At 41.4% G+C, this 72089-nt stretch overlaps 1 long non-coding RNA gene and 3 other non-coding genes across 4 annotated transcripts; 1 reads left to right on the top strand and 3 right to left on the bottom strand.

Moving 5' to 3' along the window:
* The first annotated feature begins 28833 nt into the window (after positions 1-28833).
* On the top strand, positions 28834-34770 carry LOC144580128 (uncharacterized). Its single transcript, XR_013529057.1, has 3 exons — positions 28834-29446; positions 32576-32865; positions 32946-34770. It is a non-coding gene; the product is annotated as an uncharacterized LOC144580128 (long non-coding RNA).
* Positions 34771-56854: 22084 nt separating this feature from the next.
* On the bottom strand, positions 56855-56961 carry LOC144580278 (U6 spliceosomal RNA). Its single transcript, XR_013529575.1, has one exon. It is a non-coding gene; the product is annotated as a U6 spliceosomal RNA (small nuclear RNA).
* A 713-nt stretch (positions 56962-57674) lies between these two features.
* On the bottom strand, positions 57675-57782 carry LOC144580283 (U6 spliceosomal RNA). Its single transcript, XR_013529580.1, has one exon. It is a non-coding gene; the product is annotated as a U6 spliceosomal RNA (small nuclear RNA).
* A 1211-nt stretch (positions 57783-58993) lies between these two features.
* Positions 58994-59100, bottom strand: LOC144580280 (U6 spliceosomal RNA). The gene has a single exon (XR_013529577.1). It is a non-coding gene; the product is annotated as a U6 spliceosomal RNA (small nuclear RNA).
* Between the last annotated feature and the right edge of the window lie 12989 nt (positions 59101-72089).

The raw sequence follows: 72089 nt of genomic DNA, 5'->3' as shown, positions 1-72089 counted from the left end.
TTACTTTTTTTTTTTTCTTAGCAGGATACCAGTCAGAACTGGGAGGCCTCTGAACAAGCCGTATACTGTGTAGCCTCCGCTTCTGCTTTCTCAAGGCAGAATGCTGGCCCTCAGTGCCTCTTTCTGCTTCCCCTTGTTCAGACCACTGCGGATTGCCCCTGTCCTGTCTGACTCCCCCTGTTTTGATGAGCGATATAGGGAGGCTGAGGGATTGATATTATTTGGCTCCATATTTTAAAAAGATAATTGGTAATTACATAAAGTTACATCTAGTTTGAGCAGTACCACTTACAACTTTAAGTTGCTGTACAGAAATTGATCTTTTATTATTTAGAAAACAGACTTTAAAGTTAATAATACTGAGAAAATTCATCGTTCTTTCCTTTTGCCTTTTCTGTCCTTGAGTTATTTATTTTTAGAGCTTTTGTACTTGCTCATCTTCCCTCCCTTTCCTGGGGAGTTGATTTTAAAAAGTAGATTTTCAGGAGCTTATCCTTTTAGAGGATGATAAAAACCACTTGTACTTCACTTTAAAGAAAACATTTTTTAAGTTCCCTGTGTGCCCTTTTCAGATCACATCCAAGAGAGGAGAGAATTCTGCAATATTGTGTTAACCGTTTCCTTTCTTCAAGTGTTATCCACGAGTGTATATATGTATGTGGTAATAAGCATGAAATTTGCCATCTTAACCATCTTTAAGTGGGTAGTTCAGTAGTGATGAGTGTATTCACAACACTGAGCACTAGATCTCCAGTTTTTCATTTTACAGAACTGAAACTGTATATTAATTAATCGACTCTATTTCCTCCAGGGCCAGCCGCTGGCCTTTTGTTTCTATGAATTTCACTATTCTAGATACTTCATATAAGTGGAAACTTACAGCGTTTGTCTTTTTGTGAGTGGCATATCTGAATTAACACATCTTCAGGGTTCATCCGTGTTGTCACATATATGTTATATGACTCATAGAAGCCAAAATTTCTTTTCTTTGAAAAAGCTGAATAATGTTTCATTTCTAAATTTCTTAATTTTATGTGACTGAATTTATACCATTCATATTTGCAGTGTTTTTATACCTAGTTTAGGAAATTCTTCTGTATCCTGAGATCATAAAGATAGCCTCTTATATTTTTAAGAAACATTTTTTCTTTGTTTTAAAACAAGATTACATTTACAGGAGGGTTATCAGTACAATTCAGGAAAATTTGCTTTTCCCTGAACCATTTGCTAATAAGTTGCTGACTTCTTGGCCCATTGCTTCCAAATATTTTAGTGGCATTTCCTAAGAAAAGGACATTCTTCTGTGTAATATCAAAATGACCATCAAAATTAGAAAATTAATACATTTCTATTATCACATCTTCAACTTCATTCAAGTTTTACTGGTTATCTCATCATATTCTGTTTAACAACAGGATCTAGTTTGGAATTACAGATTGCATTTGGTTCTAATTTCTCTTTAGTCTCCTTACATCTAGACCACTCCCTTCATTGAATTGAGATGTATTCGTTCCTCTTCTATTTTCTGGGAGGAATTATATAAAACCAATGTTAATTCTTTTTAAAGAATTTGATAGAATTCTTTAGTAAAGCCATCTGGGCTGAGTTTTTGTTGTTGTTGTTTGTTTGTTTGTTTGTTTTTGCTTTTGGGGATGGCGTTTTTCTCTTGTTGCCCAGGCTGGTGTGCAATGGCATGACCTTGGCTCATTGCAGCCTCCACCTCCTGGGTTCAGGGATTCTCCTACCTCAGCCTCCTTATTAGCTGGGATTACAGGTACCCATCACCAGGCCCAGCTAATATTTTGTATTTTGAGTAGAGATGGGTTTCACCCTGTTTGCCAGGGTGGTCTTGAACTCCTGACCTCAGGTGATCCACTTGCCTCAGCCTCCCAAAGTGCTGGAATTACAGGTGTGAGCCACCGCACCTCACTGGCCTAGAGATGTGTATGAGATTTGAAATTACAAAGTCAGTTTTCTTAGCAGTTACAGGTCTATTTAAATTCATATTAAATGAGTTGTTGTAGTTTGTGTTTTTTCTGTAATTGGTGCATTTCATCTAAGACATTCCATTTGGCTAATCTATGTGTTTTATTCTTCCTTGCTTTATATAGAAATATTTTCAATGAAAAGACAATCTATTACAAATATTTATTAAAAACATATTTTACATCAGTTTCATGTAATTTTATATCTGTTTCATATGCTTTGGATCGAGCTCTAGATGTAGCCAAGATCTCAGGGGCAGGCTATATTCAGCACTGATGGGAGACTCAGTGACCTGTAAAGTTTGTGTGTCTACACACTTGAGTTTGCTCCGCATGAGTCTCTGACCATGCAAATAGCTATGCCGTGGCTATATTGTGCTGACACCTCATTCTGTTTCAATTTTTTTCCATGACTTATTCAAAATAATGTGATACGGTGCAAATCAGCTTTGCTATGGTCCCTGACCTCAGGTTGCTTAGAGTCTCTGTAGGGGTTTCAGAGTAGTAATTAGGAAATCAGTAATCAGTGTGGTCAGTGTTGTGATGAGGAGTCAACAGCTCCTCATGAGAACACAAAGAAGAGGTATCTCTTTTATTCTCTGCCTCTCTGGTATCCAGTACAGTACCTTGCACATAGTAGGTTCTCACTAAGTCTTTGTTGAATGAATGAATAAACTCAGAACTGGGTGATCACAGGGTCACTTTTGGAGAGGACTTGTGTCTGAGCCAAGTTGGTGATATCTATGGGTAGTAGATAAATGGAGGAAATTCTCTCATGTGGATGCAGTAAATATGCAGTGTTGTAGAAAAACAGAAAGCTTAGCAATCTAAATAGTTATATTACCAAATAATAATTATTACTTTTTATAGTCATTATTTCTACTCACTGTGGCATTTAATGTTTCATCTGTATCTCTCTATCACAATGCCCTCTATAGAAGCAGCAATAGTGAAAACATAATTACACTTTGGGAAAATAAAAAACATAATTTTTAGGTGGATCTTTATCCAAATACAATAAAGAAGCAAAACAGAAAAAAAAAAATCGTTGTCCAAAGCTGTCTATTTGCAAGTGGGGAGTGGTTTCCAAAAGTGATTGCAGACTGAAGGCTAAGAAGAAAAATCTCTGACCAAAGTATGTATTAGACAAGGTTAGCTAAGAACCAAAATTCATTTCTGGCTGCTGTCTTTACCATTACTTGGTTTAGTTTCTAACATCTTAAAAATAATGCTCTCCAAATGAATAAGAAGTATTTTTTGTGAAGCACAGTATAGTTTACTCTGGCTCTTACCTACTAGTCTTATTAATACTATCTTTGCTTTAAAACAATACTTTTCTAAGCTCTAAATATACATGTGATAAATCATGAGTTTACCAATAATAATGGTGGATCATACTGTTGTGTTTTCATATGCCAGGTACTGTATTGAGACCCTGCCATGAGTTATTTTATTTAATGTGGACAGTGGCCTCTCTGTAAAAAAACCAAACCTAGGGCTCCCATTTTACAGAAGTGGCAACTAAGGTTTGGGGGTAAGTTAAATTGTGTGTACCCAAGGTCACTTATGTAAGCCTCAGACTCGCATTTGAATCTAAGTCTGTCTGTCATCATTTAAACACTGAGCTATGTGTGCTCTTTCCGATGTTTCATATGTCTTTTTATGACCCAGGATTTAGTTTTACTTGTGTATATATCCTTGGAAAGTTATCAGTTAAGTAGGGAAAGAGTTTGTAGTGATGTAACATATTAAGACTCTCCTAAAAGCAAATTACAGAGACCCACTTAAAACTAGCCAGCATGGCTGGATGCAGATGCTCCAACAATAATTACCGTGCTCTTCCTCTCTGTGTCTCCTCCTATCTCACCTTCTTCTTTCCCCCTCTTTCTTTATCCCACTGCCCCACTCTCTCTCTCATTCTGCTTTTCTTAGAGTGTTAGCCTAGTCTCTCTTGTCACAGGAGCAGCCCCAGTTGAACACAGCTCCACCTGTGATCCTAGGAAGAGAAAGCATCTTCTCTGGGAGCTCTGGTGGAAATGCCCTGGGGAATACTCTTGGTCATGGGGACTGGGGGCTGTGAGAGGACTTTGTGAGCCACATGGAATGTAGCTGTTAAGGTGACATGTCCATACTTCATAAGACATGTCATTTGATGGTTGAAAGCTATAATTATTTAAAGATAATGCACAATATATTTTAATAGCGTTATCAAGATATAGTTCACATGCCACAGGACTCACCCATTTAAAGTGTACAGTTCAATTGTTTTAATATAGTCACAGTTGTACAGTTATCACCACTGTCTAATCTGTAACATTTCCATCACAAAAATAAATCTTGTACCCATTCAGTCACTCCCTATTTTTCCCAAATTTCTCGGCCTTAAGCAACCACTCATCTACTTTCTGTCTCTATAGATTTGCCTATTCTAGACATTTTATGTAGGTGCAATCAGATGACTTGTGGTCTTGTGTCTGACTTCTTTCATTAGCATGTTTTCAAGGTTTATCTATCTTTGCATATCATCATGCATTTTTCTATTGCTAAATATTATTCCATTATGTGGATATATGCCACATTTTGTCTGTTGGACATTTGGGTTGTTTTCACATTTTTGCAATTAAGAAAAATGCTGCTGTGAACACTTGCTTAGAAGCTTTTGTGTCGATCTGTTTTTAGTTCTTCTGTGTGAATACCTAGGAGTGGAATTGCTGGCTTATATGATAACTATACCTGACATTTTGAGGAACTGTCCTCCAAAGTGACCGCATGATTTCACATTTTCACCAGCAATGTGTGAGGGTTTCAGTTTCTTTACATTCTTGTCAACCGTTACTATTTTTTTGATTATAGGCATGTTGGTGGGTGTGAAGTTGTATAATGCATATTTTATAAAAGTCCGTTTTGTTTGTTAAATAATGGCCTGTTTACTTGTCATCTTACCTTGTATAGGAGCTTTCCCAGTTCTGAACCTGCTCCTCCTCAGTCCAGCCAGCCAGCCAGGTAGGCAGACCATGGTGATCAAAGGATTAGAAGTATATGTTTACTTTTCTTTTTTTAAATAGATTTTATTATTTACAAATCTATACAGGGATTATTCATATTTTCATATTAAGAAACAGGTTATAAATGCCAGTGGTTACTTGGTTGAAGATGGAACAGGGATTCATATTTAGGGTGTATTAGGTGGCAGAGAGCTGATTGCTTCTGATCTGCAGTGTCAGCCTACTTTGACATGACAGGTGGCATTCAGATGACACACATTCCCACTCTTGTTCACTGTGTTATATGTAGTTCCCAGCAAACTAGTTGTATCTCTGCTGCTTTTTTCTTAGAAATGTGAGGGCAAGGGTAATGTTTTAGGAATAACCTTGATTATTCATGAATGATTATTCTTGAACTTGACTATTGGAATTTTCATTAGTATAAATTACTTGCAGCACAAAAAACTGAGCTGCTTTTCTAGGATTCACAATGGTTGCTTCTGATGACTTTCTTATGGCAACGTTCATTAGCAGCCCTGTAGCGCTATTTAACATTCACCTTGGCATCCGTATAAAACTTGATACTCTGGCAGTCTATATTCAGAGATGCACAGACAGACGGTCTTCTATCGGTGGCTTTCTCCCTAGCCCTAGAGCAGTCTGTGTATCCAGACTCCATATTGAGTCTTGCCTCCCCAGCACAAGGTAAGAGAATCTATGTTGATCACACCTAATGCAAAAATCTATGTTGATCTCTTTCCACCCATTTGCCACATATCACTGTATAACTTGAAAGTCAAGAACTTGTGATTTAGAATTGCTGTTCAGATAATGCTTAATATTTTCATGGCATTGAGCAACAGCAAGAAGAGATTACCCATACTAGCAGTATGCTCTAAATGTGGAAGTGATATGGTGATCTCCATAAGGGAAAACAGGAGCTTGCAGGTATTTAACAACGTTTAGTTTTTTAAGCTAATAATGTGCCAGGAATAGGTGCTGGGGGATAAAATGAACCAACTGGATAAATATCTCTGTCCTTATAAAATGTACATTTCAGTGATTAATGATTTACTATGAGATCATTTATAATGTGTAACAATAAGGTAAAAAAATCTATTGTGATTTTTTTCAGTAGCAGTGTCTGAAAGCTTTGAAATTCTAAAAAAGAAAATAAAGGAATTAAAAATGTTTAACTTGGTGCATTTAGATAGTATATTATGTAAGTGACTATTTGCCAAGTATCCAAAAGGCAAGATATTAGATATCCCAATGTAATCATTAAAAGTAAACACTTTTTATATTGACCTGATCCTTATTGAAAAGGGCACTATTTTAGTGAGAGGCAGTCAAATCTCAAAATCAACAACATTCCTGTATGTTGATAAGTTGATATTATATCAAATAGAAATATCATGATAATGAGGCAGGTCAGCAGTCACATTTTTCAATTCTTTAGAAGCATAATTTGAAGACTTGTAAAATTAACAGGACAGTTGAAATTGAAATTTAAACATCAGTCAAGTAAAATGCTGAGATAAAAATGTTTGAGGAAGGAGATTTGGAATCTTTTAAAATGAATAGAACAGTTGAAATTGACCTTTATTTTTAAACATCAGAGTGAGTTGTTTTAAAAAGCTTCACTCAGGTTTGAGTGTGGAAGCCCAATCATCACATTTAGAAATTACTAAAGACTCAAAATAGACTTTAAAAAAAAAATGCATGTGGGTACTTTGTACCTAGTGGTACCAGGTACCTGGAAATGAATACTTTTAAGTGAAGTAAGAAAGGATCACAGTTCTTATTGGGGCTAATGCTTCTGATAGGCATAGCAGGAATAAAGGAATGAATAAATTTTATTAGCATATATAATAAGTAAAGAACTTTACAAGATAATTTTAGATAGTGATAAGTACCGTAAAGTCAGTAAAATGAGGTCTATGTTAACGTGAATTAAATATTGACTTGAATACGTAATACATTTCTAAACTTATTGTGGCCAAAGGGCTCCTGATTCCCCTCACCACCTGCTTCTCACCAAGGGTTCTTCTTTAGATAGTGTGGTGTGGGAAGCTTTTGAAGATGTTATTTGAGTTGAGATATAAATGGTAAAGTATCTGTGTGTGTTTCAGGTATGGAGGTGGGAAAGCATTGGCTTTGGGGTGGAAATGAGTTTAGTGTGCTGGAGACAGTCAGTATGAAATGTTGGAATATAGCCAGAGAAGAAATAGTGGTAGATGAGGCTAGAGAGGTGGAAAGAGCCTTGATCTTTTAAGGCAGAATAAGGAGTTAGTATTTCACTTTAATGATGGCAACAAGTCTGTAGAGTGTGCTAGGTCTGGGGATTGCTGGCCTCATGACTGTGGCTCCTGTGTAGTGACTGACTGGTAGAGTCAGGAGAGAAAATGGGGACCTTTCAGAGCTGTTGTCTGCATAAGAAGCGATAGTAGCTGGGTAGATGGAGCCTGGGCCAGCTTTGGCAATCTACTTTGAAGACAGAGCTAAGAACTTAAGTGTGGATTCTGTGTGGATTCTATTTGGAAGGCAGGAGATGACTAGTCAAGAGCTGATTTCTAGGTTTTAGTTGAGAACTGAATGTGTGATAGTTCAATTACAGAGATGAAAGAAATTGGAGGAGAAATTGGTGGTGAGGGGAATCAGAAGATACCTTTTGGCCACGATTGGTTTTAGGTACTTATTAGATAGTCAAGTGAGGTGGTTTAGTGGGCAGTGGCATAAATGTCTGTAGTTCAGTGGGGAGGTCAAGATGAAAATGACAAAGGTAGGTGTCAGCAACATAGAGCTGACTTCAAAGCCATGAGACTGGATGAACTCCCTACAAGGGGAGGGGCTCAGTTTACTTCCTCAAATTGAGAAATTTGGACAGGATGGTGTGTAAGGTCCCGTCTTTTCCAAAAAGTTAAATGTTTGTTGAATTTCAGAGTCTCTCTAAAAAACTTGAAGCCATGGAATTTTTTTGTAAAATGCTTTAGGTCCTTTTAAATCATGAAAGGATGAATGGAAAGAAATACAGACATTTAAGTATTTGAAATCTGTATTTATTCTGAAATTGCTTGTCCACAAAGCATGATATGTAACTGCGATCAGGTATCCTTCTGAAAGTGAAAATAATCTCCTTCATTTTGTAAGGTTTCAGTTAAACCCGATTGGTGGTCAATGTGAACTAATTTTAATCAAAAATTTTAAAGAGCTTTATTGAGGAGTCAAGTGACACCCAACCTGCACATATTAGAAGTGTAAAGTTAGATGTTTTCACATAGGTATTTAGCATAGAGCTGTCACCACTGTACTTGTCATCCCAACAGTTTCCTTGTACCCTTCAGTACTGTCTCCCTCCTGCCTCTGATCCACAGGGAACCACTGATACGCTTTTTGTAACTGTATATTAGTTTCCATTTTCTAACTTATATAAATAGAATCATACAGTAGGAACTCTTTTTTCTTGCGTTTTTCATTCGACGTGATTATTTTGAGATTCATCCATGGTGTTTCTGTGTCAATAGTTTATTTCATTTAATTTGCTAAGTAATATTCTATTGTATGTATACCAGATTCATTTTTCAGTCATAATGAAGTTACACTACCTTATTTTTCCCTTCAGGTCTTCTGATTTGCTGGTATTATTTGTAACCCAAAAAATTTGAGACAGGTCTCAGTTAACTTAGAAAATTTATTTTGCCAAGTTTGAGGATGCATGCTCCTGAGACTGCCTCAGCAAGTCCTGATGACATGTGCCCAGGGTGGTCAGGACACAGCTTAGTTTTATACATTGTAGGGAGATGTGAGACATTAGTCAATATATGTAAGAAATATAATGCTTGTGTTGGGAAAGGTAGGACAACTTGAAGCAAAGCAGAAAGGAGACTTGAAGCTGGAAGGAGTTTCTGGGTCACAGAGAGGTGAGAGACAGGAGTGCTTGCATTCTTTGAGTTTTTGATTAGCCTTTCCAAAGGAGGCAATCGGCTATGCATCTATCTCAGTGTAAAGCAGGTTGTCCTTAGACAGTCCCCAGATCAGCTTTTCCCTTTAGCTTAGTGATTTAGGGGCCCCAAGATTTATTTTCCTTTGATAAACCTAAGACACTAAAAATGTGAGTACATATACACACAGAGACACACTCCAAACTCTCTTCATAGAAGGGCTTCCTTGTTCTTGTATTCATCCCCTTCATCCTGTTGAGGGATGAGCTTCCTGGCTTTCATTTACCAGAGCAAGCTTGACAGTGCTGTGCATAGGAAGCAGGCCCACCCTTTCTATGTGTCTGTGTTCTGTGTGATTTTGGCGGGATGTGTGTATGTTGCTGAGCTTTATTTTTTATCTGTATTGTGTTTATGTCGGGAGGTTGCCTGAAATAAAACTGAAGCTTCATAGTTTAGCCTTTAGTTGTGTTTCATAGTTTAGCAGTTATGGATTCAGTTAATCTATTACCTCTGATTTCACAAAGGAGTCTAATAAATCTTTTCTCAGTTTATAGGAATTTTGTATAGTTGGTTAAGTCAGAGATCAAGATGAGACAAACACTCATTCACGTGGTAAGTAGATGCTTACCTTTAATCTCTGTGGTGTCTTGATTAAATCACTTGTTTTCTGCTTCTGTTTCTGTGCATTTGGAAAAGTTCACTGCTTTTTGGTTCCTGTGGGTGATCTGAGAACACACTTGGGGATTTGTGAGTTGATCACTCTCTGACCGTTTCCAACATCATGAGTTTACCATGGAGTTTAAGGACATCTGGGCTTTCTCTGCTGTTTTCTGGGGTTGCCTGTGGAGGAATAGAGGCTGTTGTGTCTGATGGCTATAGCCCTGTCCTGGCAGAACAGTGCTTCTCACTGGCTAAGCCGAGTGTATTTGGTTTATGTGGGATTAGAATTTGCCGTTGGCTGTACAATTCAGGGGACAAGTAATAGTCCTGAGAGTGTAATGTCATGTAAATCTCTCTACTTGGTGTTCTCATGATGCTTGCTCTCTGTGTAGTGTAAGACTTAGTGATCTGTCATTTGTATTCTTCATTTAATTGTCCTTTTACTGGCCTGTAAGTTTTGTGAGTGCAGGGACAACCATGTTTGTGTTCATCCGTTGTACTTACACAGGAAGTGCTTACTGAATGTTGAATAAGATGTCCTTATGCTTCTTGTATTTATTTTACATTTGTAGTTAGAGTTTCTAGTTGTAGCAATTAATAGAGGAAAGGTGGAAGGTAAATATAAACTGTTTATTAGTCTGCTCTCCTTGACTTTAAGCAAACTGTTGAGGCATGATTCTCCCCTTCCCCATTTTTTCTTCCAGTGAATGAAAAGCACATGTGGAGCCAGGTCTTCCACTCAGGGATTGGTAGAAATGCACAGATACATGAAGCTGGTCTCAAGCCTTAAGAAGCTCACAATCTAAAAGAAAAGTCAACCTTATAGGCCAGTGACAATTGAATATAAGCACTTAGAGAAATTATTTGAAAAATTTTGGGAACCCAGAAAGTATGAATGAAGGTTCTTGTTTGTAGCTTGAGGACCTGGGTGGAAGTGACAGCATTAAGTGAAACAGGAGATCTAGGAGGAAAGGCAGATTTGGTAGGATGATGAGACAGGGTAGCGTGCAAGTGCAGTGAAGAATTCAGTTTTCGATGGTTTCAGTTAGAATTTTCTGCAGGATTTTATGTTTTCTAGGCAATTTGTAGATTTTTTTACACTGTTTTATAAAAAGCTCTTTCCCCAATTGGTAGCTTTGAATTCTTCTTCAGTATTTATGGGAGGTCATATTCTTCAGTTAGAAGTTCCGCCTTACTTTACCAAAGATGACTCTACCAGTAGTGAAGCCAACAAGGAAAAAGATCTGCTCTGGGTATCTAAAAGATCACTTCATCTTGGTACTTATGGGACTGCCTCATTTTCTGTGATGGCTGTAGAGTCCCCTCCACTTTTGCTATTATATCAGTGCTGAAGTACATAATAAGTACATGTAAACACATCACCTCCCACATTTCCAAATTGTTCTCCATTAACATTTTATCGGTGTTGACTTCCACCAGCAAGGTTTTAGTGTGTCTGTTAACTTATACACTCAACAGTACAGAGTGCTACTAGAGTTTATCTGATTGGTGAAAATGTTATTTTCTTCTGATTTTTAACTTAGATTTCTCTTACAGAGTTTGGGCATCTTTTCATGTGAATGAGTCATTTATAATTCTTATTCTGAGAGTTCACTATTCCTATATGCTGCCTGTTTTTGTGCTATATGGTTACTGTTTTATTATTGATATGTAGGAGCTTTAGATATATTAAGGGAATAGCTCCTGGTGATTTGACTTACACTGTTGCTTTTAAGTTTGCTTGTCCTTTGACTTTGCTTACCGTGTTTTGCCATGAGGGAATTTTTATATTGCTGTAATGGAATTATATCTAGTTTTAAAAATTGCTTTCAAATTTTGTGTTACACTCAAAACACTTCAGATACTATGTTTATCATATTCTGAATACCCATTATGTGTTTGGATCTATCTTGGGAATTCCAGTTACATTTTATTGATCTGTTTATCTGCTCATCATTCTAGCTTTTTAAAAAAATTGGTTCTAGTCTCTGAAAGGGCAATCAATCCACCCGCATTGCAAATTTCTTGGCTGTCTCACATGTTTATAGTTCTCTATTAATTTTTAAAATAGTTTTGTTTTGAAAAAACCTATTGACATTTTTATTGCATGGATTTAATAATTAAAATAAGGATAAATAAACATCTTTATGATTCTAAGTTTTTTTATCCAAGAATGGTGAGCTTTTCCATTTATTCAAGTGAAGCTCTTTGAGAGAGAGGTATCTGCTTTGGACAGTTATGTAAACCTCTGTTTTTATTAGAGCTATTAAATATTTTTTGAGTCCATTTATTGTAGTACCTAGTGTTACTATAACTAATACATAATATTTAATGAAAACTAAAAAGCCAGTATCTGTGTGACCACCCTGGGCAAAAAAAGTAGGATATTTATTACCAGCCCACAAAAGTTCTCTGTCTGTCACTATTGTAACCCGTTCTCTCCTTTCATAGGCAATATTCTAGTGACTTCCATGGTAATTACTTTCATGTTCTTTATAATTTTATCAATGTTGTAGGTATTCCTAGACAAATGGTTTATTACTTGCTTTATGGAACTTCTGTGAAAAAGATTTATAATGTATTCTTCTGAATTGATTCAAGAGATGTATGGTTTCTTCTGCGCAACATTATGTGTTGAATTCAGTTCATATTTTTGTAAAAGTTAGAGTTCTTTCATTTTCATTTTTCTGTGTAGTTTCTTACTGTGTGGATATACAACTATATAGCCATTTTGCTGTTAATTTTTTTTTCTCATTTGGCTATGATGAACAACATTGTGTTGAATATTCTTGTACATGTATCTCATACCCCATGTTAGACATGTGGGTATTGGAGTGGTTGGTCATGGATAGGACTATTTTCAATCCTGTAAGAAAATACTGAGGTTTTCTCTAAAGTAGTGTTTGGCTGTGTGTGAGAAATCTCATTGCTCTACATCATAGTCTGTCTTGGTATTGTGAGACTTAAAAATTTTGGCAATCTGGTGGGTGTATAATAGTGTATTATTTCTGTTTAATTTGTATTTTAAAAGATTTTTAAAATGGTTCTTTCCTTTGCCTTTGGGCCCTTTCCTCTCTAGTTGACTTTGAGGTTGGTTTGTGGCCAAGAGCTTTGTTGATGAGGACACTTGTTTTCTAAACATAGCTACACAGAGTTTTGCCTGGGAAATTTACAAAGAATCCCAACTCCCATTTCAAACTTGGAGAATAAAAAGTTTTGGAGCTAGTATCCAAGAATCTATTTCTAACTAGCTGTCTGAGTGATTATTACACAGCTATACTTAGATAGATTCCAGCACAGGGCCCTTGAAACTGAAGGTTGTTCTGTGTGACTATACTATTTTTTCCAAGTCTATTTTGTATTTAGCATTTAAAACACACCTGTATTGTTTATAGTCCCATACATGTGCTCATGGCCCCAAATGGCTAGTGGCTCTTATATTGAACAGTGCAGATCTGTTTAGAAAATTGCTTAATGATCAGAGTGTATAGTATGGTATGCATTTTAAACTTTGATATGCAATTTGATCTTTGGGATTAGGTTCATGCCTCCCCACTCTCTTCCCATCAAAGCAGGGCCTCACAAAGACTGGCCATTCACAATTCATCTTGGGAGAGAGTAGTTAAAATTGTAAGTAGGTTATCCAAAATCCATTTATATTATTAAAAAGATAATATTAGAACATATTTCGTATTCCATCGGTAGAGATGTGGATATAACAATGGATTTTTTTTTTGGCTGGTTTTATTGATTTGTTGAAGACTGTAATCACTTTGAGCTATCTTGAAACTTAAAGCTTTTCTGGTTTAAATTACATTAATTTTTGGCCTCTTGTAGAATGCTTCATTCTGACGTAGAGGTAATTTACAAGCTCTTGTTGGTCATATGTGACAGTTGTTGGGCATGTGGCTAGAGGCTATCATATTGAACATTCATATGCTTTCAATATGGTCAAAAAATGGCTCAATTTTCTATAAGTGTATGGTTTGATAGGGATTTTGAATGTTCCAGAAATTCCCTTCTCATGTTCCTGTGAGAGAGATTAAGCATAAAAAGGCAGAGAAAATATACAATTTATTGTAGAGACAGCATGTGAATTTGTAACATTTTTACATTTTCTCAGCCACACTTTGAAGTGTAAGCACTCTTAATAGAAATAAGAAAATTGTTAGGTCAGGTTAAACTTTGGAGCTAAAAGGAAATCTCTGTAAGATGGAGAGCCCGGAGGCTGATCTCACATGAGCATTGAGGGTAACTTAGATTTTGTGAAATGTAATAACAGTTGTTTATTATAAATTTATACACACACACACACACACACACACACACACACACACACACACACACAAAAGCCGTACTTTTGTGTTAGTCTTTAGGGCAAAAAGCTTCCCTTTCAATTTTTAGAGGCACACTCCTGTGTTCTTTCTCACTGTTTCTCTCTCTCCTGTGTGCATTTGCCTCCCCAGGCGTTCCCCACCCATAAAACAATTATTAAGATACTTTTGTTTGGGAAGGTTTCACATTGATGACCTTTCAGAACAGTTATTTGAATGTCTGGGTGTGTATATCTTCCCATCTTTTCTGGTGATGTCACAGTTTTGACTTCCCCATTTGAATTACTTACAGAATTTTTTTCTGATATGATTGATGCTGCTCCCACTTCCTAGAGTCTCTGCCATGGTCTGACTGTCCTTATCCTTCATAGCTCAGTTATAAGGCCCACTGCCAGGTATGCTTTTGGGAGACCTCCCTCCCTGCCTCCCCACCACCAACTCGCTTCCTGTTAGGGAATTGGCTGCTTTTCCTCTGGGTTGCTCCTGGGTCTCTGCCTTAGCTAACATTTAATAAGTTGTACTCCAGTTTTGTGTCTGTGACTTCCTCCCCTTGTTATTTTATAACCACATAGTCATATCTCCTGTACAGTTACCAGGTAGTTACTGGATAAATGTATGTCTTAAGCTTCATGACTTTAGATGGGTCACTTAAGCACTGAGACTTAGTCTGTCGGTCTATAAAATGCTGCTTTATACCTCTTGACTGTCACTAAGGTCATCAATAAAGTTGCGATGCCAAATCAGATGACTGACTTTGGACTTTCGGTCCTATGACATGAGACAGCAACCTCTGCTTCTTGACCTCCCACCCCCCAGTTCTGCTCATTGTTACATTTCTTAGAAGATTGATCCTCTGTTGCTCTTGGTACTTGGCCTTGGATGTGTCCTTTGCAGGTCTTTAGGATTCCGCCCTACATCTCGTCTTTCCATAGCTCTCCTTCAGCTGTGCCCATTACTTCCAGATTCACATCTGTCTTGCTGGCTCCAGACCAGTCTTTCCAGAATGCATGTGGAGTGTGCACACGTGTCCCTGGGTGCATGCAAACTAGGCATAGCCAAGGGGGAATTCATTCCTCCCCTGGAACTCCTCTCTCCCCCTGCACTTCCCAATCTTGATTAGTGTTGCCATTATCTATGAACATTGCCATTTCTTAATCCCCCTCATCTGGTGACCAGTCCTGACAGATCCAGTTCCAAGTACTCTTTGAATTGGTCCTCTCTTCCATTTTCTAGCAGCTCCAAGCCTCCTCCTTTTTTAAAAAAGTATTTTATTGCACTTTAGGTTCTGGGGTACATGTGCAAAACATGCAGGATTGCTGCATAGGTACACACATGGTGATGTGGTTTGCTGCCTTCTTTTCTCAAGGGGACTGGAACAGCAGCCTCCTGACCTGCTGCCTTTGAACATTCAGTGTCCTGTTTTTTCCTCTGTGGAAGCAGAGGGCCAGTCACAACACTTTCTTATTTTAAAAATCTTCAATGGTTTTGTCATCCTTATGCACTCAAATGCTTTAGTGTGGCATACAAATCCCCTCACTTCTGAACCATGCACCTTCCAGCCTCATCTTCCAAGATCCCTTCCCACAGTGCTCATTTGCACTATCATGGCCAAGTGCTTCCTTCATTAGAATGCCCTTTCCGTTACTGTCCAACACAGTGGTTCTAACACATTGAGGGTTATGTGAATCTGTGTTTTACTTTTTAATATATACTTTTGGACCTATTCCTCCCAAAATTTTGATTTGGTATCTGGAGTGAGGCCTGAAGTCATTTTCTTTATCTGAAAGGTGACAATGTTGAAAAGAGGTTATTGCAAAAACTTTTATAAAATTCTACATATATGTTGTCCTAGAATGCTTCTGAGTAATTACTCTTTGTTTTGTAGTGTAAAAATCCACAGAAATCAAAAGTGGGAGGGAAAGCAGCTCCTTCAGTGGTTGTGGAGATCAGTTGGAGTGGAATCTGCTGCTCTGACCCAGTTTGCTTGCCATGTACCCTTTCAGGTTTTTCTTTGTGAGACATGGTTTCAGTCTGTCTTAAGTTCCTGGGCTCAAGCAATCCTCCCGTCTCAGCCTCCCAAGTAGGTAGGCATCGCTACACTTGGCTACATTTTTAATTTGTGTGTATGTGACAGGGGAGGGGTAGAAACAGGGTCTCCCTATGTTGCCCAGGCTGGCCTCAAACTCCTCCCACCTAAGCCTCCCAAAGTGCTGGGATTACAGGTATGGGCCACCACACACACACAGCCTCTCCATCTAATTTTATTTTGAGATGGAGTCTAGCCCTGTTGCCCAGGCTGGAGTACAGTGGTGCAATCTAGCTAACTGCAACTTCTGTCTCCTGGGTTCAAGTAATTGTCTCCCGCAGCCTCCCAAGTAGCTGGGATTACAGGTACCCACCACCACACCTGGCTAATTTTTAATATTTTTAGTAGACATGGGGATTTCACCATCTTGGCCAGGCTGTTCTTGAACTCCTGAGCTCCTGATCCACCCGCCTCTGCCTCCCAAAGTGCTGGAATTACAAGCATGAGGCCACGGTGTCTAGCCTACTGTATTTTATTAATTAATTTATTTGCTTGCTTGCTTGCTTATTTATTTATAAGACAGGGTCACTCCCCTTCCTGATCCCCTAGGCTGCAGTGCAGTGGTGCGATCTTGGGTTCACTGCAGTCTCCACCTCCCTATTTTAAGCAATTCTCCTGCCTCAGCCTCCCAAGTAGCTGGGATTACAGGCATGCACCACCATGCCCAGCTAATTTTTCTGTTTTTAGTAGAGGAGGGTTTTGCCATGTTGGCCAAGCTGATCTGAAACTCCTGACCTCAAAGGATGCACCTGTCTCAGCCTCCCAAAGTGCTGGGATCACAGGTGTGAGCCACTGTGCCCTGCTGGGAAAAGTCTTCTTAAAGATACACGTATGTAGTAAAGTGCATATCCTAACACAAACTTCGTTGCACCTGTTGATGTGTGTCTTAAGCCTGAGGTAGGAAAGTTTGGTAGGTGGAAGTTACTTGCCAACTCCTTTCTCATAGCATGGCACATGGAAGAGAAGACTTTGGCTTTACAATTTCACTGTGAGTGTCCTGCTTATTCCATGGTCATGGGCCTTTAGTCCAAATTTACTTGAAAACCTTGTGAAATTATTTATGCGGAAAGAAAGAATGAGGAATCTTGGAAATGAGCAACCAGCCAGTTTTATAAAAATTCCAACAAGGGTGCTTTATAACTAATAGGAAAAACATGTCTCATCTCAGTTGACTTAATCCTTTTTGCAGTGCTGGGGGCCTTAAGTGTTCCTAGAAAGTTTAAGGAACATAATCAGCTCCCAAGGTGGTCAACAGAGTGACAAAAAAGGACAAAGCATTCTGCTTGCATCTGAGGGTCCTTCAGTCATGGTCAGCTCTGTCTAGGGGAGCAAAGACCCTGTCTGTCCTCAGCCTTCCTGCCTATGGCAGGGGCATGTGTTGGAAGAGCAGAGCGCGGGCACTTGTTCTGGCTGGAAACTTAGCCTTGAAAAGGAGGTTCCAGAGGCAGAGTTTGAGACCCAAACAGGAGAAGGAGATGGCCAATGTGGATGCTCTCAGAGCGGAGGACCCCGAACTGTCTGATTATAAGTGCAGTGTTGGGTCCTTATGTACTAATACAAAGTTATTTTGAGAGTCACGGAAGTCAGTGGACCCACTTTCTTTTCCTCATTAGAAGAGAGTTCTCTGGAAAAGAGTGTTCCCAGGGACAGATGATCTGATGGGGCCAGGGCCCCACCAGTGTCCTTAAGAGGGAAAGCTCTTGTCAGCAGAGAGAACCTCAGCCCTGGATGACACAGGCTACACTAGGGTGGAATCTGCTGACACCAACAGCCTGCCCTAAGGCTCTTAAGTCAGAAAGGCCCAGTCGGTTCCAGTCCTGGTTTTGCTAGCCAGTCTCAATTTCTGGCTTCGTCTCTTGGGGGGGGTGATGCGATGTTGTTTGTGAGATGGAGCAAATGGCATTGCTCCTACCCCCACCAGGCTGGCGTCAAGTTGAAATTCAACACAGGAAGCACCCTCCCCCCACACCCATGAGCCAAGAGGTGATGCTATTAGAGTTATATGGGTTTGGGGTTTCCCCTTCCTCCCTGAAACCCTGCAAGAGGCTTTGCAGGAAAGGAAGGGTCTTTCAGATGCCTAAGTGCAGCTGGGAATGGCTGTTCCCAGTTAGCCAGGCTGGTTGGAGCCCAGGGTTAGTTGGCTGAATTGTGGGTTTGAACCACCAGAGCCACTGAGGCACAGCTGGCCCACTGCCAAGTGCTGCCAACCATCCTGTAAATGCCACCATTGCTTATGCCTGGGAGACATTTCAGCATTGAGCAAAAGGGTTGCTATGTCTTGTCCTGCTCAGGACAGGGCACTGAAGAGTGATCTGTTGTCATATTATAAGGACAGATCTTGGTCCTGTGCCTCCCAGGGACACCGAACACAGAACGCCCGTGACAGGACCCCAGCCCATGGGCACAGCCCCTCTTGTTAGTATTAATTATGCACTTATGTGGAATGCACCCGCTCTTGAAGAGGGGGACAGCCAGTGATTAAAACAGTTGAGGGCAGGTCACCAGGCTATTTCAGGCTCTATTAGGAAATGGCTCTGAGAGGGTTATTTTAGAGCAAGGGAAAGGTCTCCCTGTTGGTGGGGCTCTGTGCCTGGCCAATCCCTTACTTTAAATCCCGGCCTACTCCAGCCACCCAAGAATCTTTATTAAGTGGCTCTGAAGTAGGAACTGCTACTTAATTTGCATGGATTCGCACAAAACAAAAATCAATAATTTTCAGAAATTAAGATTCAAGTGGGTTGGGCACAGTGGCTCACACCTGTAATCCCAGCACTTTGGGAGCCCAAGGCAGGCAGATCATGAGGTCAGGAGTTCGAGACCAGCCTGGCCAACATGGTGAAACCCTGTCTCTACTAAAAATAAAAAACTTAGCTGGGCATGGTAGGGGCCACCTGTAATCTCAGCTACTCAGGAGACGGAGGCAGGAGAATCACTTGAACCTGGGAGGTGGAGGTTGCAGTGAGGCAAGATCATGCCATTGCACTCCAGCCTGGGTGACAGTGCAAGACTATGTCTCAAAAAAATAAAGATGCAAGCAGCAGAGCATTCAGGCAAACATTAGGGACCCTTCTTAGCAAAGGACCCTGGCTGTGTAGTTTGTACAATGCCCCAGGTCTGGAGAGAGTGGAAAGCATGGAGCTGGCCTGCACCATGTGGGTGAACTGAGTCACCCTCCCCTTTGTGGGGGTTGATGGGGATCTTTTCTAGGCTGCTGGCCTGGGCAGGGCTGATGACATGAGCGGGACTTGCCCAGGTCTGGGTTGAATGTGATACACTGGGACAAGTTGAAGGGAGGGGGATTGGAGCAGGGTGCTCCAGGGAGCATCATCTGTGTGCAACAGGAAGTCCTTGAGCTTGGACACATGACTTAATTATCTTTCACGAGGTTCAGAGCGAAACCCAGAAGACCAGGCAATGATGCATTGAAGCTGTCACTACCCAAGTTAGCATTTTCCAGTATCATTAAAAAATGTTTTATAGATAAGAGGTTTCGCTGTGTTGGCCAGGATGGTCTTGAACTCTTGGTCTCAAGTGATCCTCCTGCCTTGGCTTCCCAAGGTGTTGGGATTATACTCATGAGCCACTGCCCCTGGCCTCCAACACTGTTTTAAAATTTTTGATCTATCTGTGACTTTTTGATTATACCTATTTTGTTACTCTTATTAGAGAAAATTAACGTGGCCTGGTGAGGTGGCTCATGCCTGTAATCTCAGCACTTTGGGAGGTTGAGGTGGGTGGACCACATGGCGTGTCTCCTGTGAGAGTCTGAGACTAGTTTGGACAACATGGCGAAACCCCACCTGTACTAAAAACACACAAATTAGCCAGGCATGGTGATGGGTGTCTGTAATCCCTAATCCCAGGTACTCAGGAGGCTGAAGCAGGAGAATCTCTTGAACCCATGAGATGGAGATTGCAGTGAGCTGAGATTGTGCCACTGCACTTCTGCCTGGGCTACAGAACAAGACTCTGTCTCAAAAAAAAAAAAAAAAAAACCTTCAAAAGCAGATTTTTGTCACTGCACTAATCACTAACCATGGGCGCACAACGACAAAAGAAATGAGGGCAAAGTAATTTATGCCTTGTTTTCTTTGCCTTTGACCTTCAGCCCCATGCATTCCTGCAAATGTTTTGCCCCTGGCAAACCTTTGAAGACCTTAACTTTTCTGTTTTAAGTGAGATTTCCAAGTGAATTGATGTTGTCTGGAAAGACAATCCCTTTACTTCAGAGCAATTGGTGTTTGAAGAGAATGAGATCTTATTGGTGAATAAGAAGAATAAGTTTATTCTTTCTTCCAGATGGTAAACCTGAAGGGAAGTGTGTTACGGGGTAAAGGGAGTCATGGGTTGTGGGAGGCTCAGATGGAACAGGGCTCTGGGAAGCCTTTCTTTCTTGACATTAGACCTCTAATTTTCCTACTGGGCCTCAAATTAAAAGGCAAAGGCTTCTAATCTTCTTGGGTGGGAACAGATAAAAGTTCCTCTGGGTGGGTGGATAGGAGTGGGAAGAAGGAAGATTGCAGAAACTGAAAGAGGACTTTTTTTTTTTGGAGAGAGAGGAAGAAATCTCTTGTTTAATTACAAAACAAAATATAATTTTCAGTGCCTTCCTTTTCCTACCAGTCATTTAAGAAATTGACATGTAATTCACATACCAGAACATGCAGCAATTTAAAGTGTACCGTTCTCCAGTATTTATTTGTTTTTGAGATGACGTCTTGCTCTACCACCCAGGCTGAAGTATATGGTGTAATCTCGGTTCACTGCAACCTGTGCCTCCCAGATTCAAGGCATTCTCCCACGTCAGGCTCTCAAGTAGCTGGGGTTAAAGGCACTCTCCATCATGCCTGGCTAATTTTTGTATTTTTAGTAGAGACAAGGTTTCACCATGTTGACCAGGCTGGTCTCTAACTCCAGACCTCAGGTGATCTGCCCACCTTGGCCTCCCAAAGTGCTGGGATTGCAGGCCTGAGCCACTGCACCAACCTTATGTTCTCAGTTATTCATGGTTTCACCAAAGAAATAGGAAGCCCGCATATTATTTATCTACTTAGTTAATGAGCTTTCTTATAACTAATGTCTCTGTAGATATCTTTTTTCATCCTGTTGTTTTCATCTTAGCTGTGTTTTTGTAATTAAAGGGTGCCTCTTCTACACATTAGATAGGTGGGTCATGTTTTTATTTATGTTTCTTAAAATTCAGTCTCACTATCTGTTTCATTTGGAGTGTTTAGTTCACTTACAGTTCAATGGAATTTCTAACCTATACCATTTGTGTGTGTGTGTGTGTGTGTGTGTGTGTGTGTGTGTGTGTGTGTGTGTTTGAGACAGTATTGTTTTGTCACTCAGACTGGAGAGCACTTTGGGAGGGATTTGAGACATGTCTCAGCTCACTACAATCTCCGCCTCTCAGATCCAAGTGATTCTCCCACCTCGGCCTCCCGAGTGGCTGGGATTACGGGTGTGTGCCATTGTGCCTTGTTATTATTATTATTATTTTTTTTTGGTATTTTTAGTAGTGAACCAGCATGCCTGGCCTATTTCTCTTTTGTTTTTTGTTCCTCCTTTCCTGCCTTCTTTTGGATAAATGGAGTGATTCTTCACATATCCTTTCATCTCTAGTGGCTTCTTGGCTGTCTTGTTGCTCTGTTTTTAGCTATAGATGCTTTCTTTAGCAACGGTTCTAGGGATTACAACACAAACCCTGACTTTTCACAGGCTACCTGCAGAGCTTATGACACCACTTGGGCAATAAGGCAGTGAAAAGGAATGAAGCACAGACATGGGCCACATGTGGGTGAGCCTGACACTTTATGCCAAGTCCAAGCAGCCAGTCACCAAGGGCCACATACAGTATCATCCCATTTATATAAAATGCCCAGAGAGACAGGGAGCAGATAACTGGTTACCTAGTGCTGGGGGTGGAAGGAAGAATTGAAAGGGGGTATGATGAAAGATAACAGGGTTCCTTGTTGGGGAAATAAAAATGTTATAAAATCGATGGTGGTTATGGATGCACCATTCTGTGAGTATGCAAAGAGCCACTGATATTGACACTTTATTTATATTTATTTGTTTGGAGACAGTCTCACTGAGTTGCCCAAGGTGGAGTCCTGTGGCATGATCTTGACTCACTACAACCTACACCTCCCAAGTTCAAGTGATTCTTCTGCCTCAGCCACCTGAGTACCTGGGATTACAGGCATGTGCCACTGCACCTAACTGTTTTTTGTTTTTTTGAGACAGAGTTTGTGCTCTGTCATTGAGGCTGCAGTGCAGTGACGTAATCTCAGCTCACTGCAACCTCTGCCTTCCAGTTTCAAGCGAGTCTTCTGTCTCAGCCTCCTATGTAGCTGGGGTTAAAGGCGCCCGACACCACATTGGGCTACTTTTTCGTATTTTTTTTTTAAAAGAAGGGGTTTCACCATATTGGCCAAGTTTGGTCTCAAACTCCTGACTTCAGGTGATCTACTTGCCTTGGCCTCCTAAAATGCTGGGATTACAGGCCTGAGCCACTACATCCGACTCCGTAAGGTCAATTTATATTTACCTTTTAAGAAACTGGCAAACTGTCTTTTGGAGTGGCCATGCTGTCTTATGTTCCACCAGCATGTGTGAAGGCTCCATTTCCACACACCCCCACTTGATATTGATAGTGACATCTTTTTGTTTGTTTTTTGAGATGGAGCCTCACTCTGTCATCCAGGCTGAAGTGCAGTCACGCAGTCTCAGCTCACTGCAATCTCTGCTTGCGGGATCTAACAATTCTCCTTCCTCAGCTCTTGAGTAGCTGGAACTCCAGATGCAGGTCACCATGCCCGGCTAATTTTTTTGTATTTTTAGTAGAGACAGGGTTTCACTATGCTGTTCAGGCTGGTCTCGAACTCCTGACCTCGTGATCCACCCACCTTGGGCTTCCAAAGTGCTGGGATTACAGATGTGAGCCACCACATCTGGCCGTGACATCTTTTTAAGGTTGAACCTTTCTGGATAACATGTGCTGCGTGGCTTTCTTTGCATTCAAAGTGTTTCATTGAACGATTTCTTGATATGGATTGTGTGTGCATATTTTCGCATGTTTATTTCTGAGAGTTTTGTTTTTTTGGGGTGCGCTATTGCAAATGGGATGTTTTCTTTTTTCTAACTGCTTGTTTGTACATAGGAAGATTGTCTGAGGCCAGGCTTGGTGGCTGAGGCCTGGAATCCTAGCACTTTAGGAGACTGAGGCAGATGGATTGCTTGAGCCAAGGAGTTTGAGACCAGCCTGGGCAACCTAAGATGACCCCATCTCTATTTATTTATTTTTTTGAGACAGGGTCTTGCTCTGTCACCCAGGCTGGAGTGCCGTAGTGCAGTTCCAGCTCACTACAACCTCCACCTCCCAGGTTCAAGCAATTCTCATGCCTCAGCCTCCTGACTACCTGGTATGACAGGAGTGTTTCACCACACCTGGCTAATTTTTGTATTATTAGTAGAGTCAGGTTTTGCCATGTTGGCCAGTCTGGTATGAAACTCCTGGCCTCAAGCAGTCTGCCTGCCTTGGTCTCCCAAAGTGCTGGGATTACAGGCATGAGCTGTGCCCAGCCTCATCTCTGTAGTTTAACAACTAAGAAAAAGAAAGGCTGTTTAGTATGTTCCTTTTGTACCTAACTCTTTAGCAGAATCTGTCTGCCTCATTTTTCAGAGTAAATATGACTATTTCACCTTCTGCCTTTTTCTTTAATATCTTACTTTGCTCCTTGCCTAGTTGCATCAGCTAGGGCTTCCAAAATAATAGTGGTAACAGAGGGCATTCTTTTGTTCCAAAAGTTGATGGAAGATTCTATTGCTTCCATCCCTTACAAATGATGCTGGGCTTTGCCTTGATGGGTGTGTGTCTGGGTGTAATTTCCTTTATTGTGTGTAATCTAAGGAAGTATTCCTTTTCTTAATTTGATAAGTTTCTTTTATAAATTTTGTAGTCAAATGCCTTTTGAACTTCTATGGTGAGTATAATTTTCAACATACTAATATAAATGAAAAGAGAAGATGTTCTAATTTTGAGCCATCCTTTCACACTGTACAAGTCTCCCTTGGTTTAGGTAAGTTTTTTTTTTTAGCCCCAGTGGGGTTTATTTGCTAATATATTATTTTGGATTTTCATACGTTGATTTTTATGTAACTGTCTTATCTTGTTTGTTTTAGAGATACGGCTTTGCTCTGATGCCCAGGCTGGAGTGCAGTGATGTGATCACACTTTACTGTAATTTTAAACTCCTGGGCTAAAGTGATCCTCCTGCCTCAGCCTCCTGGGTAGCTGACATTACAGGCACGTGCCACCACACCTGGCTTAATTTTTAAATTTTTGTAGAGACAGAGCCTTGATATGTTGTCTAAGCGGCAGTTCAGTGTACACTGTAGATGTGAACATTTACTGGTCTTTCTGCTGGAATCATTCCCTCTCCCATCTGTTTGTCTTTAAATTCTGGGCATGCGCACACACTCCACCTGCACATCCTAACTGCAAAATACTGATGTTGTCCAACCTGCCTTGGAAAGGGAGAACTATTTTTCCCTCTTTGTATCTCTGCTGGTGTTCAGTCCACTGCTGTGTTTTTGGTAAATACTTGACCCATAGAGTTTGGGAGGCAGGAAGGGAAGGCTTCTGCATTTCCTTTGTGGACCTGACATCATGAATCCATTAAGCATATTGGGAAATTAGCAGGTCAGGTGGCTGCACACTCTAGTTGCCTCTGACTCTGAATTGCTGAGGGCCCCCTGCATGCCAGTGACTTGCTTTTCTTTGTGAGTTATCTCTTCACTCATATTCCTAGGATGAGTTCCCCAAACAGTGGCTAGCACAGCACCTGTAACAGTTGTGGGTGCATATCTGATCTTGCATGACCTGACTTACAGGGTGATTTGAACAGGTGCTACCTGTTATGGCTTGGGCTATGGCTAAAGTTTACTTGACTTCCTTTCATAAAGTAACTGGTAGAGTATGTGGCATAAGGCTATTATTGCAAAAGCAGAAGTGGTGGGGGGTGATTGAGCTTGGGCAGCATTGGGAGGCAGACAGACTGGCATCAGCACCGTCCTGGCCATTTGTAGGTTATATGACCTTGGGGGAATCCCCTCAACTCTCTGAGTCTTTGTTTCTTCCCTCATTAAGGAGATCATCCATTCCTCATTGGACTATTTTAAGGCTTAAGATCAAACGTCTTTCAAGGCACTCGGAGCAGTGCTGGACTCTGGGTCTTTAGGCTGTAACCATAGCAAACACTTAGATCCCCGCCACCCTCCCTTCTCTTCCCTCCAGTGTGGGGATGTGGAGAACCAACCTTCTCATTTCCATTTACCCTGGAGTTGTTTCTTTTGAACTTCATCTAGTACCTGCTGTGCACCAGGAATTCATGGGTGAGGAGGACAGGGACAGCCAAGTCTGGCATCTGGCCTTCAGCTTGCTTCAGTCCCTGTGGCTGACACCTGGCCCTTTGCTCTGGAATCTGGACCCTACAATCTACTACCAAATTCTCAGCCCAAAGAGGACGCCCCCTATCAGTGAGAAGAATGCATAACTGCCCACGTCTCCCCATCTCCTGAGCTGATGATCAGCCCCAGCAATCCAGAGACACATTCTTGGATTCTGCTAGGTTTATTCTTCAGTTGAAAACTCAAAGGAAAATGTTATGTTCCAAAAGAAAGTAAAAAAAAACTTCGAATGCTGTAGCCTGGGAGGCTCAATTCACAGGTGCCCCTACCAAAACAGGCCTTCAAAAGCCTTCTGTCCCCGTGTGTCTACCCCAGAGAGCAGCTCTCTATCGGGCTTCTGAAGAGCTATCAGTTCCCCTCAAAGAAGCTCCTGCCTCAAGAGATCCCCGGATCAGGCAGGGAAAGCCAGGACTGGGCAGCTGAGAAGCTGACTTCATGTCCTCCTGTGCACAGTCAGCGTTCTGAAGTGGTGGCTTCCCACATGGCTGTTGAATAAGTTAATAAATACCTTGGGCATGAATAGGAGCTGGTAGAGCTCTCTCTGCAGGGCCAGGACTCGCTGGCTACGCTGTCTCTTGGTTTACAGTGGAGGTGTGGAGGAAGGGGGAGAATTAACCAGACCAGTGGGAGAGTTTCGTGTCCTCACAAGTATTTTGAATGCAATGGCAAGCAGCTCATCTTCTCTGCATTTGAAGCATGTGTGGTTCTGAGTTTCCCAGCATTCCATGCTGGTTAGTCTGTCCCAGCCAAGAATCTTGCCCTTGTCAAGGAGCTGGAATTAGAGTAGAAGGTGGAGGAGTTTGAAGTCTTTGGCAGCCTAGTGCTAGCTTAGATGAAATTTCAAACTGAAAAGAAGAGAGAAGAGAGAAGTAAGGCCAGGCTATTGGCCCCAGAGGAGAGGGGGCCTGGCTGTTTTCTGAAATAAATTATGCCAGGGCCCCTAGTACAGCCCCTGGCCCTCCTTATCGAAAGGACAGCTCTCCATCCACTCCTACCCATCTCCCTCTCCCCTTTCTGTAAGAGCATCAGGGATGGGTCGATGAGTCCCGACACCTGCCAGGCCTTTGCAAGCAGTGGTGTTAGGCCCAGCCTGCTGAGTTCCTGGAAAATTGAACAAGCATCTATGGAGCCCTCACTCCATGTCGGGCTCTGCCACCAGCACCCTGAAGACAGAAGACCAAGACATACTTCCCAGCCCAGGGGAGGGCGGAACCTTAGCCCACAATGCATTGAGAGCTCAGGATGCATCCAACCCAAAGTGCAAGCTAAAGGGAACTCTCACTGTGTGGGTAGGATCTTGAGTACAGTTTGCAGTGGAGGCTGCTCAACTGTTTCCCTATCAAGTGTGGTGGTCAAGGGCACAGACTGGACACTCAGGGCTACCAGGGTAAGGAAGCGCTCTTGTAACCCTCATCTGCTAGGAGAATGGTTTAAAAGATGGGCGTTATCTAACTTCTTTGAGATGGAGTCTAGCCCTCTCACCCAGGCTGGAGTACAGTGGCTCACTGCAACCTCTGCCTCCCAGGATCAACCAATTCTGCCTCAGCCTCCTGAGCAGCTGAGATTACAGATGCCTGCCACCACACCCAGCTAATTTTTCTATTTTTATTAGAATATGGGGTATGGTCAGGCTGGTCTCAACTCTTGACCTCAGTGATCCACCTGCCTCAGCCTCCCAAAGTGCTGGGATTACAGGCATGAGCCACCACACCCTGCTATTTATTTTTTTTGAGATGGAGTCTTGCTCTGTTGCCCAGGCTGGAGTGCAGTGGCACAGTATCAGCTCACTGCAACCTCTGCCTGCTGGGTTCATGTGACTCCCCTGCCTCAGCCTCCTGAGGAGCTGGGACTAAAGGCATGAGCCACCACACCTGGCTAGGAAGTGCCCTTCTGTCCCTCATCTGCTAAGAGCAATGTCTAAAAGATGGGCTTTAGGTGGCCTTTCTGCCATCTCTCTCTACTACATTCTGGTTCTTTTTCAGTATGTAGTTTTCAGTAATTAGTAAATTAGCTGATTGCCTAAATTACTAAACTATAAATTTAGTGATTAGTAATTTAAATAATTTCTGGTTTCCTGCTGAAGTCTATGATCTCTGTCTAATAAGCCTACTATCTGAGTCTTGTGGGTTTGTCTATTATTGTCTGTCTGTGCTAGTTTTTACACTGAGAATTGTACCTCTCTAAGTGTGTTTTTTATTACTACAGTGTTGATAATCGTATCATCATGCCCAGCACGGAGGTGCTCAATAAATATACATTTCCAATATCAAAAATATTCAATGTGGTAAAACACAAAAAATTTACAACGACCATTTAAAGTACCCACTTCAGTGTAAGTACAATTATATTTTTGTGCAGCCAAACAAACTCTGGAACTCACTAAATCCTGCCAAACTTAAACTCTGTCCCCATTCAATACGTCCTTACTGGCTCTCCCTGCTCCTGGTTGCCACCACTCTACTTTCTGCCTCTGTGAATCTGATTACTCTAGGTCCTTCCCATCAGTGGAATCATACAGCATTTCTCTTTTTGTGACTGCCTTATTTCACTTTGCATAACGTCCTAAAGGTTGATCCATGTCTTAGCATATGTTGGAATTTCCTTCCTTTTTAAGGCTGGATTATGTTTGACTGTATGGAGAGACCACATTTGTTTATCTCTCGGCGGGCACTTGGATTGCAGCTATTTTTCAGCTCCTATGAACAATGCTGTGGCGAGACCAGCTCAGCCTCAGAGACCCCAACTCATGCGGCACTGAAGGAATTAAGAAACAGACACCGACATAGCAAAAGGTGGTTCAGAGTGGGGCACCAGGGGTCTCACAGCACTTCCAGCTGAGATTCCAGAGCAGACTCTAACCTATATATTTATTCTTTACGTTCCAGTGACAAGTTTTACAAGAAGATGCTCTGTGTTCTTTCATTGGTTAAAGGTAAACTTACCAGGCAGCTAGTGTGTGTTTACTACAAGTTAAAGACAAACTAGAAAGCGCTCTTTACAAGGGAACAAAGAAAGGATTACCCATCCTGTGTTCAAAGAACTGATTCATCTGGTGTGAGACATAATTATATTGAATACTATTTTATAGTGCTCTGAGCAGTTTGCTGCTTTGGGGGCAGTTTTCCGCTTTGGGAGGCGGACTAAATTTCCCTTGCCACCTCTCTCAATAGGATTTCTCAGCAAACAATATGATTTCTCACTCAACAACGGTGCTATGAACATCAGTGTATAAATGTGTAAGGCCCTTTGAATTGTAGAGAGTACACACCCAGAAGCGGAAATGCTGGATTATATGGTAATCCTTGTATAGAGACAGAGTATCGCTCTGTCACCCAGGCTGGAATGCAGTGGTGCAATCCTGGCTGACTGCAACCTCTGCCTCCTGGGTTCAAGCAATTCTTAACCCTCAGCCTCCCGAGTAGCTGGGATTATAGGCCTGCACCGCCACGCGTGGCTTGTTTTTGTGTTTTTAGTAGAGATGGATTTCACCACGTTGGCCAGACTGGTCTTGACCTCCTAGCCTCAAGTGATTCACCTGCCACGGCCTCACAAAGTGCTGGGATTACCAGTTTGTGCCACCATGCCTGGCCTGTTTTACACTTTTTGATGAAAAGTTTAAACACTGTTTTCCATAGTTAAGCTCCATTTTATATTCCCAGTAAGAGTACATACGGCTTCCAGCTGCTCAGCATTCTCGCTAAGACTTTATTTTCTGTATGGATTACAGCCATCCTAATGAGTCTGAGGTGGCCTCTCCATGTAGGTCTTCTTTTTTTGAGATGGAGTCTCACTCTGTCACCCCGGTTACTGTACAGTGGTGCAATCTTGGCTCACTGCAATCTCCCCCTCCCAGGTTCAAGCAATTCTCCTGCCTCAGCCTCCTGAGCGTCTGGGAATTCATCAGCCAAGCTGGTCTCAAACTCCTGACCTCAAGTGATCCGCCCATCTCGGCCTTTCAGAGTGCTGGGACTCCAGGCGTGAGCCAGTAAGTCCAGCTTCTCCGTGGTTTTGGTTTGTTTCCCTAATAGTGATGGTGAGCATCTTTTTATGTGCTGATTGGCCATTTGCATCTCTTATTTGGTAGACTGTCTATTCACATCCTTTGCACATTTCTGAACCGCGTTAGTGGGGTTTTTGTTGTTGCATTGTGAGAGTGCTTTATCTGTTCTAGATGGGAACCCTTTGACATGTAATTTGTACATCTGTCATTCCGTAGGTTGCCTTTTCAGTCTGTTAATAGTATCCTTCGATGCAATCCAATCTGTCTACTTTTCCTTTTGTTGTTTGGGCCTTTGGTGTCATATCTAAGAAATCATGGCCAAAGGAAGCTATCCTTCTATGTTTTAGAAGTTGTCAGCTGGGAACAGTGGCTCCTACCTATAATCCCAGCACATTGGGAGGCCGAAGTGGGTGAATCATGAGGTCAGGAGTTCAAGATCAGCCTGACCAAGATGCCCTGTCTCTACTAAACATACAAAAATTAGCTAGGCGTGGTGATGGGCTCCTGTAATCCCAGCTACTTGGGAGGCTGAGGCAGAGAGTTGCTTGAACCTGGGAGTCGGAGGTGGCAGTGAGTCGAGATCACGTCACTGCACTCCAGCCTCAGTGTCAGAGTGAGAGTCTGTCTCAAAAAAAAAAATGAGTTGTATGGCTTCAGATCTTACACTTGGTTCTTTGATTCATTATTGAGGGTTTTTTTTAAAAAAAAAAAACATGATATAAGGTAACGCTTTAACTTTATTCTTTTGCCTGTGGACATCTAGTTTTCCAACACCATTTGTTGAAAGACTGTTCCTTCCCTGATTGAAGTCTTGGCATCCTTATTGAACTCATTTGACCATATGTGTAAGAGTTTTATTCTGCACTCTGTATTCCATTCCACTGGTCTCTCTATATGTCTTTATTGCCGTACCACACTTTTGATCACTGCAGCTTTTTTTTTTTTTTTTAAAGATAGAGTCTTGCTCTGTTACCTGGCTGGAGTGCAGTGGCACAATCTCAGCTCACTGCAACCTCTGCCTCCTGGGCTCAAGGGATTCTTCTGCCTCAGCCTCCCGAGTAGCTTGGACCACAGGCGTGTGCCACCACACCTGGCTAATTTTTGTATTTTTAGTAGAGATGAGGTTTCATCATGTGGGCCAAGATGGTCTTGATCTCTTGACCTCATGATCTGCCCACCTCAGCCTCCCAAAGTGCTGGGATTACAGGCTTGAGCCACCATGCCCAGCCCTCTGTGGCTTTCAATAATACATTTTGAAACTGAGAAGTAAAACACTTCCAGCTTTGTTACTTTTTCAAGATTGCTTTGGCCATTTGGAATCTCTTGAAATTGCATATAAACTTTACACAATTTATAAGGATAGATTTTTCTGTAATTGAAGAAAAAATGTCACTGAGATTTTGAGAGCAATTAAACTAAACCTGTAGATCACTTTGAGTCGTATTGACATCTTAATGAAACTAAGCCTTTTAATACATAAATATGAGATGCCTTTACATTTGTTACACAGTCGGTCTCTGGAACTGAAAACCCTGCGAGAGTCTGCCTCCTGGTTGAGTTTATTCCTGTTTTATTCTTTTTGATGCTATTGTAAACTGACTTTTTTTTTTCCCAGATAATGTCTCACTATGTTGCCCAGGCTGGGGCACACTGGCTATTTACAGGCATAATTATTATAAAAACTGACAGCATTGACCTGCCAGGCTCAAGCGATTCTCCTACCTCAGCCTCCCAAGTAGCTGGGAATATAGGCATCCACAACCAAGCCAGAAGAAACTATTTTCTTAATTTCCTTCTGGGATTGTTGACTGTTAGTGCGTAGAAATGCAACTGACTTCTGTATATTGATTTCATAATCCTAAAACTTGGACAAATTATTAGTCCTAACAGTTTATTTTGTGCAGTCTTCAAGATTTTCTACAAAGAAGATCATGTAGTTTGTTAACAGAGAAAATTTTACTTCTTCCTTTCCAATTTCGATGCCTTTTCTTTTTCCTTTCTTTCTTAATAGCTCTGGCTAGGATTTCCAGTATTATGAAAGCATGCATCATTGTTTAACTCATCTTGGAAAACTTTATCTCATCATTGAGAACGATACTAGCTGGATGTTGTTCATATGACCTTTATTACGTTGAGGTTGTTTTGATTTCTAGTCAATTTGTTTTTAATCATGAAAGGATATTAAACTTCATGAAATGCTTTTTTTGTACTAATTGAAACAAATTATGTGTTAATTTCTCTGGTCAGGTGCTAGGGGGAAGGATGACATGAAGTCAGGAGTTCGAGACCAGCCTGGCCAACATGGTAAAACCCTGTCTCTACTAAAAATACAAAAACATGGTGGTGGACGCCTGTAATCCCAACTACTTGGGAGGCTGCACCACTGTACTCCAGCCTGAAGGACAGAGCAAGATCGTATCTCAAAAACATAATAAAAAGTGTCTTAATATTTCTTTTTTTTTATGAGAGTTCATAAGATGCCTTTATTTTGTAACTTACAATCACCTTTAAATTTGTCCTTCAAGTGTTAACTCTAACTGGTGACTGTTTTTTTTAAATACTTCACTGGCATTCAAGAGAGAAAAAGAATTTAGCCCTTGATTTAAAATAAATAAACCTGGCCAGACACGGTGGCTCACACCTGTAATCCCAGCACTGTAGGAGGCCGAAGCAGACAGATCATGAGATCCGATGTTTGAGACCATCCTGGCCAACATGGTGCACCCCCATCTCCACTAAAAACACAAAAAAACTAGCGGGGCATGGTGGCACATGCCTATAATCCCAGCTCCTCAGAAGATTGAGGCAGGAGAATTGCTGGAACCCAGGAGGAGAAGGTTGCAGTGAGCTGAGAATGCTCCACTTCACTTCAGCCTGGGTGACTGAGCAAGACTCCGTCTAAATAAAGAAATCAATCAATCAATCAATCAAACCCACCCACCCACCCTAAGAGGAAGACAGAGGACCTTAACTGCAGATAGTACTCCATTGTTACCCTGTGGCTATATATCTTCTGAGATGCCTGTCGTCTCAGATGTTCTGTTGATGGCTGTAGTCGCTGAAAGTTTTGTATTTACATGGTCAGAACATTGAGTGCTTCTGTTTGATTCCCAGATTCTCCAACCTTCCCATGGAGTCACACCACCTCCTGTCTTGGCACTTCATGAGTCCAGTGGTCTTTCCCAAGAGGATCTGGTTGGCAGACCGTGACCTTGGTTCCTGCTTCTATCCGTAGGTTTATTCTTAGCAGCCACCACCTTTTTGGTACTAGAACAGTGCGTTTTTTATAGTGCGTTCATCGGTGGATGCTGAGACCACAACCCGGTCAGTTGGATGTTCAACTAATGCTTTATGACGCAGTCCCTGCAACTCACCAACCCGTGCCAGAACTCACTGGAGCTCAGGTGTGTAGCACTACCTTGTTTCTCTATGGCTGCGAGTGCAAACATGGTTGATGTGTTTATTTCCCATTTTTACTTTGCAGGTTTTGTTTTGTGAGACAAGCTCTTACTCCATCATGCAGCCAGAAGTGTAGTCATGGTTCATTGCAGCCTTGACCACCCAGATTCAAGCCATCTTTCCTCAGCCTTCCAAAGTGCTAGGAATACAAGTGTGGCCTACATTTGAGCTTTGAGTTCATTATGTATTCTAGAAATGAGTCTCTGGAGATGAGTCCTTCATCTGATAGTTGGTTTGTAAAAGTTTTTCCCAAACTGTAGCTTATCTGTGGAAATAATAATGTTATTCTTTTTTTTATACATTAGGCAATAGCTCTAGTTACACCTCTGCCATATTAACAAAAATGTCATCCTCACACCCTTGACATTAGAATTGAAAGCATAGGGGGGTTTCACCCCTTGCAATATTTAATTCAGTATAATTGTTATCTGGTTTACATTAGTGACCATATCAGAGCATGGTGTACACCTCTTGCCATATTCCGAGTATTTCCCTATGGGCAGCAACATTTTCCTCTCCTTCTCTGGATATTAGGAACAATATTTCAGGACGGTCGACCAGTCCCAGTCACATCGTAAGTAATGTCATCTGTAATCCCCTAGTTATTAGGAACAGTATCACCGGGGCTTGTGTGATTTCTAAGATATTTGGAGTAATATCCTTTAACTTTTTGAATATTACCAACAACACTACAGTAGTGGTGTATGCTTCCTGCGATATTCAGGCTATGGTCATCCTTTGTCCCCAAGATATTGTTAACTGCACCACAGAAGTGTTTTAATTTGCCTGTGATATTGGAACAATCACAAAGTGTACACGTGCTTTCACAATGAGAGTAATGCCTACTTAGGATACGATGCATAATATCACGAAATGGACACATATGTGTGTATACCCACTTTGATTTTAGAAGTCATTTTTATCTAATATATTAAAAATCATATCCCAGAATATACTCATGTTGTGTGCACTTATTGGGATATTACAAACAATGCACAGAATATGTACCATATGTATATTGACTGTGATGGGAGTATGTGTACACAAAAGAGATGTACATTAAATGTACATAATCTGTAAAATATGTAGAATTATATATACACAATATGTACACAATAGGTATGTAAATAATGTGTACAGTATGTACATTTATTATAATACCACAATGATATCATATAATCACAAAAGCTTATAAAATCCCAATACACAGGTAATACATAATATAAATATACATATTGCACACATTATGTACATTTACATTTATTGTGATATGTACACATGTACATCATGTACCCATTATGTAGAGATGTATAATATATGCACGTGTATATTGTGCACAGTATGTACATATGGACACTATGCACACATATGTACATATAATGTAGATATGTATATTTTGTACATGAGTACATATTATGCACAGTATGTACATGTATAAACTATGTACACACATGCGTGTACACCCACTTGGGTAACTGAAGTAATTTCTAATATGCTAAAAGAAATATCAAAGAATATACTCATAATGTGTACATTTACTGGCATATCAAAATAAATGTATGAAATAGGCACTGTCTGTATATTTATTCTGCTGTACATGTGTGCACCCAATATTCAAGTTGAAAAATGTACAAAATCTGTAAAATATGTTCCTTCATATTTCTATCATGTGTACACAATGTATAGGTACATGTTTGCTATATGTACATCTACTGCAATATCACAATGATATCATATCCCAACAGCATATATAATCACAATAAATGTGTAACACATAACAATATAATTGTACATATGCAAACATTATGTACATTTACATTTATTGTTAAATGATGATGTGTATGCATGTACATAATGTACCCATTATGTAGAGATGTACAATATATGCACATGTACATATGTGTGCACGGTATGTACATATGTACAGATATGTACATACGTGTAGACATGTACATTGTGTACAAGAGTACATAATATGCACAGTATGTACACGTGTAAACCATGTAAACACCTGGGTGTACATCCACTTTGGTCACTGTAGTAATTTCTATCTAATATGCAAAAAATTATATCCCAGAATGTACTCATAATATATACATGTAATGGCATATTGCAAGAAATGCATATAATAGGTACAGTCTGTACATTTACTCTGATGTACATATGTGTACACAATACAGATGTACAATAAATGTACATAATATGTACAATATGTATATTATATGTACATAATGTGTACACAATACGTATGTACATAATGTGTACAATATGTCCATTTATTGTAATATCACAATGATATATAATCACAACAGCATATAAAATCACAATGCACATGTAATACACAATATCAATATAAATGTACAGATTGCAAACATTATGTACATTTACATTTATTGTAATATTACGATATGTACACATGAACATGTATACATTATGTTCACATGTACACCCTGTACCCAGTATGTACACATGTACATCATGTACCCATAATGCACGAATGTACAATATATGCATGTGTATATATGTGTGCACAGTTTGTATATATGTATGCTATGTACACATACATACATATAACGTACATATGTACCTTCTGTACACGAGTGCATAATATGCAAAGTATGTACATGTATAAGCAATGTACACACATGCGTGTACACCCACTTGGGTAACCAAAGTAATTTCTATCTAATATGTTAAAAGTAATATCCCAGAATGTATTCATAATGTGTACATTTATTGGCATATAACAATAAATGCATAATATAGGTATAGTCTGTATATTTGCTCTGCTGTACATATGTGCACCCAATACACAAGTAGAAAAAATCTACATAATCTGTAAAATATGTACCTATAGATTTCTATAATGTGTACAAAATGCATAGGTACATAATGTGTGCACTATGCAAATTTCTTAGAATATCTGTGATAAAATATAATCACAATAAGATATAATCACAGTAATATATACATATCTTATATCACAAAGAGTACATGTTGCACACATTTGGTATGCATTAGGTACACATGTATTGTGCACATACTATGTACATATATAATGATTGTGATAACACCATATGTACACGTGTACAAATATGTGCCCACTATTTAAACTATGTACACATGTAGAAATAGGTGCAAACTATGTACCTATGCAGAGCATGCTGTTACCACAGCCCTTCTTGTAGCAGCCCCCAGGTCCACCCTGGCTACTTAAGGACACCCTGGCTAGGGGGTTGTGCCCACAGCCCCTGCCAGAGGGCCCATAACAGCTCCCAGGCCCACCCTGGCTTCTTACAAACCCCCTGGATAGAAAGCTGTGCCCACAGCCCTGCCAGAGGTCCCATAGCAGCCCCCAGGCCCACCCTGGAGCCTTTGGGACCCCTGGCTATGGGATCCCCTGTTGCAGCTCTTGGGGAAATACTCTGAATACAGCAAGACATGTACACCATGCTCCGATATGGTCACTAATGCAAACAAAAAAACAAGTATACTGAATTAAACATTGCAAGGGGTGAAACCCCCCTATGCTTTCACTTCTAATGTCAAGGGGGTGAGGATGACATTTTTGTCAATATGACAGAGGTGTAACTAGAGCTATTGCCTAATATATGAAAAAACAGAATAACATTATCATTTCTATATGATATGGTCTCCAGTATCATATTACACCACATTTTCAAAATAGCTGGTCCCCAGCAGCTGTGGGCATAGCGGCCAAGTGAGGGGGTCCCTAGGCAACCACTGCCTGCCTGTGGCCTGCTACAGGACCTTTGGTGGGGGCTGTGGGCACAGTGCCATAGCCAGGGGGTTCCTAAGCAGCCGTGGTGGGCCTGGGGTGTACTACAAGCCCTCTGGGGGTGGCTGTGGGTACAGTCACCTAGGCAGGGTGTTCCTAAGTAGCAGGGTGAACCTAAGGGCAGCTACTTGCCCTCTGTCAGGGCCTTGGACACAGCCCCATAGCCAGGGGTCCCAAAGACACCAGGGTGGGCCTGGGGGCTGCTACGGAACCTCTGGCAAAGCTGTGGGCACAGCTTTATAACCGGGGGCTCCGTAAGAAGCCAGGGTGGGCCTGGGAGCTGTTACCGGTCCTCTGGCAGGAGCTGTGGGCACAGCCCCCTAGCCAGGGTGTCCTTTAGCAGCCAAAGTGGGCCTGCGGGCTGCTAAAAAGGGGCTGTGGTAATAGCGTGCTGTGCATAGGTACATAGTTTTCACCTATTTCTACATGTGTACATAGTTTAAATAGTGAGCACATATTTGTACACATCTACATATGGTGTTATCACGATAAATGTACATGTACATAACACGTGCACAATACATATGTACCTAATGCATACCTAATGTGTGCAATATGTACTCTTTGTGATACTACATGGTATGTATATATTACTGTGATTATACATCTTATTGTGATTAAATATATTTTATCATTGGTATTTTTAAAAATGTGCATAGTGCACATATTATGTACCTATGCATTGTGCACATATTATAGAAATAGTTACATATTTTACAGATTACATTTTTTTGTACATATGCATTGTGTACACATAGGTACAGCAGAGTAAATTTTCAGACCTTAAGTATTTAATACATTTATTGTGATATGCCAATAAATGTGCACATTATGAGTAAAATCTGGGATATTATTTTTAGCATATTACAAATTCCTTCGGTTACCAAAGAGGGTGTACACCCAGGTGTGTACATGGTTTATACATGTACATATTGTGCATATTATGTACTCGTGTACAGAATGTACATGTCTACATTATATGTACATATGTGTGCATGGTGTGTACATATGTACACGTGCATATATTGTACATCTGTACAACATGGGTACATGTGTACGTACTGGATACATGCTGTACATGTGAACATAATGTGTATGTGATGTTCATGTTTATATATGGTAATGTTACAATAAATGTAAATGTACATAATGTTTGCAATCTGTACATTTATATTGATATGTATTACATGTGCCTTGTGATTTTATATGCTGTTGTGGTTATATGATAATGTGATATTACAATAAATGAACATTGTACACATGTACATACCTATTGTTTACACATTATGTACATATAATATACATATTGTACATATTATGTACATTTATTGTACATCTGTATTGTGTACACATATGTACAGCAGAGTAAATGTACAGACTATACCTATTTTATACATTTATTTCAATATGCCAATAAATGTACACATTATGAGTACATTCTGGGATATAATTTTTTCCATATTAGCTAGTAATTACTCCGGTGACCAAAGTGGGTGTACATTTAGGTGAGTAAATGGTTTATACGTGAACATATTGTGCATATAATGTACTCGTGTACACAATGTACATGTCGACATTATATGTACATGTGTACAGATGTACATACTGTGCACACATATGTACACGTGCATATATTGTACATCTGTACATAATGGGTACATGATGTACATGTGTACACATATTACAGTAAATGTAAATGTACATAAGCTTTGCAATACATTTATATTGATATTATGTATTACATGTTTATTGTTGATTATATATGCTGTTGTGATAAGATATTGTGATATTACAATAAATGTACATATTGTACACATTATGTACCTATGCATTGTGTACATATTACGGAAATATAAAAAAACATATTTTACAGATTATGTACATGTTTTCTACTTGCGTATTGGGTGCACTTATGTACAGAAGAGTAAACGTACAAACTGTACCTATTTTATGCATTTATTGTGATATGCCAATAAATGTACACATGAATACATTCTGAAATATTTTAGCATATTAGATAGAAATTACTTTAAGTGGGGGTACATGCATGTGTGTACATAGTTTATACATGTATATACTGTGCATATTATGTACTTGTGTACATAAGATACATGTCTACATTATATATACGTATGTGTACATAGTGTACATATGTACATACTGTGCCCACATATATTCACGTTTATATATTGTACATCCGTACATAATGGGTACATGATGTACATGTGTACATATAATATCAAAATAAATGTAAATGTATAAAATGTGTGCAATATGTACATTAATATTACGTATTGCCTGTGTATTGTGATTTAATAGGCTGTTGTGATTGTATGATATTGTGATATTACAATAAGTGTACATATTGTACACATGTACATACCTACTGTGTACACATTGTTTACATATAATTGTACATATTTTTTATTGCATTTTAGGTTTTGGGGTACATGTGCAGAACGTGCAAGACAGTTGCATAGGTACACACATGGCAGTGTGTTTTGCTTCCTTTCTCCCCTTCAGCCACATTTGTCATTTTTCCCCAGGCTATTCCTCCCCACCTCCCCCCCGCTGGCCCTCCCCTTTTCCCCCTATAGACCCCAGTGTTCAGTACTCCCCTCCCTGTGTCCATGTGTTCTCATTTTTCATCACCCTCCTATGAGTGAGAATATGCGGTGTTTCATTTTCTGTTCTTGTGTCAGTTTGCTGAGGATGATGTTCTCCAGATTCATCCATGTCCCTACAAATGACACAAACTCATCATTTCTGATTGCTGCATAATATTCCATGGTGTATATGTGCCACATTTTTCCAATCCAGTCTATCATCAATGGGCATTTGGGTTGGTTCCAGGTCTTCACTATTGTAAACAGTGCTGCTATGAACATTCGTGTGCATGTGTCCTTATAATAGAACGATTTATAGTCCTTTGGATATATACCCAGTAATGGAATTGCTGGGTCAAATGGAATTTCTATTTCTAAGGCCTTGAGAAATCGCCACACTGTCTTCCACAATGGTTGAACTAATTTGCACTCCCACCAACAGTGTAAAAGTTTTCTTTTTTCTCCACATCCTCTCCAGCATCTGTTGTCTCCAGATTTTTTAATGATCGCCATTCTAACTGGCGCGAGATGGTATCTCAATGTGGTTTTGATTTGCATCTCTCTAATGACCAGTGATGATGAGCATTTTTTGATATGATTGTTGGCCTCATATATGTCTTCTTTCGTAAAGTATCTGTTCATATCCTTTGCTCATTTTTGAATGGGCTTGTTTGTTTTTTTCCTGTAAATCTGTTTGAGTTCTTTGTAAATTCTGGATATCAGCCCTTTGTCAGATGGGTAAACTGCAAAAATTTTTTCCCATTCTGTTGGTTGCCGATTCACTCTAGTGACTGTTTCTTTTGCCGTGCAGAAGCTGTGGAGTTTCATTAGGTCCCATTTGTCTATTTTGGCTTTTGTTGCCAATGCTTTTGGTGTTTTGTTCATGAAGTCCTTGCCTACTCCTATGCCCTGAATGGTTTTGCCTAAATTTTCTTCTAGGATTTTGATGGTGCCAGGTCTTATGCTTAAGTCTTTAATCCATCTGGAGTTAATTTTGGTGTAAGGTGTCAGGATGGGGTCCAGTTTCTGCTTTCTGGACATGGGTAGCCAGTTTTGCCAACACCATTTATTAAACAGGGAATCCTTTCCCCATTGCTTGTTTTTGTCAGGTTTATCAAAGATTGTATTGTTGCAGATATGTTGTGTTACCTCCAATGCCTCTGTTCTGTTCCATTGGTCTATATCTCTGTTTTGGTACCAGTACCATGCTGTTTCGATTACTGTAGCCTTGTAGTATAGTTTGAAATCCGGTAGTGTGATGCCCCCCACTGTGTTCTCTTTGCGTAGAATTGACTTGGCTATGCGGGCTCTCTTTTGGTTCCATATAAAGTTCGTGGTGGTTTTTTCCAGTTCTGTGAAGAATAATTGTACATATTGTACAGATTATGTACATTTATTGTTCATCTCTATTGTGTACACATATGTCCATCACAGTCAATGTACATATGGTACATATTCTGTGAATTGTTTGTAATATCCCAATAAGTGTACACATCATGATTATGTTCTGGGATATGATTTTTAGTATATTAGATAAAAATGACTTCCAATATCAAAGTGGGTATACACAAATGTGTGTCCATTTCATGATATTATGCATCGTATCCTAAGTAGGTATTACTGTCATTGTGAAAGCAAGAGTACACTCTGTGATTGTTCTAATATCACAGGCAAAGTAAAACGCTTCTGTGATGGCAGTTAATAATATCCTGGGGACAAAGGATGACCATAGCCTGAATATCGCAGGAAGTGTACACCACCACTGTTGTATTGTTTCTAAAATTCAAAAACTTAAAGAATATAATTCCAAAAATCTCAGAAAGTGCACAAGCCCCTGGTGATATTGTTCCTAATAACCAGGGGATTACAGATGACATTACTCACGATGTGACTGGGGCTGTATGCCGGTCCTGGGATATTGTTTCTAATATCAGGAGAAGGAGAGGAAAATGTTGCTGCCCATAGGGAAATACTCTGAATACGGCAAGAGGTGTACACCATGCTCTGATATGGTCACTAATGTAAACAAGAAAACAATTATACTGAATTAAACATTGCAAGGGGTGGAAACCCCCCTATGCTTTCAATTCTAATGTCAAGGGAATGAGGATGACATTTTTGTCAGTATGGCAGAAGTGTAACTAGAGCTATTGCCTAATATATAAAAAAAATGGAGTAACATTATCATTTCCGTATGATATGGTCGCCAGTATCATATTAAACCACATTTTAAAAATATCTGGGCCCCAGCAGCTGTAGGCATAGCAGGCAAGTGAGGGAATCCCTAAGCAACCACTGCATTCCTGGGTCCTGCTGCGGGCACTTTGGTGGGGGCTGTGGGCACAGCACCCTAGCCAGAAAATCTTTAAGCCACCATGGTGAGCCTTTGGGCTGCTACACGCAGTCTGGTGGTGGCTGTGGGTACTGCCACCTAGACAGGGTGTCCCTAAGCAGCCATGGTGGGCCTGGGGTCTACTATGGGCTTTCTGGGGGTGGCTGTGGGCACAGTCACCTAGTCAGGGTGTCCCTAAGCAGCAGGGTGGGCCTAAGGGCAGCTACTTGCCCTCTTGCAGAGCCTTGGACATAGCCCCATAGCCAGGGGTCCCAAAGAGGCCAGGGTGAGCCTGGGGGCTGCTATAAGACCTCTGGTGGGGCTGTGGGCACAGCTTTATAGCAAGCCGGTCCATAATAAGCCAGGGTGGGACTGAGAGCTGTTACAAGCCCTCTGGTAAGGGCTGTGGGAAAATCCCTTTAGCCAGAGTGTTTTTAAGCAGCCAGGGTGGACCTGGGGGCTGCTACGAGGGGGGCTGTGGTAATAGCATGCTCTGCATAGGCACATAGTTTGCACCTATTTCTACATGTGTACATAGTTTAAATAGTTGGCACATATATGTACATGTGTACATATGGTGTTATCACAATCATTATATATGTACATAATGTGTGCACAATACATGTGTACCTAATGCATACCTAATATGTGCAATATGTACTCTTTGTGATACTACATGATATGTATATATAACTGTTATATATCTTATTGTGATTATATATATTTTATCACTCATATTCTAGTAAATTTGCATAGTGCACACATGTACCTATGCATTGTGTATACATTATAGAAATATATAGGTACATATTTTACAGATTATGTACATTTTTTGTACATGTGCATTGTGTACACATGTGTACAGCAGAGTAAATGTAAAGAATTTACCTATTTTATATATTTATTGTGATATGAAAATAAATGTACACATTATGAGTACAATCTGGGATATTTTTAGCATATTAGAAATTCTTCTCATTACGAAAGTGGGTTTACACCCATGTGTGTACATATTTTGTAAGTGTACATATTGTGAATATTATATACTCATGTACAGAATGTACACATGTACATTATATGTACATATGTGTACGTAGTGTACATATGTACATACTGCACACATAGGTACATGTGCATATATTGTACATCTGTACATCATGGGCACATGATGCACATTTGTAGGTAATGGGTACATGATGTACATGTGTACGTACTGGGTACATGATGAACAGGTGTACATACTGGTTACATGATGTTCATGTGTACATATCGTAATATTACAATAAATGTAAATGTACATAATGTTTGCCATCTGTACCTTTATTTTGATATTATGTATTACATGTTCATTGTGACTTTATATGCTTTTGTGATTATATGATATTGTGATATTACAATAAATGGACCTATTGTACACATTATGTACATACCTATTGTGTACACATTATTTACTTATAATAAATGTACATATTGTACAGATTATGTACATTTATTGTACATCTGTATTGTGTACACATATGTACACCAGAGTAAACGTACAAACTGTACCTTTTATACATTTCTTGCAATATGCCAATAAAAGTACACATCATGGGTCCATTCTGAAATATAATTTTTTGCATATTAGATAGAAATTACTCCAATGACCAAAGTGGGTGTACACTTAGGTGTGTACATGGTTTATATGTTTACATGTTGTGCATATAATATACTCATGTACACAATGTACATGTCTACTATATATTTACATTATGTGTACATATGTACATACTGTGCACACATATGTACACGCCCATATATTGTACATCTGTACATAATGAGTACATGATGTACATGCATACACATCATCATTTAACTAAGTGTAAATGTACATAACGTTTGCAATATGTATGTTTATATTGATATGTGTTACACGTTTATTGTGATTATATATGCTGTTGTGATGATATTGTGATATTAGAATAAATGTACATATTGTACAGATGTACCTATGCATTGTGTACACATTATAGAAATATAAAGAAACATATTTTACAGATTATGTACATTTTTTCAACTTGCATATCGGGTGCACATATGTACAGCAGAGTAAATGTACAGACTGTACCTATTTTATACATTTATTGTGATATGCCAGTAAATGTAAACATTATGAGTACATTCTGAAATATTTGTTTTAGCATACTAGATAGAAATTACTTTGGCTAGCAACATGGGTGTACACGCATGTGTGTACATAGTTTATACATGTACATACTGTGCATATTATGTACTCGTGTACAGAAAGTACATATCTACATTATATGTAGATATTTTTACATAGTGTACATATGTACATACTGTGCAGACATATATACATGTGCATATATTGTACATGTGTACATAATGGGTACATGATGTACATGTGTACGTACTGGGTACATGGTGTTCATGTGAAAATGTGTACATGATGTTCATGTATACATATAATATTACAATAAGTCTGAATGTACATAATGTTTGCAATCTGTACATTTATATTGATATTATGTATTACATGTGCATTGTGATTTTATATGTTGTGATTATATGATATCATTGTGATATAAAATAAATGGACCTATTGTACATATTATGTACATACCTATTGTGTACACATTATGAACATATAATATACATAATGTACAGATTATGTACATTTATTGCACATTTTTATTGTGTACACATATGTACACCAGAGTAAATGTACAGACTGTACCTATTTTATACATTTCTTGTGATATGCCAATAAATGTACACATTATTAGTATATTCTGGGATAAAATGTTTTGCATATTAGATAGAAATTACTTCACTACCAAAGTGGGTGTACACCCAGGTGTGTACATGTTTTATACTTGTACAGATTATACATATTATGTATTTGCGTACAGAATGTCTACATTATATGTACATATGTGTACATAGTGTCTATATGTACATACTGTGCACACATATGTACACATGCATATATTCTACACCTGTACATAATGGGTACATGATGTACATGGATACACATCATCATTTAACAGTAAATGTTAATGTACATAATGTTTGCAATATGTACATTTATATTAATATGTATTACATGTTTATTGTGATTATATATGCTGTTGTGATATATCATTGTGATATTACAATAAATATGCATATTGTACACATTTTGTACCTATGCATTGTGTACACATTATAAAAATATAAAACATTTTACAGATTATGTACATTTTTTTAACTTTTGTGTTGTGTGCACATATATATAGCAGACTAAATGTACAGACTATATCTTATATACATTTATTGCAATATGCCAATACATGTACACATGAGTACATTCTGGGATATTTCTTTTAGCATATTAGATAGAAATTACTTTGGTTACCCAAGTGGGTGTACACGCATGTGTGTACATAGTATGTACTTATGCACAGAAGGTACATATCTACATTACATGTATGTATGTGGACATAGTGTGCATATGTACATACTTTGTACACATATATACATGTGCATATATTGTACATCCATATGTAATGGGTACATGATGTATATGTGTACATATCAGAATATCACAATAAATGTAAATGTACATAATGTGTGCAATATGTTTATTTATATTATATATTATTAGTGTATTGTGATTTTATAAGCTGTTGTGATTATATCATTGCAGTGTTACAATAAATGAATATATTGTACACATTATGTATATACCTATTGTGTATATATTGTGTACATATACTTGTACATATTGTACAGATTATGTACATTTATTATACATTTGTATTGTGTACACATATGCCCAAAAGTCAATGTACATATGGTACGTATTCTGTGCATTGTTTGTAATATTCCAATAAGTGTACATATCGAGTATATTCTGGGATATGATTTCTAATATATTAGATAAAAATGACTTTTGATATCAAAGTGGGTATACCCACATGTTTGTGCATTTTTTGATATTATGCATCATATTTTAAGTAGGTATTACTGTCATTGTGATAGCAAGTGTACACTATGAGATTGTTTCAATATCACAGTCAAAGTAAAACACTTCTGTGATGCAGTTAATATCCTGGGGACAAAGGATGACTATAGATTGAATATTGCAGAAAGTGTACACCACCACTGTAGTATTGTTTCTAATATTTAACAACTGAAAGATATTACTCCAAATATCTTAGAAAGTGCACAAACCCCCCATGATGTTGTTCCTAATAACCAGGGGATTACAGATGACATTACTCACATGACTGGGGCTGAACGCTGGTCTTGGGATATTGTTTCTAATATCCAGAGAAGGAGAGGAAAATGTTCCCACCTATAGGGAATACTCTGAATATGGCAAGAGGTGTACACCATGCTCTGATATGGTCACTAATGTAAACAAGAAAACAATTATATTGAATTAAACATTGCAAGGGGTGAAACCCCCCTATGCTCTCAATTCTAATATAAGGGGGGTGAGGATGACATTTTTGTCAATATGGCAGAGGTGTGACTAGAGCTATTGCCTAATATATAAAAAAAAATTTTTCATTTCTGTATGATATGGTCACCAGTATCATATTACACCACATTTTCAAAATAGCTGGTCCCCAGAAGCTGTGGGCATAGTGGCCAAGTGAGGGGGTCCCTAAGCAACCACTATATGCCTGGTGCCTGCTATGGGCCCTTTAATGGGGGCTGTGGGCACAGTGCCCTTGCCATGGGGTCCCTAAGCAGCCATGGTGGGCCTTTGAGCTGCTACAGGCAGTCTGGCACTGGCTGTGGGTACTGCCACATATCCAGGGTGTTTCTAAGAAGCCATGGTAAGACTGGGGTCTACTATAGGCTTTCTGGGGGTGGCTGTGGGCACAGTCACCTAGTCAGGGTGTCCCTAAGCAGCAGGGTGGGTCTGGGGGCTGCTACATGCCCTCTGGCAGGGCCTTGGACAAAGCCCCTAGCCAGGGGGTGTCTAAGACACCAGGGTGGGCCTGGCACTTGCTATGGGACCTTTGGCAAGGCTGTGGGCACAGCTTTATAGCCAGGAGGTTTTTAAAAATTCAGGGTGGGCCTGGGAGTTTTACAGGCTTTCTGGCAAGGGCTGTGGGCACAGCTCCCTAGCCAGGGTGTTTTTAAGCAGCCAGGTTGGGCCTGGGGGCCGCTGCAGGACTTCTGGTGGGGCTGTGGGCTCAGCTTTCTAACCAGCAATTCTGTAAAAAGCCAGGGTTGTCCTGGGAGCTCTTACGGGCCCTCTGGTAAAAGCTGTGAGTAAAGCCCCCTAGCCAGGTTGTCCTTAAGCAGCCAGGGTGGACTTGGGGGCTGCTAAAAGGGGGGCTCTGGTGATAGCATGCTCTGCATAGGTACATAGTTTGCACCTATATCTACATGTGTACATAGTTTAGTGGGCACATATTTGTACACGTGTACATATGGTGTTATCCCAATCATTATATATGTACATAATGTGTGCACAATACATGAGTACCTATTGCACACATTAGGTATGCATTCTTGTTGATGTGTGGATTTAGCTCTCAAAATTGACCATGTGGTTTGACTGGAAATTTTGAAAACACTTTCTTTGTAAAATTCAGGAGAAAGAATTTCAGAGCCCACTGAGTCCTACGGTTATAACAAAATATCCCAGAATCAAAACTAAAATAAGTACGGTGAAAATTCTTGTTGATGTGTAGATTCAGCTCACAGAATTAAACATGTGGTTTGACTTGAAATTTTGAAAACACTTTCTTTGTAAAATTCAGGAGAAATAATTTCGGAGACCTTTGAGTTTTATAGTTAAACCAAAATGTCCCAGGATAAAAACTAATAAAATATATGGTGAATATCCTTGTTGATGTGTGGATTCAGCTCACAAAATTGAAAATGATGTTTGCCTTGAAATTTTAAAAACACTCTGTAAAATTCAGGAGAAAAAATTTCAGAGTCCATTGAGTCCTATAGTTAAAACAATATCCCAGAATGAAAACTAAAGAACTGTACATTAGAAATTCTTGTTGATCTGTGGATTCAGCTCACCAAATGAAACATGTTAGATTTGAAATTTTAAAAACACTTTCTTTGTGAAATTCAGGAGAAAGGATTTCAGAGACCATTGAGTCATGTAGTTAAAACAATATATCCCAGAATGAAAAAAAAAAAAAGCTGTATGATGAAAATTCTTGTTAATTAGTGGATTCATCTCAGAGAATTTAACATTTTGTTTGACTTGAAATTTTGAAAACATTTTCTGTGTAAAATTCAGGAAAAAGGATTTGAGCCCATTGAGTCCTACAGTTAAAACAAAATATCCCAGAATGAAAACTAAAAAAAATCTGGTGAAAATTCTTTTTGATGTGTGGATTCAGCTTACAGAATTGAACATGTGGTTTTACTTGAAATTTTGAAAACTCTTTTTTTGCAAATTTCAGGAGAAAGAATTTCTGAGCCCATTGAGTCCTGTAGTTAAAACAATATATCACAGAATGAAAACGAAAAAGCTGTATAATGAAAATTCTTGTTAATGTGTGGATTCAGCTCAGAGAATTTACCATTTGGTTTGACTTGTAATTTTGAAAACACTTTCTTAGTAAAATTCAGGAGAAAGAATTTCAGAGCCCATTGAGTTTTATAGTTAAAACAATATATCCCCAAATGAAAACTAAAGAAAATGCAGAGAAAGTGCTTGTTGGTGTGTGGATTCAGCTCACAAAATTGAACATGTGGTTTGACTTGAAATTTTGAAAACCCTTTCTTTGTAAAATTCAGGAGAAATAATTTCAGAGCCCTTTGAGTCCTATAGTTAAACCAAAATGTCCCAGAATGAAAACTAAAAAGCTGTACGATAAAAATTTTTCTTGATGTATGGATTCATCTCATAGAATTTAACGTTAGGTTTGACTTGAAATTTTGAAAACACTTTCTTTGTAAAATTCAGAAGATAGAATTTCAGAACCCATTCAGTCCTACAGTTAAAACAAAATATTCCAGAATGAAAATTAAAAAAATATACGGTGATAATTCTTGTTGATGTGTGGATTCAGCTCCCAGAATTGAACATATGCTTTGCCTTGAAATTTTGAAAACACTTTCTTTGTAAAATTCAGGAGAAAGAATTTCAGAGCTCATTGAGTCCTATAGTTAAAACGAAAAAATCTCAGAATAAAATCTAAAAAACTGTACGGTGAAAATTCTTGTTGATCTGTGGATTCAGCTCACAGAATTGAACATGTGGTTTAACTTGAAATTTTGAAAAAACTTTGTGGAATTGAGGAGAAAAATTTCAAAACCTACTGAGTCCTAAAGTTCAAAAGAAATATCCCAGAATGAAAACTAAAAAAAATGTATGTTGAAAATTTTTGTTGATGTGTGGATTCAGCTCTCAAAATTGACTATGTTGTTTCACTTGAAATTTTGGAAACACTTTCTTTGTACAATTCAGGAGATAAAATTTCAGAGGCCATTGAGTCCTACACTTAAAATATCCCAGAATGAAAACTATAAAAAAGTATGGTGAAAATTCTTGTTGATGTGTGTATTCATCTCCCAGAATTGAACATGTAGTTTGGCTTGAAACTTTAAAAACACTTTCTTTACAAAATTCAGGAGAAAAAATTTCAGTGTGCATTGAGTCCTGTAGTTAAAACAAAATATCCCAGAAGGAAAACTAAAAAAAATAGGGTGAAAATTCTTGTTGATGTGTGGATTCAGGTCACGAAATTGAATATTTGGTTTGACTTCAAATTTTGAAAACACTTGCTTTTTAAAACTCAGGAGAAAGGATTTCAGAGCCCATTGAGTCCTATAGTTTAAACAAACTATTTCAGAATGAAATCTAAAAAACTGTACGGTGAAAATTATTCTTGATGTGGGGATTCAGCTCACAGAATTGAACATGTGGTTTAAGTTGAAATTTTGAAAAAACTTTCTTTGTAAAATTCAGGAGAAAAATTTCAAAGCCTATTGAGTCCTAAAGTTGACAAAATATCGCAGAATGAAAACTAAAATAATGTATTGTAAAAATTCTTGTTGATGTGTGGATTCAGCTTCCGAAATTAAACATGTAGTTTGGCTTGAAATTTTGAAACACGTTTTTTGTAAAATTCAGGAGAAAGAATTTCAGAGCCCATTGAGTCCTAAAGTTAAAACAAAATATCCCAGAATAAAAACTAAAAAAAATCTACAATGAAAATACTTCGTGATGTGTGGATTCATCTCAGAGAATTTAACATTTAATTTGACTTGGAATTTTGAAAACACTTTCTTTGTGAAATTCAGGAGTAAGAATTTCAGAGCCCATTTCATACTAGAGTTAAAACAATATATCCCAGAATGAAAACTAAAAAAATGTACGGTGAAAATACGTCTTGATGTGTGGACTCAACTCTTAAAATTAACCATGTCGTTTGACTTGAAATTTTGAAAACACTTTCTTTGTCAAATTCAGGAGAAAGAATTTCAGAGCTTATTGAGTCCTATAGTTAAAACAAAATATCCCAGAAGGAAAACAAAAAAACTGTATGGTAAAAATTCTTGTTGATGTGTGGATTCAGCTCACAAAATTGAACATGTGGTTTGACTTCGAATTTTGAAAAAACTTTGTAAAATTCAGGAGAAAGAATATCAGAGCCCATTGAGTCCCATATTTAAAACAAAATATCCCAGAATGAAAACTAAAAAAATATGGTGAAAATTTTTGTTGATGTGTGGATTCAGCTCACAGAATTGAACATGTGATTTGATTTGAAATTTTGAAAACACTTTCTTTGTAAAATTCAGGAGAAAGTATTTCAGAGCCCACTGAGTTTTACAGTTAAAACAATATATCCCAGAATGAAAACCAAAAAAAAAAAAAATATGGAGAAAATGCTTGCTGATGTTTGAATTGAGCTCACAGAATTGAACACGTGGTTTGACTTGAAATTTTGAAACCCTTTCTTTGTAACATTCAGGAGAAAGGATTTCAGAGCCCATTGTGTCCTATAGTTAAAACAAAATATTCCAGAATAAAAACTAAAAAAATGTACGATGAAAATCCTTGTAGATGTGTGGATTCAGCTCACAGAATTGAATTTGTGGTTTGATTTGAAATTTTGAAAACACATTCTTTGTAAAATTAAGGAGAAAGTATTTCAGAGCCCATTGATTTCTATAGTTTAAACAAAATATCCCAGAATGAAAACTAAAGAAATATACAATGAAAATTCTTGTTTATGTGTGGATTCAGCTTACAGAATTGAACATGTGGTTAGACTTGAAATTTTATATACACTTTCTTTGTAAAATTCAGGAAAAAGAATTTCAGAGCCCTTTGAGTCCTATAGTTAAACCAAAAGTCCCATAATGAAAACTAATAAAATGTATGGTGAATATCCTTGTTGATGTGTGGATTCAGCTCACAGAATTAAAAATGTTTGCCTTAAAATTTTGAAAGCACTTCCTTTGCAAAATTCAGGAGAAAAAATTTCAGAGCCCATTGAGTTATATAGTTTAAACAAAATATCCCAGAATGAAAACTAAAAAAATATATGGTGAAAATTCTTGTTTATGTGTGGATTAAGCTCCCAGAATGGAACATATGGTTTGACTTGAAATTTTGAAAACACTTCCTTTGCAAAATTCAGGAGAATAAATTTCAGAGGACATTGAGTCCTGTAGTTAAAACAAAATATCCCAGAATGAAAACTAAACAAATATAACGTGAAAATTCTTGTTGATGTGTGGATTCAGCTCACAGAATTGAACATGTGGTTTTCCTTGAAATTTTAAAAACACTTTCTTGGTAAAATTTAGAAGAATTTTAGAGCTCATGGGGTCCTATAATTAAAACAAAAGATATCAAAATGAAAACTACAAAAATGTACAAAGAAAATTCTTGTTGATGTGTGGATTCAGCTCTCAAAATTGACCATGTGGTTTCACTTGAAATTTTGAAAACACTTTCTTTGTAAAATTCAGGAGAAAGAATTTCAGAGCACATTGAGTCCTATAGTTAAAACAAAATATCTCAGAATGAAAACTAAAGAACTGTATGGTGAAAATTCTTGTTGATGTGTGGATTCATCTCACAGAATTGAACATGTGGTTTGTCTTGAAATTTTGAAAACAGTTTTGTTGTAAAATGGAGGAGAAAAAATTTAAGAGCCAATTGAGTCCTATAGTTAAAACAAAACATACTTTGATGAAAATTAAACAAATATACAATGAATGTTCATGTTGATATGTGGATTCAGCTCACAGAATTGAACATGTGGTTTCACTTGTAATTTTACAAAGAAAACACTTTCTTTGTAAAATGCAGGAGACAAAAATTCAGAGCCCATTGAGTCCTATATATAAAACAAAATATCCCAGAATGGAAACTAAAAAAAAACCGTGAATTTTTTTTAAGAATTTTTAATTTTCATTATGGTATGACAAATGTGTTTTCAAAATTGCAAGTCAAATTACATGCTAAATTTTGTGAGCTGAATCGACACACCGAAAAAGAACATTCACCATTTTTAAATTTTCATTATGGTATATTTTGTTTTAACTATAGGATTGAAGAATGGGCTCTGAAATTCTTTCTTTTGCATTTTACAAAGAAATTGTTTTCAAATTTTCAAGTCAAACCACATGTTCAATTCTGTGAGATGAATCCACACATCAACAAAAATTTTCACCTTACATTTTTTAAAGTTTTATTCTGAGATATTTTGTTTTAACTATAGGACTAACTGGGCTCTTAAATTCTTTCTTTTGAATTTTACAAAGAAAGGGTCTTCAAAATTTCAAGGCGATCCACATGTTCAGTTCTGGGAGCTGAATCCACACATCAAAAAGAATTTACACAATACTTTTTTAAAGTTTTTATTCAGGGACATTTTATTTTAACTGTAGGACTCAATGGGCTCTAAAATTCTTTCTCCTGATTTTTACAAAGAAAGTGTTTTCAAAATTTCAAGTCAAACCACACGGTCAATTTTGAAAGCTTAATCCACACATTAAGAAGTATTTTCTGGCCGGGCGCGGTGGCTCAAGCCTGTAATCCCAGCACTTTGGGAGGCCGAGGCGGGTGGATCACGAGGTCAAGAGATCGAGACCATCCTGGTCAATATGGTGAAACCCCGTCTCTACTAAAAATCCAAAAAATTAGCTGGGCATGGTGGCGTGTGCCTGTAATCCCAGCTACTCAGGAGGCTGAGGCAGGAGAATTGCCTGAACCCAGGAGGCGGAGGTTGCGGTGAGCCGAGATTGCGCCATTGCACTCCAGCCTGGGTAACAAGCGAAAACTCTGTCTCAAAAAAAAAAAAAAAGTATTTTCTGTTTTTTTTTTTTTAAAGTTTCGCTCTTGTTACCCATGCTGGAGTGCAATGGCACGATCTCAGCTCACTGCGACCTCCGCCTCCTGGGTTCAGGCAATTCTCCTGCTTCGGCATTCTGAGTAGCTGGGATTACAGGCACGCGCCACCATGCCCAGCTAATTTTTTGTATTTCTAGTAGAGACGGGGTTTTACCATGTTGACCAGGATGGTCTCGATCTCTTGACCTTGTGATCCACCTGCCTCAGCCTCCCAAAGTGCTGGGATTACAGGCTTGAGCCACCGCGCCCAACCTAAGAAGTATTTTCAACGTAATTTATTTGTTTTCATTTTGGGATATTTTGTTTCAAATTTAGGACTCAATGGGCTCTGAAATTCTTTCTCCTGAGTTTTACAAAGAAAGTGTTTTCAAAATTTTAGGTCAAACTACATGTGCAATTTTGGGAGCTGAATCCAAACATCAACAAGAGAAGAGTTTTTATCATACAGCTTTTTAGTTTTCATTCTGAGGTATTTTGTTTAAACTATATGACTCAATGGGCTCTGAAATTTGTTCTCCTGAATTTTACAAAGAAAGTGTTTTCAGAATTTGAAGTCAAACCACATATTCAATTTCGTGAGCTGAATCCACACATCAACAAGAATTTTCACCATCTATTATTTTAGTTATTATTTTGAGATATTTTGTTTTAACTATAGGACCCAATGGGCTCTTAAATTCTTTCTCCTGAATTTTACAAAGAAAGGGTTTTCAAAATTTCAAGTCAAACCACATGTTCAATTTTGTGAGGTAAACCCACATATCAACAAGAATTTTCACCTTATATTTTTTTAGTTTTCATTCTGGGATACTTTATATTAACTGTAGAATTCAATGTGCTCTGAAATTGTTCCTCCTGAATTTTACAAAGCAGTGTTTTCAAAATTTCAAGTCAAACAACATGGTCAATTTTGAGAGTTGAATCCACACATCAACAAAAATTTACATCGTACATTTTTTTAGTTTTCATTCTGGGATACTTCGTTTGATCTTTTGGACTCAATAAGCTTTGAAATTTTTTCTCCTGAATTTTACAAAGAAAATGTTTTCAAAATTTCAAGTCAAACCACATGTTCAAATTTGTGAGCTGAACCCACACATCAACAAGAATTTTTATTGTACAGTTTTTAGTTTTCATTCTGGGATATTTTGTTGTAAATGTAAGACTCAATGGGCTTTGAAAATCATTCTATTGAATATTACAAAAAAAGTGCTGTTACAATTTCTTGTCAAATGACATGTTCAATTTTGTAAGCTGAATCCACACATCAACAGGCATTTTCACTGTACATATATCTAGTTTTCATTCTGGGATTTTTTTTCAACTATAGGACTTAATGAGCTCTGAAACTTTTTCTTCTAAATTTTACAAAGAAAGTGTTTTCAAAATTTTAAGTCAAACCACATGATCAATTCTGTGAGCTGAATCCACACATCAACAGGCATTTTCACCATACATATGTCTAGTTTTCATTCTGGGATTTTTTTTTAACTATAGGACGTAATGGGCTCTGAAAGTTTTTCTTCTGAATTTTACAAAGAAAGTGTTTTCAAAATATTAAGTCAAACCACATGTTCAATTCTGTGAGCTGAATTCACACATTAAAAACCATTTTCACCGTACAGTTTTTTTCGTTTTCTTTCTGGGATATTTGGTGTCTAACTATAGGACTCAATGCTCTCTGAAATTCTTTCTCCTGTATTTCACAAGGAAAGTGATTCCAAAATTTTAAGTCAAACCACATTTTCAATTCTGTGAGCTGAATCCACACATCAAGAAGTATTTTTATGGTACTTATTTTTTTTTTAGTTCTGGGACATTTTGCTTTTAAAGATACGACTCAATAGGCTCTGAAATTCTTTCTCCTGAAATTTACAAGAAAGTGTTTCCAAAATTTCAATTCAAAACACATGTTCAATTTTGTGAGCTGAATCCATACATCAAAAAGCATTTTCACGGTAAATTTTTTATTTTTCATTCTGGGATATTTAGTTTTTAACTACAGGACTCAATGGGGTCTGAATTTCTTTCTCCTGAATTTAAAAAGAACGTGTTTTCAAAATTACAACTCAAACCACATGTAAAATTCTGTGAGCTGAATTTGCGCATCAAAAAGCATTTTGACAGTACTTTTTTTTAGTTTTTATTCTGTGATATTTTGTTTAACTATAGGTTTCAATGTGCTCTGAAATTCTTTCTTTTGAATTTTACCAGAAAAGTGTTCCCAAAATTCCATGTCAAACCACATGTTAAATTCTGTGAGCTGAATCTGCACATCAAAAAGCATTTTCACCATACAGTGTTTTAGCTTTCATTCTGGGATTTTTTTTTTTTTTTTTTTTTTTTTTTTTTTTACGTATAGGAATCAAAGTGCTCTGAAATTCTTTCTCCTGAATTTTTCAAAGAAGGTGTTTCCAAAATTCCAAGTCAAACCACATTTTCAATTCTATGAGCTGAATCCACACATCAAAAACCATTTTCACCATAGATTGTTTTAGTTTTCATTCTGGGATATTTTGTTTGTAACTATAGGATTCAATGTGCTCTACAATTCTTTCTGCTGAATTTCTCAAAGAAAATGTTTCCAAAATTCCAAGTGAAACCACATTTTCCATTCTGTGAGCTGAATCTACACATCAAAAAGCATTTTCACTGTGCTTTTTTTTTTTTTTTTTTTTTTGGTTTTCATTCTGGGATATTTTGTTTTTAAAGATAGGATTCATTGGGCTCTGAAATTCTTTCTCCTGAATTTTACAAGAAAGTGTTTCCAAAATTCCAAGTCAAACAACATGTTAAATTCTGTGAGCTGATTCCACACATCAAAAACATTTTGACCGTACATTTTTTTATTTTTCATTAGGGGATATTTTGTTCTTAACTATGAGATTCAATGGGCTCTGAAATTCTTTCTCCTGAATTTTACAAAGCAACTGTATCCAAAATTCAAAGTCAAACCACATTTTGAATTCTGTGAGCTGAATCCGCACATCAGAAAGCATTTTAACCATACAATTTTAGTTTTCATTCTGGGATATTTTTTTTTAACTATATGACTCAATGAGCTCTGAAATTCTTTCTGCTGGATTTTACAAATGAAGTGTTTCCAAAATTTCAAGTCAAAGCACATGTTCAATTCTGTGAGCTGAATCCACACATCAAAAAGCATTTTCACTGAACATTTCTTATTTTTCATTCTGGTATATTTTGTTTTTAGCTATAGGACTCAATGGGCTCTGAAATTCCTTCTGAATTCTACAAAGAATGTGTTTCCAAAATTCCAAGTCAAACCACATGTTCAATTTTGTGAGCTGAATCCACATATCAAAAAGCATTTTCACCGTATATTTTATGAGTTTTGATTCTGGGAAATTTTGTTTTTACTATACGTCTCAAGAGACTGTGCTGGGTGCTGTGACTCTTGCCAGCAATCCAAGCACTTTGGGAGGCCAAAGTGGGCGGGTCACCTGATGTCACAAGTTCGAGACCAGCCTGCGCATCCTGGTGAATACCCGTCTCATTTAAAAAAAGAAAAAAGAAAAAGAAAAGAAATCAGACAGAGCAGTGTGTACAATTCTAAAAAAAAAACAAGGTGCCAGAGAAATCCACCCACCTCCCCGCCTTTCTTTATGATGTACTCTTTCCATCTTGTCACCTAGGCTGGAGTGCAATGGTGCTATCTTGGCTTATTGTAGCACCTGCCTCCTGGATACAAGCGATTGTCCTGCCACAGCCTCTCTAGTAGCTGGAATTGCAAGTGTCCACACCACCAGGTCCAGCTAACTTTCTGTGTTTTTATTTGTATATCCAATCTATCTGTATTTCATTTCTAGAAAACAGCCACAATGGCAAAAAAAAAATTACAGAACACTGCACACCTTTGCATGTCATCCTTCCGCTGCGGCCATGCCGGCCTTCTGTGTAGCATCCCAATTTTAGGGTAGGTGCTGCCGAAGTGAGCACATGCCATGCCCAGCTCAGCTTTTTACTTTTTTTCTATTTTTATGTTTTTTGTAAGGAGCAAATTGCTCTGTGTCGTTCGAGGCCAGTCTCGAATCTGTGACCTTAGGATTGGCCCGTCTCGGCCTTCCAAAGAGCTGAAATTACAAGCATGAGCCACCGAGCTCAACCCAAGTTTTGTTTTTGTTTTAAAGACAGGGTTTCACCACGTTGGTTGGGACAGTCTCGAACCCACAACCTCATGTGATCCGCCCGCCTTGGTCTTCGCAGCTCCTGGATGACAGGCTCCCTTGAGCCACCGTGGCCAGCCGGCTGACTTTATTATTAAAAAAGAAGTCAGAGAGACTGGGCTGAGCGCTGTGACTCACTCCAGCAATCCTAGCACTTTGGGAAGCCGAGGTGAGTGGGTCACCTTATGTCACAAGTTCGAGATCAGCCTGCGAATCCCAGTGAAAATCCACCTCATTTAAAAAAAGAAAAAAAAAGAAATCTGACACATCAGTGTGTACAATTGTAAAAAAAAACGAGGTGCCGGATGACTCCACCCCCTGCCCTGCCTTTCTTTATGCCATACTGTTTCCCTCTTGTCACCCAGGCTGGAGCGCAATGCTGCGATCTTGGCTTATTGCAACACCTGACTGCCTGGCAGGTTTTTTTTTTGTACCTCTAATCTATTTATATTTGATTTCTACAAAACAGCCACAACAGCAAAAAAAAAAAAATTACAGAACGCTGCACATTTTGCGTGTCATCCTTGGGCTGTGGCCACGCTGGCATTCTTTGTAGCATCCAAATTTCAGTGTAGGTGCTGCCGAAGTGAGCACATGCCATGCCCGGCTCAGCTTTCTTATTTTTTGTTTTACTGTTTTTTATACGAAGCAAGTTGCACTGTGTCATTCTAGGCCTGTCTCGAACCTGGGACCCCAGGATTGGCTCATCTTGGCCTTCCAAAGTGCTGAAATTACAGACGTGAGCCGCCGAGCCCAACCCAAGTTTTCTTTTCATTTTTAAGATGGGGTTTTACCATGTTGGTCGGGCCAGTCTAGAACCTGCAACCTGTCATAATCTGCCCACCTTGGTCTTCGTAGTGCCTTGATGACAGGCTCCCATGAGCCACCATGCCTGGCCGGCTGATTTTACTGTTAAAAAAAAATCCGAGAGATTGGGCCGGACGGTGTGACTCACTCCAGCAATTTTAGCACTTTGGGAGGCCGAAGTGGGTGGGTCACCTGAGGTCACAAGTTCGAGGTCAGCCTGGACATACCAATGAAAACCCACCTCACTTAAAAAAGGAGAAAAAGAAAAAAAAATGAGACTCATCAGTGTGTACAATTGTAACAAAACGAGGTACCATGTGACTCCACCACACTCCTCGCCTTTCTTTATGATGTATTGTTTCCCTTTTGTCACCCAGGCTGGAGTACAATGGTGTGATGTTGGCTTATTGCAATGCCTGCCTCCTGGGTTTAAGTGATTGTCCTGCGGCAGCCTCCCAAGTAGTTGGGGGTGCAAGTGTCCACACCACCACATCCATCTAACTTTCTGTTTTTTTTTCTTTGTACCTCCAATCTATCTGTATTTGATACAGTAAGGCACTGTGACTCATGCAATGAATCCCAGCACTTTGGGAGGCCAAGGTGGATGGGTCACCTGAGGTCAAGAGTTCAAGGTCAGCCTGGGCATTTCGGTAAAAACCAACCTCACTTGAAAAAGGAGAAAAAGAAAAAGAAATCAGACAGATTAGTGTGCACAGTCAAAACAACAGGAGGTGTCGGGTGACTCCACCCCCCGCCCCAACTTTCTTTAAGACGTACTGTTCCCCTCTGGTCACCGGCTGGAGTGACACAGTGTGATCTTGGCTTATTGCAACACCTGCCTCCTGCATTCAAGGAATTGTCCTGCCAATGCCTCCCAAGTAGCTGGGGTTGCAAGTGTCCGCAGCACCACGTCCAGCTAACTTTGTATTTTTTTTTTTTTTTGCACCTCAAATCTATCTGTATTTGATTTCTACAAAACAGACACAATGGCAAAAAAAAAAATTACAGAACGCTTCACTCCTTCATGTGTCATCCTTGTGCTTCGGCCATGGTGGCCTTCTGCGTAGCGTCCCAATTTTAGTGTGGGTGCTGCCAAAGTGAGCACATGCCATGCCAGGCTCAGGTTTTTTATTTTTTTCTGTTTTTATGTTTTTTTATAGGGAGCGGGTTGCGCTGTGTCATTTGAGGCCAGTCTCGAACCTGTGACCTTACAATCGGCCCGCCTTGGAATTCCAAAGTGCTGGGATTGCAGGCGTGAGCCGCTGAGCCCAACCCAAGTTTATTTTTATTTTAAAGACGGAGTTTCACCATGTCAGTCGGGCTGGTCTCGAACCCGCAACCTCGCATGATCCGCCCAGCTTGGTCTTCGAAGCGCCTGGATGACTGTTTCCCTTGAGCCACCGTGCCCGGCCTGCCAACTTTATTGTCAAAAAAAGAAATCTGAGAAACTGTGCCAGGCGCTGTGATTCACGCTAGCAGTCCCAGACATTGGGAGGCCAAGATGGGCGGGTCACTTGAGGTCACGAGTTCGAGGTCAGCCTGGGCAGCCCGGTGAAAACCCGCCACTCTTAAAAAAGGAGAAAAAGAAAACTTAAAGTAGTCCAAAACATCAGTGTGTATGATTGTAACAATACGAGGGGTCGAGTGACTCCACCCCCTGCCCCGCCTTTCTTTATGACGTATAGTTTCCCTCTTGTCACCCAGGCTGGAGTGCAACAGTGCGATCTTGGCTTATTGCAACACCTTCCCCCGAGTTCAAACTATTTTCCTGATGATTACTCCCAAGTAGCTGGGGTTGCAGGTGTCCTCACCACTATGTCCAGCTAACTTTCTATATTCTTCTTTTTTTTGTACCTCAAATCTACCTGTATTTTATTTCTACAAACAAGCCACAACGGCAAAAAAAAAATTACGCACCACTGCACACCTTTGCTGTCATCGTTGGGCTACAGCCATGGCTTCCTTCTGTGTAGCATCCCAATTTTTGTGTAGGTGCTGCTGAAGCGAGCACATGCCATGCCCAACTCAGCTTTTTTATTTTTTTCTGTTTTAATGTTGTTTTTTTTCATAGGGAGCGGGTTGCGCTGTGTCGTTCGAGGCCAGTCTCCACCCTGTGACCTCACGATCGGCCCGCCTCGGCATTTTAAAGTGCTGGAATTACAGGCATGAGCCGCCGAGCCCAACCCAAATTTTACTTTATTTTTTTAAAGATGAGGATTCACCATTTCAGTAGGGCCTGTGTCGAACTGGCAACCTTGCGTTATCCACCCCCCTTGGTTTTCGAAGCACCTGGATGATTTCCTGTGGGCCTCTGTGCCTGGCCTGCCGACTTTATTGTCGAGAAAAAATAAGAGAGACTGGGCCAGGCACTGAGACTGACGCCAGCAATCCCAGCACTTTGGGAGGCCGAGGTTGGTGTGTCACCTGAGGACACGAGTTTGAGGTCAGCCTGGGCAGCCCGGTGAAAACCCACCACTCTTAACAAAGGAGAAAAAGAAAACTTATAGTCCGAAACATCAATGTGTACAATTGTAACAAAATGAGGTGTCGGGTGACTCCAAGCCCCGCCCCGCCTTTCTTTATGACCTACAGTTTCCCTTTTGTCATCCAGGCTGGAATGCAACAGTACGATCTTGGCTTATTGCAACAACTCCCTCCTGGGTTCAAACTATTGTCCTGATAATGCCTCCCAAGTAGCTGGGGTTGCAGATGTCCACACCACCACATCCAGCTAAATTTCAATTTTTCTTTTTTTTTGCACCTCAAATCTACCTGTATTTTATTTCTACAAAACAGCCACAATGGCAACAACAACAACAAAAAAATACGAACCACTTGCACACCTTTGCATGTCATCGTTGGGCTGTGGCCACGGTGGCCTTCTATGTAGAGTCCCAATTTCAGTGTAGGTGCTGCCAAAACAAGCACATGCATGCCCAGCTCAGGTTTTTTTTGTTTTTTTTTATAGAAAGCAGGTTGTGCTGTGTCGTTTGAGGCCAGTCTTGAACCTGTGACCTCACGATCGGCCTCCCTTGGAATTTCAAAGTGCTGGGATTACAGGCTTAAGCTGCTGAGCCCAACCCAAGTTTTGTTTTTGTTTTAAAGACAGGGTTTCACCATGTCGATCGGGCTGGTCTCGAACCTGCAACCTTGCGTGTTCTGCCTGCCCTGGTCTTCGAAGCGCCAGAATGACAGGCTCTTGTGAGCCACCATGCCTGGCCCGCCGACGTTATTGTAAAAAAAAGAATCGGAGAGACTGGGCGGGGTGCTGTGACAAACGCCAGCAATCCCAGCACTTTGGGAGGCCGAGGTGGGCGGGTCACCTGAGGTCACAAGTTCGAGGTCAGCCTGGGTAGCCCAGTGATAACCCACCTCACTTAAAAAAAAGAAAAAGAAAACAAAGTAGTTTGACACATCTGTGTGTACAATTGCATCAAAACGAGGTGTCGAGTGACTCCACCCCTTGCCCCGTCTTTCTTTATGACGTACAGTTTCCCTCTTGTCACCCAGGCTGGAGTGCAACAGTGCGATCTTGGCTTATTGCAACACCTCCCTCCTGGGTTGAAGCTATTTTCCTGATATTGCCACCCAAGTAGTTGGTGTTGCAGGTGTCCACACCACCATGCCCAGCTTTCTATTTTTTTTTAATACCTCAAATCTACCTGTATTTTATTTTTATAAAACAGCCGCAATGGCAAAAAAAAAAAAAAAATACAGACCGCTGCACACCTTTGCGTGTCATCGTTGGGCTGTGGCCACAACGGCATTCTGTGTAGCATCCCAATTTTAGTGTAGGTGCTGACGAAGTGAGCACATGCCATACCCGGCTCAGCTTTTTAATTTTTTTCTGTTTTAATGTTTAATAGGGAGTGGGTTGCACTGTGTCGTTCCGGGCCAGTCTCGAACCTGTGACCTAATGATAGGCCCGCCTCAGCATACTAAAGTGCTGAATTACAGGCATGAGCTGCCGAGCCCAACCAAAGTTTTGTTTTTGTTTTAAAGACAGGGTTTCATCATGTTGGTCAGGCCGGTCTCGAACACACAACCTCGCATGATTCGCCCACCTTGGTCTTCGAAGCACCTCATGACAGGCTCCTGTGAGCCTCTGTGCTTGGCCCGCCGACTTAATTGTCAAAGAATAAATCCGAGAGACTGGGTCAGGCACTGTGACTCACGCCAGCAATCCCAGCCCTTTGGGAGGCCAAGGCGGGAGGGGCACCTGAGGTCACGAGTTTGAGGTCAGCCTGGGCAGTGAAAACCCACCTCACTTAAAAAAGGAGAAAAAGAAAAGGAAAAGTAGTCTGACACAGCAGCATGTAAAATTGTAACAAAACGAGGTGTCGGGTGACTCACCCCTTGCCCCGCCTTCCTTTATGACGTACAGTTTTCCTCTTGTCACCTAGGCTGGAGTGCAACAGTGCGATCTTGGCTTCCTGCAACACCTCCTTCCTGGTTTCAAGCTATTGTCCTGATAACGCCACCCAAGTAGCTGGGGTTTCAGGTGTCCACACCACCACGTCCAGCTAACTTTCTATTTCCCTTTCTTTTTTGTACCTCAAATCTCCCTAATGTGTTATTTCTACAGAATGTCCACAACGGCAAGAAGGAAAAAAAAGAAAATGTACGGACCGCTGCACACCTTTTTGTGTCAGCGTTAGGCTGCGGCCACGGCGGCCTTCTGCATGGCATCCCAATTTATTGTAGGTGCTGCCGAAGTGAATGCACGCCATGCCCAACTGAGCTTTTTAATTTTCGTTCTGTTTTTTTTTTTTTTTTTTTTTTTTACATTTTTTTTATAGGGAGTGGGCTGCGCTGTGTCATTCGAGGCAAGTCTCGAACCTGTGACCTAATGATAGGTCCGCCTCGGCATTCCAAAGAGCTGGGATTACAGGCGTGAGCTGCTGCAAAGCCCGATCCAAGCTTTGTTTTCATTTTAAAGACACAGTTTGACCATGATGGTCGGGCCGGGCTCAAACCCGCAACCTCGCGTGATCCACCCACCTTGGTCTTCTAAGTGACTGGAGGACAGGCTTCCATGAGTCTCTGTGCCCGGCCCACCAACTTTATGGTCAGAAAATGAATCCGAGGGACTTGGCCGGGAGCTTTTACTCACGCCAGCAATCCCAGCCCTTTGGGAGGCCGAGGCGGGCGGGCCACCTGAGGTCACGAGTTCGAGTTTAGCCTGGGCAGCCTGGTGAAAATTCACCTCACTTAAACAAAAGGAAAAAAAAAACAAATAGTCCGACACAGCAGCGTGTACAATTGTAAGAAAATGAGGTGTCAGGTGACTCCGTCCCCCGCCCCAGCTTTCTTTATGACGTACAGTAAGTCTCCCTTTTGTCACCCAGGCTGGAGTGCAACACCAACCTCCTAAGTTCAAGCTATTGTCCTGATAAGGCCTCCCCAGTAGCTGGAGTTGCAGGTGTCCACACCACCACGTCCAGAAAACTTTCTATTCTTTTTTTCGTTTTTGTACCTCAAATCTCCCTTTATGTTATTTCTACAGAATTGCCACCATGACAAACAAAGAAAATATACAGAGCGCTGCACCTTTCCGTGTCATCGTTGGGCCGCAGCCACGGCGGCCTTCTGCATGGCATTTCGATTTTAGTGTAGGTGCTGCCAAAGCAAGCGCATGCCATGCCCAGCTAAGCTTTTTAATTTTCGTTCGTTTTTTTTTTAAACGTTATTTTATATAGAGAGGGCTGCGCTGTGTCGTTCGAGGCCAGTCTCGAACCTGTGACCTCACGATCGACCCACCTTGGCATTCCAAAGTGCTGGAATCATAGGCGTGAGCCTCCGCCGAGTCCGACCCAAGCTTTGTTTTCCTTTTACAGACGGGGCTTCCCCATGATGGTCGGACCGGTCTTGAACCTGCAACCTCGTGTGATCCGCCCACCTTGGTCTTCGAAGTGCCTGGAGGACGGGCTCCCAAAAGCCTTTGTGCCCGGCCTGCCGACTTTATGGTCAGAAAAGAAATCTGAAGAACTGGGCCGGGTGCTGTGACTCATGCCAGCAATCCCAGCCCTTTGGGAGGCCGAGGCGGGCGGGTCACCTGAGGTCACGCGTTCGTGGTGAGCCTGGGCAGCCTGGTGTAAACCCACCTCACTTAAAACAGGAGAAAAAGAAAAAGAAATGTAGTCTGACACAGCAGCGTGTACAATTGTAACTAAACAAGGGGTCAGGTGACTCCACCGCCCACCCCGCCTTTCTTTATGACGTACAGTCAGTCTCCCTCTTGTACCCAGGCTGGAGTGCAACCCTGCGATCTTGGCTTCTTGTAACACCTCCCTCCTGGGTTAAAGCTATTGTCCTGATAACGCCTCCCCAGTAGCTGGGATTGCAGGTGTCCACAATACCACGTCCAGCTAAGTTTCTATTTTTTTTTTCGTTTTTGTACCTAAAATCTCCCTCTATGTTATTTCTCCAGAACGGCCACAATGGCAAGAAAAAAAGGAAAATGTACAAACCGCTGCACATATTTGAGTATCATCGTAGGGCCGTCGCCATGGCGGCCTTCTGCATGGCGTCCCAATTTTAGTGTAGGTTCTGCTGAAGCGAGCACATGCCATTTCCGGCTCAGCGTTTTAATTTTCGTTTTTTTTTTTTTTACATTTATTTATAGGGCATGGGCTGAGCCATCTTGTTTGAGGCCAGTCTCGAACTTGTGTCCTCACGATCGGACCACCTCGGCATTCCAAAGTGCTAAGATCACAGGCATTAGCTGCCGCCAAGCCCAACCCAAGCTTCGGTATACATTTTAAAGACGGGATTTCACCATGATGGTCGGGCCGGTCTCGAACCCGCATCCTCACGTGATCCGCCCGCCTTGGTCTTCGAAACGCCTGGAGGACAGGTTCCCAAAAGCCTTTGTGCCTGGCCCGCGGACTTTATGGTCAGAAAAGGCGTCCAAATAACTGAGCTGGGTGCTGTGACTCACGCCAGCTATCCCAGCCCTTTGGGAGGCCGAGGCGGGTGGGTCACCTGAGGTCACGAGTTCGAGGTGAGCCTGGGCAGCCCGGTGAAAACCCACCTCACTAAAAAAAGGAGAAACAGAAAATGAAAAGTAGTCCAACACAGCAGCGTGTACAATTGTAAGAAAACGAGGAGTCGGGTGACCCCACCCCCCGCCACGCCTTTCATTATGACATACAGTCAGTCTCCCTCTCGTCACTTAGGCTGGAGTGCAACACCTGCCTTCTGGGTTCAAGCAACACCTGTCTCCTGGGTTGTTCGGCGACCCTTTCACACCTCTTCAGATCTCAGGGCTCCACCTATTGCTACTGCTGCTGCAGCCATCGCTTGAGAACCGTCTTTTTGCACACAGGCCAGGCAGACCTGATCACTCTGACATCAACCAGACCCGCGCGGGGCCGACCACCACCGGTCACGAAGCCAAGGCACACACTACTGGTATACGGACATTAGTTTATGGTTGCTGGGGTTGACACCCCACAAGGCTGAGCCTGCTTGGGTTCGATACTGGGCCTCCCCAGTGTGGCCAAAGAGCATTTCACAGGGGAAGGATCTGCAGGTGGCAGCGGGGAAGGAGCACACATGCAAGGCCAGTGCTCACCAGGGCAGGGGCACACGTCTCAGCCAAGAGCTCAGGCAGAAATCTCTGGCACAGCTGGGTCACCTAGAAAATACGACCGCAGCATCCCACTGCCAAAGACACAATGGCGGTACCACGGTTCTTTTGCTGGGAATGCCGGCCGGCCCTTGGCACCACTGCAGAGCTTCCTCATGGGACCCCGAGCCCACCACTGGGGGCCCCGAAGAGACTCCAGCCACAAACCCTACACCAGGGCAACATGCCCAGAATCTTATCTATCCCTGACTCGGTCTCACTTTGGGTGACTGACACACCCCACAATGGGGACATTTCCCTGGGCCCAGGCGGCCCAACCTGTTGCCCTGCACACATCACAGTCATTGGCACTGGCCACGGCTAGGCACGGGAGGAAGCAGAGGGCTGGCTCGCAGTGGAAGTGGGTCACGAGCCAGATGGAACACCACGTGCACCCAGCGTTCAAGCGACGACCTCCCTAACAGCTAGGACGCAGGGCCAGGCCTGTTGGGACCCTCCCCCGACTCAGAGGGGAATGGTGCGGGCCACAATAGGAGATGAGCAGCGCTCGGTCCTGAGCATGGGGACCAGCAGACCCTTCTACTCCCAGTCACCAAGAGGGAACTCTGCTTCACATAAATGAATCCAATCACTATGGTAGCGCTACCACAACAGAAGCAGCAGGCAAGGGGGAGTTTGGTATCCCAAGGCACACCTCTCGGATTGCTAGAAAAGACTTTCTCACCGAGTGCGGCTCACACTCCCCTACCCATCAGTCTCCCCTTATTGGGCCACCCACGAAAGCACTCAGGGACACCTGGTGAAGGGAGAGGTGCAGTCTACGGTGAGAGGGGGAAAACCCGAGGCAACTTTGACCCCACATGGGAGGGGTGCACCCCTCTCAACCACCTCCATGACACCCCCCGATAAGCTGAGCTTTTCCTTAGGACCCACAGGCAGACCCCGATGCAGCAACCAAAGGAGCAGGCCCCGGTTGCGGGGATAACACCGCTCCACCTGGGACACCTGAGGGACAACCCAGAGCTCTCCAGGAGAACCGCAAAAGCCCAAGAGGAGCCAACACTCGCACAACCCCAACAAGGGCAACATGACACGCCAGCAGGTAAGGCTCCATCGCCGTGGAGAGGGGCCACTGATGCAGGGCAACAATCACAGGAAGCAACAGCGAGGGATGCCTTCTGCATCAGAGAACTCCACTGCCTTCACCAGGTAGAGGGTGGGGTAGCACAGTGAAGTCGGGCCAGATCCCGTACCCCGACACCTCCTGACACAATCCCCAAAGGAGGGGAGAGAAGAAGCAAGGGGCCCCCACAGGCAGGACAAGAACAGTACCATCCCCTGTGAATATCCGTCACTGGCCCACCATGAATCGTCTGCGGCCCAGGAGAGCGTGACATCACCACATCGATCGAAAAAAGACCCAGAGAAGAGCAATGGGGGTCAGCCTCACCAAAACCACTGAGCCGACCAGCCTGCAGTTGGCCAGCCCCACTCTGCGGAAGAGACGGTGAACAACTCCAGGGGAGAGGAAGACGCCTGACACACATGGCACAGAGCCAACAGGGTGGGATTGTCACCACTGCCCTGGGTGCCCGCAGCAGGGAGCGCACACACAAGCAGTGGGGAGCCCACCAGCCTCGACCTTTCCCTGCCACACCCGGTTGGGTTAGAGAAGACCCCAGCCCAGGGTGCCCCCAGGGAGTCAGGACACTCAGGCAGACGCACAGGAGGCGAGGCACACGGGCCCCAACTGGCGGCTCAAGCGAGAGCAGGGTGGGTTACCCAGGTTACCAGTAGACCAGAGACCCCCCCAGGCATTTAGACGCCCAACTTCTCCAGTGACAGGTCACCCGAGGACAGTGTGTCAGCAATAACCCGGTGGCCCCAAATGCCAACTCAGAGTGAAAGATATACCCCACCCAGGGGGCAGGGGTTCGAGTCACTTGCCACATCACTGACTCAGAAATGTGCGACCTGGACATCCGTCCCCAAAAAGGCCACCATCGCTGCCAGACACGAAGCATCCAGGGGTGTCTGGTCGACCCCAAGACACACTGGAGCATCCACGGTGTCAGGGATGCCCTCTGGGCCACCGGTGCCATGCAGGGACCAGCCCGTGCCTCCAGAGCAAGACTCTTTCGTCCGTCCCCTAACACGCGAGGGGCACAGAAGAGGCTGAAGGTACTCAGGGACCACTCTCTGACTACGAACGCGGACTTGGAAGAAAAGTGTCACAGCAGAGGGACCACGGCCGGGCGCAGAACCCTGAGAGGATGGAGCAGGATAGCCACTGACTCCCCATGGGGACTTGGAAAAGAAATTCGGTGGGTGCCTTAGGTGGCCAGGGCCCACACAGGCCCGCGATAGCGCCGGGGAAGGGATCCCCGGTTACGAGCGCCATGCCCGGAGGGTCGCCGCGGGTCGCGGGTGGAGCCTCGGGAGCTACTGCATGCTGGTCAAACAGCCTGGGCAGCCCTCACACAGCTCTCAGGCCTGGAAACTCAGCAAAAGCCTGCCCCTGTAATAGCCTGCACACCCGAGCTCTGACTCTCAAGTGACTCGCCAGAGCTCTGGTGCCAGAGGGACAGCACTCCTGATGACCGCAGGCTTTCTGGAGCACTGCCTAGCTCACAGCGGGAATGGTCCCCTCCCTCGGCAGCTGCCAACGAAGGTCCAGAAGCCAAGAGAACTATATAAAAGCGGCTGCCAGTTGGAGACCAACAATCGGTGACAACCATTTCCAAACCTGTCACAAAGATAGATCCGGATGGCAAGGCAGCTGGCGGACGGCAAAACCGAAAGTCTTCCCATGGCCGAAAACGCAGCCCTCCACCCCAACTCCACAGAAACCGTCCTCCAAACGTGTCTCTGCGTAGACTGAGACAGGCTCAAAAGACAAGCCCATGATGTGTGGGTGTTTGCACAGGCATCTCAGAGGGAGAAAGAACACACAGGACTCGGTCGCGAGTCATTCAGGTGACAGAGAGACACAGAATGAGGACACTTTCACAATCCACAAGGTAGGGGAAAGGAGGGAGGGAGGGGATAGAAAAAAGACACATGGAGGAAGGAGGGAGGGAAGAAAGAAAGCAGGGAATGTGGAGGAAGAAGATGGAGAAAACAGAGAGACAGAATTTTTAAAACCTGGAGAAAATATATGATGCAAGAGAGGTGGAAAATGAAGAAAGATGAAAAAGAGAAGAAATGAGGAAAGAGATGAAGGAAAGAAGGGCGAAAGAGAGGAAAAAAGAAAGTATAAAAGACAAAGAAAGAAAGAAAAAAGGAAAGAAGGAAGGGAGGAAGGAAGGAAAGAAAAAGAAAGATACGAGAAGAAAGAAAGAAGAGGCTAATGTTATTTTTGGTGTTAGCCCACCTGTATCCGGGTAAAAAGAAAAAAAAAAAGAAAAGGAAGGAAGGAAGGAAGAAAAAGACAGAAAATAGAGAAAATAAAACTCTGTACTCAACGTAATTTGGCCTGGCAACAGAACAAGGCTCCGTCTAGAAAGAAAGACAGAGAGACAGAGAGAATGAAAGAGCAAAAGAGAAAGAAAGACAGACAGAAAAAAAGAAAGAGTGAGAGAGAGAGAAAAAGAAAGAAAGAGAGAGGCCGGGCAAGGTGGCTCATGCCTGTCATCGCAGCACTTTGGGAGGCCAAGTTGTGTGGATCTCAGGGTCAGGAGTTCTAGACCAGCCTGGCAAAAATGTTGAAACCCTGTCTCTACTAAAGGTACAAAAATTAGCTGGGCGCAGTGGCAGGCGCCTGTAATCCCGGCCACTCAGGAGGCTGAGGCAGGAGAATCGCTTGAACCCGGGAGGCGGAGGTTTCGGTGAGCCGAGATCTCGCCATTGCACTCCAGCCTTGGTGACAGAGTGAGACTCTGTCTCAAAAAAAAAAAAAAAAGACTATGAGGGCCCGGGCCAGGGTGGTTGAGTGAGTTTACGTAGGGAAGGAAGGAGGGGTGGTAAGTGGGGGGGAGGGGGGAGAGAGAGAAAGAGGGGGGGAGGGGAATGTGCCTGAGTGGAAGGAGAGAAACCAAGGGGAGCAGGAGGGGACAGAAAGAGGAAGGAGAAAAGACGGAGGCACAGTAGGTTATTCTAGAATGTTTTCAAGCCTGGGGTGGGGGTGGGCACGGAGGGAAACTCAGGAAACAAGCCGACTCCAGCAATGACACCTAATTCATGATTGCTGGCATCGCTGCCTTGAAAGGGGGGCACCGCATGTTTCTTCCTCCACACTCATTCGATGATTTCTGGGAAACGCCATTTACGAGCACACTCTGGACATCTACCTGCTTTCGCTACATCTGGGGAGAATCGGGAAAGTCCCCACTAACGACAAGGCCTAAAGTGGAGCTGTCATCCACAAAACCCAGGCAGAAGGGTCCATATGGGTTAAGAAAGACACCAAGAAAGAAAGGGAAACAACGGATCAAAGAGAAGAACAATCGGGCCCGGCCAGGGTCTCCAGGGGTCGTCTGGGCAACGAGGGAGTCGGGGGTGGGGGTGGGGGGGAGGTGAGGCTCGGGGCGTGGGGGGTGGGGGGCGGGTGGCAGAGAGAAGCCACAATCTCTCCTGACGGTGGGCGGGCGGCCAGAGCGTCCCGTCACGCCGCCTAGACTTCGGAGAACCGGTGACCGCTAGGTGACGCCCGATGACAACATATGCAAGTGTCAGCCCGGCACCCTCCCAGGCATTTCCCCCACAACTAATGGAGCGGAGACCCTGAGGGGGAAGGAAGCACCGTGACTCGGAAATACGCGCAGAAACACACGCACCTAACGTACGTGCGTAGGTACGTACGTACGCACGCACGCACGGACGTACCCACGCACGCACTCACACGCACGGCGTATCCCACAGAATAGCAGAGTGTATACCGTGATAGCGAGAGGGCCCACGCCATTTTCTTCTCTAGTAACAAAAGAAAAAGCAGGCCGAGGCCCGGCGGCCCACGCCCCTCACCCCAGCACTCCGGTAGTCAGAGGCAGAGGCGGGCGGGTCACCCGGGGTCAGGAGTTCCAAACCATCCCCGTCAACATGGCGAAACCCCCGCCTCCAGGCCCTCGAAAGGCCGGGCACGGGCAGGAGAATCACTGGAACTCGGGAGGTGGAGGTCGCAGTGAGCCAAGATCTCACCACCGACCGCACTTCAGCCTGGGCGACAGAGCGAGACTCCGGGGGCGGGGGGGGTGGTGGGGGGGATTCGCTTCCCTCTTTAGGTGACCACGCACCGTGACACGTACACAGAGAGCTCGGAAGGTACACAGGCTCTGACCTCCTCTGTGGTTTTGAGTCGGTCTGGCGATATTTTCCAGGCCTTCCGTTTCCCCGTAAGCAGTCACAGAAATGAAAACTCCCTCCTTTCCCAATTCGTCTTCAGCTCATCATCAGGCCGCAAGAATAAGCAGCCCGACCCGACCCGACCCGACACGACCCTCCCGCTGGGTCCGGGAGCAATTGCACTCCAGCCCGGGCGACAGAGGGAGCGAGCGGGACCTTTGCTTCAGAAGAAAACAATTAAAAAGAAGGAAGATAATCAGCCGGCCGTTTTGTGTCGTGTTGCGTCCTGGCACCCGCCCAAGCATGTAGGCCCAGCTCCTCAGGAGGCTGAGTCAGGGGAGGATCTCTCTAAGCCCACCAGTCAGTTCAAGGTCACAGTGACCTACGATCAGCCTGGGCGACACAGGGAGACCCCATCTCTAAAAAAAGACATGGAAGCATGGACGGTCGTAGAAGACATACAAGGAGGTGGCAGAGCACGGGAAGGCTCCGCTCGTTCCTAAAGACCAGAGCAGATAAACAGGACCATCCTCTTGAGGTGGCCACCATTCTGACTCACAGCGGAGGCCTCGAGGATTTCAGAGCAAGGCCCTGCCGTCATCTGCGGCACCCGACCTCGCCTGTAAATATTTCCGGAAACCGACTCGTTCGTCCATTCATTCATTCATTCATTCATTTTATAGGCCCACGCTGACAGCCCCAGCTGAGACTTCATCTCAAATAAACAAACACATAAGTAAATAAATTAACATCAAAAGAAAAACGCAAGGAGACGTTGCAGTATGGGGAAGCTCCACCTTTTTCTAAACACCAGAGCGGATACACGGTACCATCAGGAACAGACACGGGCCCTTTGGAATCTGTCGTCACCGTGCCAAATCGGCACCAAAAAAGCACACGTTTCCGAGCCATCGCCACTATCGCCAAGTATAAGAACAGAGTCATGACCACATAGAGGTCTCCCAACCCACCGGCCATGTTTGTACTCTTACGAGCCTCGTCGGGAGAACAAGCGGGGCATTCAGCAAAGCACTCATCTTACGTTCCTGGGTCTCCCATGTCTCTAGTGAAACCTACCAAAGTCACAGTTCTTTCTCTGTTCCCCCCCCAACTTTCGACCGTCGACAGAGTACCAAAATAAAAAAACAGTGAACACATTTTATGTAACAAGGAGGAAAAACTTGCACCCACCATTTTCAACGATTCCAGAGGTGTCAGTTACA

This window comes from Callithrix jacchus, chromosome 18, assembly GCF_049354715.1.
Source record: "Callithrix jacchus isolate 240 chromosome 18, calJac240_pri, whole genome shotgun sequence".
In the NCBI taxonomy this organism is placed as follows: Eukaryota; Metazoa; Chordata; class Mammalia; order Primates; family Cebidae; genus Callithrix; species Callithrix jacchus.
Note: the sequence above shows the minus strand (reverse complement) of the source record. Positions and strands in the feature narration are given on the sequence as shown.